The sequence below is a fragment of the Anolis sagrei genome, chromosome 6 (genome assembly GCF_037176765.1).
Source record: "Anolis sagrei isolate rAnoSag1 chromosome 6, rAnoSag1.mat, whole genome shotgun sequence".
NCBI classification, from domain to species: Eukaryota; Metazoa; Chordata; class Lepidosauria; order Squamata; family Dactyloidae; genus Anolis; species Anolis sagrei.
This window is the reverse complement of record NC_090026.1, coordinates 51,080,023-51,140,970: the sequence shown is the minus strand read 5'-3', so window position 1 is coordinate 51,140,970 and position 60,948 is coordinate 51,080,023. Positions and strand designations below refer to the sequence as shown.

The 60,948-nt window shown below is 41.3% G+C and overlaps 2 protein-coding genes across 5 annotated transcripts in view; one reads left to right on the top strand and one right to left on the bottom strand.

Annotated features, from left to right (window-relative positions):
* Positions 1-720: 720 nt before the first annotated feature.
* Positions 721-50,619, bottom strand: DHX8 (DEAH-box helicase 8). Its single transcript, XM_060781294.2, has 23 exons — positions 50,442-50,619; positions 43,537-43,622; positions 43,363-43,435; positions 42,336-42,418; positions 39,516-39,625; positions 35,430-35,735; positions 32,608-32,752; positions 28,736-28,936; positions 27,731-27,818; positions 26,916-27,013; positions 25,865-26,012; positions 23,252-23,433; positions 21,690-21,884; positions 19,791-19,976; positions 17,515-17,725; positions 14,778-14,959; positions 12,023-12,163; positions 10,730-10,885; positions 10,433-10,570; positions 8,272-8,400; positions 6,528-6,724; positions 4,685-4,864; positions 721-1,580 (listed from the first exon to the last, which is right to left on the bottom strand). The coding sequence occupies exons 1-23, from the start codon at positions 50,545-50,547 to the stop codon at positions 1,361-1,363; spliced, it is 3,561 nt and encodes a 1,186-aa protein (XP_060637277.2). The 5' UTR covers positions 50,548-50,619; the 3' UTR covers positions 721-1,360.
* A 2,521-nt stretch (positions 50,620-53,140) lies between these two features.
* MLX (MAX dimerization protein MLX) overlaps positions 53,141-60,948 on the top strand; it is a 13,460-nt gene continuing 5,652 nt past the window's right edge. The window contains exons 1-5 of one of the 4 annotated variants that reach the window (XM_060781290.2): positions 53,141-53,244; positions 58,290-58,326; positions 59,223-59,312; positions 59,749-59,852; positions 60,813-60,912. In XM_060781290.2, the coding sequence (XP_060637273.2) occupies positions 53,206-53,244; positions 58,290-58,326; positions 59,223-59,312; positions 59,749-59,852; positions 60,813-60,912 (370 nt within the window). In that variant the 5' untranslated portion in view covers positions 53,141-53,205. Of the gene's footprint in view, positions 53,254-58,289; positions 58,327-59,222; positions 59,313-59,748; positions 59,853-60,812; positions 60,913-60,948 lie in introns of all 4 variants that reach the window. The other 3 variants (XM_067470112.1, XM_060781292.2, XM_060781291.2) reach the window with 3 other exon arrangements.

Below are 60,948 nucleotides of genomic sequence, written 5' to 3'. Positions count from 1 at the left end.
TCTCTCTCTCTCTCTCTCCCTCGCTATAATATAAATTGGTGGCAGTAATATTACGTTTCTTTACAGTAGTCTTATACACCAGAATATACGGTACTTCTACTGAAAACATTTTTCACCAGTTTTGAATTGTAGAAATGAATGACTGTTTTGTAATAATAAAGGATCTTTAGAAAGATGAATATTATGCTTAAGTCAATCCAACTGATTCCTGCTAGGGCTTGCAGAAAAATTAACGGGAAGTGAATCAAAACTGGAAGCCCCCTGCTACTTGTTATCAACCACACATTGCTGTGGAGAAGCTCTGGTATGCTTTTGGCACTGCTAGATTGCGGCTGGAGCATGGAGGATGGTCTGCACAAGTGTGGAAATTAGGACAAACATTAATTAAGCCCCTAGCACAAGAAAGTATGAGACAGAATTTCCAGTTGGAGAGAATACCTAGAGCAAACAGATCTTATTTAAAAAACCTTCCTTGTACAAGAGACACCCAGGAAGGAGATGTTGACAGCTGTGTCTGTAGGCTGCTTAAGATGTGCAAAGTCATGCAGTCATCAAGCTTGGCGCACGCTCCCGTCTCCATACGATTGCATCACTTTGCTTCTCTCCTGAAAGACTAAAATTGGGCTCCTGTCCAGCACTGTGAGGCCAAGAAGCATTTTTCCAGTAAAAGCAGAAAAGGCAGGATGACAGAAAGAAACAGATGAGAGAGGAAGACAAATCACAGGTTTCCAGTTTTCTTTTTATTATTAGTTTTAAAAAACTGCCTGGGAAGCTTTTTTTGACGAAACACAGACATGTTAGCCGTCCTTAAGTAAGTGAATTTTCTGTGAAAAGTTAATATATATTACACCAAAAGCCTCTGTGAACTGTTCTGCTCAGAGAAGAAGTGGACAATAGTACTGCAATATACCTGACAGATCACACAGAAGCATGACCACCCTATAATGGGGTCGGAGCATTCTTCCAGCTTCCTCCTAAAGTCCAGCCATTGTCTATGAGGCCAATATGTTGTTTTGAAGTAAAATACAACTGCTCCAAAGGAGGAGATCATAAGAAGTGGGGTACGATGTTCCTTCTGAGCACATTTCAAAATTCCACAAGGCCTTTTAGTCATGATCCAGGACCAGAATTACACAATGCCTTTTGAGCTTTGGACAATGCAGGAGGAAAGGTTTGGTCCAAGATCAAGGGCATTGTTACAGTCAGGCATAATGATAGCTGGGCCTCTGAGAACTGTATATATTTCCTACAGGAAGAAAGGATGGGACTGGGGCATCCAAGTAACATATGATGGCCAAGTAAGTTCAAGGCTGCACCGTGTGATGTAGGGATGTCCATGTCCCTGCAGGGAGGAGAGGTCTCATCGGCGCCTGAAGGCCCGCGATATCCTCCAGGCATTGGGCTCCTCGTAACGGTTGTAAAGTGGCTCCAAACGCTGCTGCTTCTTCTGCTTGCTCAGTTTTGTGGGGTCAGAGACCTTGAAGAAGGCTGGGGCAAACTCCACCAGCCAGCGAGGATCTATGGTGGTGACTTCCCTCATATACTCCTTGGTTGTGAGCACTAATTCATGGTATACCACCCTGTGGAGGAAGGATGGAAAAATGAACAGGATGAGTGAACTGGAATCATTCTTTTATCCTTGAATTAAGCTCTTCCCTGTTTTCACTATACAACATTTCTCAAATAGAAAAACAATACACCCTCACACCTAGTGTAAGGCTTCTTAGTGTGGGTCGTGACCTTGTAATTGATCCCTTACTTTAGCTGGCTGCCTGAAGCCAAAAGGGAGTGGGCCTGGCGAAGCCACAGCATCCATTTTAGGAAAGGGAGACAGGGAGAAGCCATCTTAGTTAGGTTTGCCTTCAGGGGTAGTGTTCAAGTCTTAGAGGGAAAATAGGAAGGCTAGGATTTGGTTAGAAAGATGGGGGCGGAGCCTAAGTGATTTAGAGGGGAAAAGTGTCTTTTAAATTGAGGCTTGAAGTCCCTTTTTGGTGAGTTAGGGTTTGAAGCTGTTAGAGAGAAGTGTTGGTGTTAGTCAGAGCGAGTTTGGGTTTGAAGAAGAAGATTGGGTTAGTCTTTGGTGTAGTATTCAGAATAGCTATTGAGTAGATAGCTAGAATATTGTTTTGTGGAGCAGTACCCTGTTAGTGGTCTGTTCAATTCCTAAGGAAGTCTAGTTCAGGGTTTTTGGCTAGATTCCTAAGGGACATATTTGGGAGTTACTATCACAGATTCATTTCCTGAAGTAATTTTCTGTGGTGTAACTTTGAAGTCTTGTAACCCAGAAGTTTTTAAGATCTCGACTCTAACGCAACCACAAGCTTTTTATGCCAGTGTTTTACTGAAACCATTAAGCATTTGTACCTGAATTATTCAAGCCTGTTCAATAAACGTTCTTGTTATTTTATTCAACTTATACCAGCCTCAGTGTGAATACCTTTGTGGTCAAAGTATTACTAAAAGTCAGCTTCACAACAGCCTCTAGGAAACTATAGTGGCACAGTGTGTGTTACAGAACACACTCTCAATATTACCTCAGCCTGATTAGAATAGGAATGGTGGCAGCAGAATTCATTGGAAGAATCATTTTAAATCTCTCAGTTCTAGTGGTTCCCAGTTCCTAACTTTTAAGTATACAGTTGGTTCAGCAACCATACTCCCTCTGCCTTGTAAGCTTCATAATTTTTGGCTGAACAGCCTTTGGGATTTATTTTATATATATTTCCCCGTCTAAATAAATTTAATTATAAAATCTTCTCTTCTACTCCTCGCTGCGTCTTTATATTTTGGTGAGGCAGCGTGTGTGTTTTGTTACAGTCCTCAAATGGGGTCACCACAGTTTTATATTGAGGTTGTGAGAGTTCTGGCAGGGAGGCTGGGTTTTTCCATTTCCCTTGCCATCTTTAGAGTTGGGGTGGGGTGGGGGGTTGTCTTCTCCTTCCCTTGTTTCTCCATCCTGTTGGGTCTTTATCACAGCAAGGGACATAGAGTCTACACTGGATACTTCCTCTCTTCTTTCACCCATTTTGCCTCCTGACTCAGGTGTCCCACTTGTGCATCTTACTCCTTCCTTACTCAATATCTCAACTTGGTGCTGACATATCTGCTCATGATGGCTGGACATTAGAGTTTATTTCCTTTTGAAATCTTTGCACAGTGGAAGAGAAAAAATGCTTAAAATCAAATTGTTTCAAAATAAATTTATCAGTAAAGATTTGATTTGTATATGTATTTTATATTATCTGGGGTCGCACATCAACACAGACAAAATGGGGTCACAAGTTAAAAAGGTTTTAGAAGCCCTGACCTAGTGAATCTATAGATTCTACAAAAACAGTGGCTGAATTTCACTTTTAAAGCATGACATAAGTTTTTTGAATCTTCTCTTCCCACATCTGATTACAAAATATCATACCCAAAAGCATTCGTGCATTTATAATATATACCAATGTGACAAGAGTACATGTTCACAGAGCAAATGGGGAGGGGAATATATTTGTTGAAGAATGAAAATTCATTTTGTTCAGAAAATAAACAAAAGCAGTTTACAAAAGTTCCAGGTGACAACAACCAGTTTAAATTTATTTTGGAAATAAATGTGTTTAAGACACCAGTAAAATTACAAAAACATGCACTTAGTCATGGGTGACATTTGAAACAAAGCTGAACCCAGATTCATTTCCGAGTTACAGATTTCACCTTTCACGGGACAAGCGACCCTACTGAGAAAAAAAACTCCTGCTCTGTAATCCCACTGACTAACAATGGGACTGTGTTTACTAATCACAACCCAAATCCAAATCTCTCTGTGTGTGAAAGTATTGATCTTGATATTTCATAGAATCATAGAGTTGAAAGAGACATCATGGGCAATCCAGACCAACCCCCTGCTAAGAAGCAGGAAAATTGCATTCAAAGCATCCCTGATAGATGTCCATGCAGTCATCAAGCCTGTTTAAAAGCCTCCAAAGAAGGCGCCTCCACCACATGCCGGGGCGGAGAGTTCCACTGCTGAACAGCTCTCACAGTCAGGAATTTCTTCCTAATGTTCAGATGGAACCTCCTTTCCTGTAGTTTGAAGCCACTGTTCCGTGTCCTAGTCTCCAGGGAAGCAGAGAACAAGCTTGCTCCCTCCTCCCTATGACTTCCTCTCACATATTTATATATGGCTATCATATCTCCTAGAGAAAATAACTTGACTAGTAGTTATCTCTTTTTCCCTTTTAGTATACTGGTGTAAAACTCTGCAAAGAATCTGAGAGAAGTTAAAATATCTCCCCTACAACCTTCCAAGTAGATACTGGGTTATGAACATGAGCTCACCCTTAATTTTCAATTATACTGTTCCATAATGGAGTTGGAAAAATTTATGATCTTGGCAAAAGGAATCACTCATTTCATCTTTTAGGAGTACAGCAGAGGTTACCATTAGTTAGACATATTCCAGAAGCTCAAATAAACCGTAAGTTCACTGAATGCTTCAAAAGTTCCAAACACAAATACAAATAAATATTGTTCCATACAATCAAACATTAGGGTGACTAGATTGGAAAAGTCTCTTCTTGAAATCTCAAGAAACAAGTTTACTTCCAACTCAAAATTATCTTCTTATCTATTACTAAGGCTGCAAAACAGCCACACATTTTGCAAATGAAACCCATTCTCTACTCCACCTCGCTCTTACCATTCAGGCTGCCGATTGAAGAGGGCGCTTGAGGGGTGGATGTAGACCACCTGCTGGTCGATCAAGGTCCGGTAACCCTCCTGGGGATCTTTCTTGGCCGCATTGCGAAAGAAACCACTGCAGATGGCTTTTTGGACTCGTACAGTTGCTTTTCCGCATGACACTACATCCAGCTTGTGCCTATCAAACCAGAAAGCGGAAGAACGGCTTAATGGAGAAGCTTTTAATATTGTCTTTTTCCCCAAAACCCAGTCTGCTTCATTCCTTTATCCTCTGCTAACTTTTACACAAGTTCCAACAAGTCCCAGGAAAGAGGTGCTTAAACCTACATGTCAGGGTGGGGAAAATGTGGTTTAGTAGGTTAGTGGCAGATTTGGAGATTGCTGCTTTCTCTTTTTTAAATGGATTAGCACATTTTTCCTGTTTATTTTAATTTTCTTTGGAAATTATTTTATTTAGCAACTAGCTGTAGCCGCCATGTCTTGCTGTGGCCAACCTTCCCTCCCTCTTTCTCTCTTTCCTTCTCTCTTTCCTTCCTTCCCTCTTTTTCTTTCCCTGTTTCTCTTCTTTCTTCCGTCTCTACCTGTTTCTTTCCTCCCTTTCTTTGCTCTTTGGTTACATCCTTCCTTCTCTCCTTCTGTCCTTCCTTCCTTCCCTCCCTATCTTTTGTTCCTTCTCTCCTTCCTTGCTTCTCTACCTTTCTTTCTTTCCTTCCTTCTTTCCCTCCCTCCTCTCCTTCCTTCCTTCCCCCTTTCCCTCCTTCATTCCTTCCCTCTTTCCCTCCATCTTTCATTACTTCTTGACTGTCCCTTCCATTTAATATTGTATTTATATCTTACATAGAAGGAAGGAAAGGAAGAAGGAAGGAAGGAGGGACAGGAAGGAAGGAAAAAGGAAGGGAGGGAGGGAAGGAGGGAAGGAGGGAAGGAAGGAAAAGAAAGAAGGAGGACCAGGAAGGAAAGAAGGAAGGAGTATGAAGGAAGAAGGAAAGGAGGAGGGAAAGGAAGGAGGGGGATGAAGAAAGGAGGGAGGGAAGGAAATGAAGGGGAAGGAAATAAAGAAAGGGAAAGAAGGAGGAAAGGGAGGGAGGGAGGGAGGAAAAGAAGGAAAGGAAGAAGGAAGGAGGGACAGGAAGGGAAGGAGGAAAGAAGGAAAAGAAGGAGAAGGAAGGAAGAAAAGGAAAGAAAGGGAGGGAGGGAGGGAGGGAGGGAGGAAAGAAGGGAAGTGAGTGAAGGAAGGTCCTTCACTCAAGCACCGTTGACCTTCCTCGCCGCCTCCGCCTCCTCCTCCTCCTCCCCTTCTTCCTTGCCTGGGAGCTCCTCTGCTGCTGCCGCTGCCACTCATCCACCCCTTCCTCTTCCAACAGGGAAAGGAGGAGGAGGCAGGGCCAAAGGAGGTGGCCTCGCGACCCCTCCAAAATGGCCAAGCGACCCCCAGGTTGAGAACCACTGTCTTAGAACAAATTGAGAGCCTCTCAAATAATTCCACTGTTAGGTAAATTGGCCAGCAATGTTGACAGCCTCACTGCCATGTTTTATTAGGCTGAAATAGTCAAAGGTTCCAAAGATAAAGGGGAAAAAATGGTCTACACTCACCATCCTTCAGGCCACACTTGAGGGCCATCAATGTCCAGTCTACTTTTCATATTATTTTCTAGAAACTACGATGATCAACAACTTGACAAAACCACTACCCAAACCTTAATGGATGAATTTATTAGGGAGGAAAAATGTTTCAAAGTGCCTGGGGCTGACAAGTATGGTCTCCTAGCCCTTCGCTGTTGTTCAACCCTGTTCTAAGGCTAATAAAGAACTTCTATTCTCACACACAACTATATACATACCTATCCATGATCCCCAGCATCTGTTTACGAATATCCTGGGCCCGACGTAGTGAGCGGGCTTGGATGAAGTTTTCATAGCACCAAGGATTTGAGAACTTGTTGTTCTTCCAGGAGTTATAAACAGCCAGAAGTGTGAGATGGTCACCTTCAGTCTGATGGAACTTGGCTTTCTTCTGGTCTGCAAGAGCTTGCTTGTCCTATGCGTGAGACAAGATGTTAGTTTGATGCAACTGTCAGTGGAGAGCAACAAAATAAACCCTAAAGATCATTTTTATAATATTTACCTTTTGGAGCTGTTAATGTATTTTATAAAACATTAATTTGCAAAAGTTGGACAGTGAAGAAAGCTGACGGGAGAATTCTACAGATACCACAGACCACCAAAAAGACAAATAAATGGGCCTGAGAGCAAATTCAGCCTGATCTCTCCTTACAAGCTAGAATGATCAAACTGAAACTATTGTATTTTGGGAAGATTAAGAGATGGCATGACTCATTTCTCAAGAGAGAAATGTGCCAAGAAGAAGGCACATCAAGCCAACCCCGACCGGGACCGCCTTCCACCTGGAAACCAATGTCCTCACTGCGGGAGAACATGCAGGTCAATAATAGGGCATCACAGTCACCTACGGACCCACCAGTACACTGACCTTGGAAGATGATCCTACTCAAGACAATGAGGGATCGCCTAATTATTATTAATTACTGTATATACTCGAGTATAAACCTAGTTTTTCAGGCTTTTTTGGGGGCTGAAAAAGTCCCTCTCGGCTTATACTCGAGTCAAGGTTATTTATTATTTTACTCTGTTATAAATAAGTAATAAATGTATTATTATTATTATATTATTACATTTATTATTTTACTTTATTGTTGTTATTATTACATGTATTATTTTACTCTATTTATTATTATTATTTTTACATTTATTATTTTACTCTATTTTTATTGGAAGGGTATGCAAGTTTTATGTCAAAATTACAGTTTTATGTAAATATTCAAAAACATTTAACCTCCTGATGCCTCAATTAATGTAATTTTATTGGTATCTATCTTTATTTTGAAATTTACCAGTATCTGTTGCATTTCCTACCCTCGGCTTATACTGTTTTCCCAGTTTTTTGTGGCAAAATTAAGTGCCTCGGTTTATATTCGGAGCGGCTTATACTCAAGCATATACGGTATTTATTATTATTATTTAATTATTATTGTCAGGTTTGTAGGGCAGTTGACAGCAGGGTATTTGAAAGGCCTCTCACATAGAAATAAATAAATAAATAAATAATATTGTCCTAAATGAAGCTGACTTGACAGCAATTGATGGCAAACTGAATTAGAACTTGACCTACTGATTTTTTTTGCTGAACAACAAAGAAAAGTACAAATAGTGCCATATTAAAAGCATTAATGTATTTAAGCAGTAAGAAGGAGTTAAGCCTAAACACACTGCTGGTTTGGTAACTGATTAGGCAACAATGGAACAGTGAATCAATTGTGAATCATTATATCACCACTCCATGTCTTCCTGTTGTTCAGCATACATTCTACCTCATCTTTCTGCTCTGAAATCAAAAACTTGCTACTAAGGAGATGTGCACAGCTGACTTATGATAAGGATTAAGCTTTAAATCCCTGGATTGAGGTGTAAATTACTGTCCACATAACTAACTTACTCCACTTTTTCTGTTATCACCTGCCAAGAAACAGCATACTGTCATCCTATTGTCATACTCCATTAACATACCTTTGGCCGGTAAAATACATTCTGTACAGACAACATTGAGACAATGGTGAGCATCTCTTCACTGCAACCCAGGTGAACTGACATGATGAGCATCTTGCACAGCATGGGCTCCAGGGGAAATTCTGCCATCTGCATAATAGGAACGAAAGAACATACAAACAAAGAGTTGGAAGAGACAGCACGGAAATTTGGTCGAACCTCCTGCCATGCAGGAGAAGCACTCCCAACAGATATCCAGTCTCTGTATTGTCGAAGGCTTTCATGGCTGGAATCACTAGGTTCTTGTGGGTTTTTTCGGGCTATAGAGCCATGTTCTAGAGGCATTTCTCCTGACGTTTCGCCTGCATCTATGGCAAGCATCCTCAGAGGTTGTGAGGTCTCAACCTCTGAGGATGCTTGCCATAGATGCAGGCGAAACGTCAGGAGAAATGCCTCTAGAACATGGCTCTATAGCCCGAAAAAACCCACAAGAACCTATCCAGTCTCTGTTTAAAAGCTTCCAAGGAAAGAGCTTCCACCACACTCCAAGGCAGAGAGTTCTACTGCTGAACAGCTCTTAGAGCCAGGAAGTTCTTCCTAATGTTCAGGTGGAATCTCCTTTCCTGTAATTTGAACCCATTGTTTGGTTGTTTCACTAGATTTATGCAGACATTTTTAAGAACAAACCATGAATATTAGTTTATCTGATTGAAACACGACCTGACAAAATAATAGTAATAATATTTATTTATTTCGTATCAAAAGCATTGAATAAATTGGGTTGTTGTAGGTTTTTTCGGGCTATATGGCCATGGTCTAGAGGCATTCTCTTCTGACTATGGCAAGCATCCTAGAGGTAGTGAGGTCTGTTGGAACTAGGAAAAAGGATTTATATATCTGTGGAATTACCAGGGTGGGACAAAGGACTCTTGTCTGTTGGAGCTAGGTGTGAATGTTTCAACTGGCCACCTTGATTAGCATATAATGGCCTTAGTCACCTCTAGACTGGATTACTGTAATGCACTCTACGTGGGGCTGCCCTTGAAAACGGCTCGGAAATTCCAGATGGTTCAACGGGCGGCAGCCAGGCTGTTAACCGGGGCTCCTGACAGGGAGCGGTCAACCCTAAGGAGCTCCACTGGCTGCCATTCATTTTCTGGACCCAATTCAAGGTGCGGGTACTTATCTACAAAGCCATGAACGGTTTGGGACCCGCCTACCTGCGTGACGGCATTTCTGTATATGAACCCACATGATCTCTTCGATCATCTATCTGGAGAGGCCCTGCTTTCCCTCACACCTGCATCGCAGGTGCGATTGGTGGGGACGAGAGAGAAGGCCTTTTCAATGGTAGCCCCTCAACTCTGGAACTCACTTCCTAAGGACATCAGGCATGCCCCAACTCTGGCAGTCTTTAGAATGAGCTTGAAGACGTGGTTGTTCCAGTGTGCCTTCCCAGAATAATTATCCCACAGCACTTTGTCCTCCAAAGCACTTTACATGGTTTAGGTCTGCTTGTATGTTTTCCACAAATGCCCCATCACTTTTTTCCACAAATGCCCCATATTCCAGCATTATTTTAATTTTAATCCTACATTTGGCCTTCCCATGGTTTTAATTGTGTGTTGTCTTATTGTCAATGTTTACGTTATTTTATTTTATTGTCTATGTTTTATTTTAATTGCTTGTATTGTTGTTATTATTGCTTGTATTGTTGTATTTGGGCTCGGCCTCGTGTAAGCCACCACGAGTTAATTGGGGAGATGGTAAAGTTTTATTATTATTATTATTATTTATTATAAAAGCTGGGAAAAGAGAGGGACGGGGGGAATCATGTCTGGATGTATTTTGGAACCAGTTTTAAGCAGTATCCAGAAAGTCTGCAATTGTATTATTTTAGTTATGCAAGACTTACCAGATCTGGTTGTTTCACATATTCGTTTTATTAGTTTTGGATAATGAAACATGTTGAACTACTCTTTCATTTTGTAGTATAAGAACCTATACCTATTCTTTCTATGGCACCAGTTTCTACTCATCCCCAAAAATGCCTAATTGTTAACTAAGGTATACCTGTAGAAATCTGGATATAAACACAAGATGTTACGCAAAGCCTCAGCCAAACTCTACTCTAGTTTGCGCCCAAACCACAGTAGAGAGACTTGAATAAAGCAGAACCTACTCGGCGTCCGAGTCGAGTGAGTAGCCCCTCATCATCCAGGGCTCCCAAGGTGTAGAGCTGCTCCATTGCGGTAATGAGTGTTTCCATTGGGGGGGCATCCATGAAATCAAAAGAGAGCAGGTCATTGATTCCCATAGCCTGTAAGTATAAAAAGGTGGAATGGAGAGAAAGAGAGAGAATGAACATGCAGGCTATAAACATAGCTGACAAGTAGTAAAGATTCATTCACGTGTTTTTAAAGGCATAAAGATACATAGTGAAACCTTCTGAACTGGTTATTAAACCATGAGAACTGACCTTGAGCGAGAGCACAGTACTGGCCAGGTTGGTCCTCTGGATCTCAGGGACGTTGGTGGTCAACATCTCATCACGGTAAGCACGCTCTGTGTAGAGCCGGTAGCATTTGCCAGGGCCTGTTCTCCCAGCCCGTCCAGCTCGCTGCTTTGCTTGGGCCTGTGGAAATCACAACACAGAAACCACAGAGATGTACAAATTATTTCTACTGCTTTCCCAGTATGTTTTAATTAGTGTCAGCAAGCTTGATGAAAGTACACAATGTGAATGAACCTTTTCATGCTGGTCTGCAATTCCCATTAGCCCTAAGCCCCTTAGCCAATGGTAAATGATGAGAAACAATATCTCGAAGGTCATATGTTACAGAAATGCAGAAATAATTAGAAGTCTTGCAATCAAGACAGGCTGGACAAGAAGAGAACTCAGAAAACACTTACTAATGAAGTAACCAGGGTATGATATACTGGGACTGTGGTGCAGCTGGCTGGGAGTCAGCTGCATTAAGATCACTACTGACCGAAAGGTCATGAATTCAAAGCCAGCCTGGGTCGGAGTGAGCTTCTGACCAATTTGTGTAGCTTGTTGTCAACCTTTGCAACCCGAAAGACAGTTGCATCTGTCAAGTAGGAAATTTAGGTACCACTTATACGGGGAGGCTAATTTTGCTAATTTATGAGGCCATAAAAATCTCCAGCAAGTATGCAAAGAATGAGGAAGTACTTCATCAGTGTCACAAATGGACGGTGAAGCGACATCTCCCCTGGTGCCCAGAAGATGGAATGCTAAATAGTCTCTGAGTGTCTGTCTCTATATGCTGTGTGTCTATGGCATTGAATGTTTGCCATGTATATGTACATTGTAATCCACCCTGAGTCCCCTGCGGGGTGAGACGAGCAGAATATAAATACTGTAAATAATAATAATAATAATAATAATAATAATAACACAGAGGAATGTAAAAACAGAAGTGACAACAAGGATAGGAAGTAGTCCAAGAAGAGCTTTATTGAATTAATGGAGGATTTTAGTATGCACCATTTAACATCCAAATAATCTCCAGTTTCATTTTTAAAACATCACATTTCTAACCCTTAGGATGATAACAGATTTAAAAAGTGGGTAGGAATTGTTTTCTAGAATGAGGATGGAGGTGGTGTGAGTCGCAGAGGCTCAATTGTATATTTTTAAACTCCATAGAGCAAGATAAATGCATCCCATCCAGTAAAGTTCTGGTGTCTCCTTCCTACCCCAAATCCAGGTTCAAAGAACAGCAGCCATTCAGAATACAATACATACCTGGGAAATTGGTGTCACAACCAGTTGATCAATCCCTGTTTTGGAGTTGTATACTTTCTGCTTCACAAAGCCAGGGTCTACCACATAATAGATGCCATCAATTGTAAGTGACGTTTCAGCAATGTTTGTGGCAATGACTACCTGAATAATGAAAAAAGGTTGGAGCACATTTGAGGTCAGACAATATGACAAGAAAAGATATCAAAGTGGGGCTTTACTGAAATTGTTTCCATCATACTCTATGCAGCTAAAGTCAGAGGTAATACCTATTGGACTGCCTTGCAGAAACTGTTAGAGATGCCCTCCCTGAAAATACAGTATGAGAAGACATTAGAACAGTGGTTTTGCAGATCCATTAAATAGGATTCAATGGGCAGCTCTAACTGGGATTATAAATAGGACTGAGCCCTAGGCCATATTGCAAGAATGGGAGATGTTCTTATTTATTTACTAGCTGTCCCCTGCCACATGTTGCTGTGGCCCAGTCTGTGTATATGTGTTTTGTGTGTATATATATTTGTGTATATGTGTGTTTGTGTATATATATGTGGTTTTGCGCATGCATTGTAATGTATTTATTGTTTTTGGCTTTCAAAGTCTCTTTTGCTGTGCTTTTCAGTGTTTTTATGAGTGATGGTCACTCATTGGCCTGATAGGTGTATTGTGTCCAAATTGGGTGTCAATTTGTCCATTGGGTTTTGAGTTATATTAATCCCACAAATGAACATTACATTTTATTTATATAGATTTTTTAAATTTAAAACATTTATATTCCGCCCTTTTACCGTGAAGGGGACTCAGGCGGAGCACAACAGACAAACGGCAAACATTCAATGCCGAGACATAAATAAATTATACACACACAGTACATAAGCATTCAAATAATTTATCTCTACACTAGCCGTCCCCTGCCACGTGGGGGTTCTGTGTGGGAGGTTTGGCCAAATTCTATCGTTGGTGGGATTCAGAATGCTCTTTGATAGTAGGTGAACTATAAATCTCAGCAACTACAACTCCCAAATGTCAGGATTCTATTTCCCCCAAACTCCACCAGTGTTCACTTTTGGGCATATTGAGTATTCTTGTAGAGTTTGGTCCAGATCCATCATTGTTTGAGTCCACAGTCATCTTTGGATGTAGGTGAACTACAACTCCAAAACCAAAGGACACTGCCCACCTAACCCTTCCTGTATTTTCTGTTGGTCATGGGAGTTCTGTGTGCCACGTTTGGTTCAATTCCGCCATTGGTGGATTTAACAATTCAATTCCATCGTTGGTGGGGTTCAGAATGTTCTTTGATTGTAGGTGAACTATAAATCCCAGCAACTACAACTCCCAAATGACAAAATCAATTTTTTTGAGTGAAGGACATACATTGAGTTGTTCGGTGACAAATTTGGTGTCAATTTGTCCAGTGGTTTTTGAGTTCTGTTAATCCCACAAACGAACATTACATTTTTATTTATATAGATTAAAATACACCGTATAAAACCGCCTCTACAAATTTCATCAGACTCAGCCCGAATAACGTTTATTTCTTGGGTTGAGAAATAACACAATGTAACACAATTTGTTCCTGGGTTATAAATGCCATTCCCTAATTGGTTCTAACATAAAAACATGCAAAATGTATTAAACTGCAAAAACTTTGTTTTTGCGGTCTGCACAAAAGGTTAAAAATGGCACATTGAAAGGTTAAAAATGACAGCCACAAAAATGAAGTTTCTGGAGTACAACAGCTACTTTCACAATTAAACAGAAAACACTTTCAAAACAGGAACAGATTCATTTCCACATTTGGTTACATAGAGTATTTTTTAAAATTAACAGATTTAGACAGCAAAACAGCAAGAAAGCCTCAACATTTAAAAGTAAGATTGCTGAGCTTCCAAAAAAAGAAGAGTAAAATCATCACTAAAATTAGCCTTATTAGGATGCAGCAGGTCCAGCACTAACTTTTTAAAAGTCAAGAGCCTTGAAATTACAGAGTTATTATTATGAGTTTTTTTTTTTTTTTGTATTTGTGATGCTGTTGTTTTTGTGATGTTTGGGCCTCGGCCTCTTGTAAGCCGCACCGAGTCCTTTGGGAGATGTTATTATTATTATTATTATTATTATTATTATTATTAGCCAAATTTCCGCCTCAAGTCAATGAATGTAAAGCATAAAATATACAGAAGAACATGGCTTGCTAGACAAAGATCAGCATGGCTTGTATGAAGGGTAGTCCAATTATGGTGATCCCACTATTAACTGATACTCTAAAGCAGGGCCCCTCAACACCTTTTAAATAGAGGGCCAGGTCACAGTGCCTCAAACTGTTGAAGGGCCAGATTATAATTAAAAAAAACATGAATGAATTCCTATGCACACTGAATATGTCTTATTTGTAGTGCAAAAAACACTTTAAAACAACACAATAACTAAAATGAAGAACAACTTTAACAAATATAAACTTATTAGTATTTCAATGGGAAGTGTGGGCCTGCTTTTGGCTGATGTGATAGGATTGTTGTTGTGTGCTTTCAAGTTGTTTCAGACTTAGGTTGACCCTGAGCGAGGGTCGGGTAAATGACCTTGGAGGGTCATATCCGGCCCTCGGGCCTTAGTTTGAGGACCCCTGATCTAAATGAAGGGCTATAACTTTTGGGATGCAGCACTCAATGGGCTCTTAATCCAACTCAGAAGGAACCTCTCCTATGCATCATATTATAGTGAGACAATTCATTGGGGTAGGAAGTGTAGGGACACGTACCTTTCGGCTGCCTGGGGGAGCGGGATCAAAAATCCTTGTTTGCATCTCACTCGGCAGGGCTGAATAAACAGGCAAGATGATCAGTTCAGGCACATCCGGACCCAGGGACTTCATCCTTTCATAGAGGATTTCACAGGCAGTGTCAATCTCCTCCTGGCCAGTTAAAAACACCAAGATGTCTCCTGAAAAAAGGTAAATCAATCTCTATTGTTAGGCCGACCCATAGGTAGCTCATGTCCCAACTCCACAAATAAAATTGTAAGTTTGCAGTCATAGAATCATAGAATCCTAGAGTTGGAAGAGACCTCATGGGCCATCCAGTCCAACCCCCTGCCAAAAAGCAGGAAAAGTGCATTCAAAGCACGCCTGACAGATGGCTATCCAGCCTCCGTTTAAAAGCTTCCAAAGAAGGAGCCTCCACCACACTCTGGGGCAGAGAGTTCCACTGCTGAACGGCTCTCACAGTCAGGAAGTTCTTCCTAATGTTCAGATGGAATCTCCTTCCTTGTAGTTTGAAGCCATTGTTCTGCGTCCTAGTCCTCAGGGAAGCAGAAAACAAGCTTGCTCCCTCCTCCCTGTGACTTCCTCTCACATATATTTATACATGGCTATCATATCTTCTCTCAGCCTTCTCTTCTTCAGGCTAAACATGCCGAGCTCTTTAAACCGCTCTTCATAGGGCTTGTTCTCCAGACCCTTACTTTCCCACTTATGCAAGCCAATATTAACAACTGAACTTTTGACTAAGTGAAACAGAGATCTCTGATTATAAACTCTATGGCTGTAAGATAAGACTGAAAATATGTAACCTGTCCTGCCTAAAGAAACATAATTTGATGGCAAGTATAGAATATACCCAGCGATTAACAAAATATTGACACACACATAGCCTGATGATTTGTTAAGTCCTCCTAGTTTGATTGGGGAAAGAAAAGTTCTGTTGTTTCAGATGCTAGTGAGTCTTTGGAAGCATTTAAGATAAAAGAAGACAGGACTGGCAATTTACTGACAATCTTTTCTTGCCCTACAAACAATTGATATAAAAACTACATAAAAACTCCAACCATCACCCAAGTCAAAAAAGAAGCACCATTAAAGCCTTGGCAGACTGTGCAAAAAGAATCTGCGAACCCCACCTCCTCCAAGATGAACTGAACCACCTAAACTGGGCCTACACGCCAATGGATACTCCACCTCAGACATCAGAAGAGCTGCAAGACCAAGAACAAGCCACGAGAGTAAAGATGATGATCCATCCAGAGGAAAAGTGTTCTTGCCATACATCAAGGGAATCACTGACCGCATAGGGAAGCTGATGAGGAAACACAACATACAAACCAACTACAGACCCAAAATCCAACAAATGCTACGTTCAGCAAAGGACAAGAGGGATCCTCTGGCTTCTGCAGGAGTCTACCATATACCATGCAGCTGTGGACAAGTCTACATAGGGACCACCAAACGCAGCATTGCCCAAACACAAATCAAGGAGCATGAAAGGCACTGCAGACTACTCCAACCGGAGAAGTCAGCCATAGCAGAGCACCTGATGAACCAACCTGGACACAGCATATTATTTGAGAACACAGAAAGCTGGACCACTCTCACAACCACCATGTCAGACTACACAGAGAAGCCACTGAAATACACAAGCATGTGGACAATTTCAAAAGAAAGGAAGAAACCATGAAAATGAACAAAATCTGGCTACCAGTATTAAAAAACTCAAAAATTACAACAGCAAAACAACAGAGAGTAAACAATCAGGCACATCAAATCACCTCTCAAAGAAAGATTCCCCCAGGCACTTGCAAGCCATTAAATGCTAATCAAGGTGGTCAGTTGAAACATTCACACCTAGCTCCATCAGACAAAAGTCCTTTGTCCCACCCTGGTCTTTCCACAGATATATAAACCCATTTTCCTACTTCCAACAGACCTCACTACCTCTGAGGATGCTTGCCATAGATGCAGGTGAAACGTCAGGAGAAAATGCCTCTAGAACATGGCCATATAGCCCGGAAAACCTACAACAACCCAGTGATTCCAGCCATGAAAGCCTTCGACAATACATTGAACAATTGATATGTTAATCTTGACAACAGAAGGTGTCACCCCAAAGGAGATTCATCAGAGAATGCAAGCTGTTTATGGTGATTGCGTTGATGTGAGTACTGTGCGTTGCTGAGTAAGTAAGTTTAAAGATGTTGAGGTGACACCTTCTGCTGTCAAGAATTCAATGACTGCACGTTGCTTAAGTTCCTTTACTGACCATCTGCGTAGGGTTCCATACTTCGGACTTTAAAAACACAACTGTTCAATGCTAAGGCCTCCCGCCGAAATGGAACTGTAGAGGACAGTCTACTGTACAAGCCAATACCTGCCACATACCAGTACTGCCATCTGTTGAGGAGTTACGAAGATGGAGGCATTCAACCCTTGTATGAACAGCACAAAGAAACAGCAGGATTCTACTTTAGCTAACCTAAATATTGTGTGTGCCTCTTTAACAACAGGCAAGGTAAAAGCAGATGCCTTTGGAGTTGCTTACTGAGCATGAATGAGCAGCACAACAGAAGGACAAGAGAGCAGATAAGCCCCACTAACTCCCCTCAGCATGAGTAGTAAATGTATTCATTGTGCAAAGATGGCAAAATAACTGGGTGAAAAAGTACCAATTTCACAACACTTCTTTGCAATTTGGGACAATATCCTTAGGATCAGTCTCACTCCATACCTGGCGGCTCTGTTAAGTGGATCTGCATGACTGTGATGAGGCTGGCATCCAGGTAATCGGTCTCTGGCTCCTTAGTATAAAGAATCTCAACTGGATATGTCCTGCCTGGGATGGTGAAGATGGGAGCCTCATAGAAGTATTGAGAGAACTTGACTGCATCCAAGGTGGCGGATGTCACAATCAGTTTCATGTCTTGTCTCTTCTGAACTGTCTGCAGGAGACGAACATTGATAGGGTGATGTCAAGTGTAGAAAAAATATATAAAGAGATACAAGCCAGAAAAACCAGGTGCCTCCAAATGGAAGCCAAAGTAACCCATTAACCTTATTTATTTATTTATTTATTTCGTGTATTTCTACCCCGCCCTTCTCAACCCCCGAAGGGGGACTCAGGGCGGCTTACAAAAGGCACAATTCAATGCCAGCAATATACATAGTAAGATAAAATACATAGTAGCAACAATTATGAAATAATTAAAATAATTAAAACAATCCAGTTATACAATACCACTAATAAAAACCACTAATAAAAACGTTGATCTAGTGATCAACGTTCGCCAAGCTCAAAAAGTTCATTCAGCATTGTCATAATCCTATCAAATTCTAGTCGTCGCTTGTCCTTTGTCTATCTGCCAGATTACCCAAAGGCCTGGTCCCATATCCATGTTTTTAGTTTCCTTCTACAAGAGAAGAGGGATGTCGATGACCTAATTTCCCTGGGAAGCAAATTCCACAGGCGAGGGGCCACCACCGAGAAGGCCCTGCTCCTTGTCCCCACCAACCTCACTTGTGATAAAGGTCGGGCCGAGAGCAGGGCCTCCCCAGAAAATCTTAAACTCCGAGTTGGGACGTAGAAGGAGATGCTTTCGGACAGGTACGCTGGGCCGGAGCTGTATAGGGTTTTGTAGGTCAAAACCAGCACTCTGAATTGTGCTTGGAACTGGATCGGCAGCCAGTGGAGCTGACATAACAGAGGGGTGGTATGTTCCCTGTATGACGCTCTGGTGAGTACTCTGGCCGCTGCCCATTGGACTAATTGAAGTTTCCGAACAGTCTTCAAAGGCAACCCACGTAGAGCGCGTTGCAGTAATCTATTCGGGATGTAACAAGAGTGTGGACCACTGTGGCTAGATCTTACTTCCCTAACCTATGTCTGGCACTCAAAACAAAAATACTTTTTGTTACTGTTCTGAGCAAACATCTTTCATAACTGCTGATATTAGTAGCTACATATGAAGGTATTTCTAACACTGGCCAACACACATTTTGGTGCCCAAATTGTTAGACCTGTTTCCAGGTATGTTTGACCTGCTGGTTCCAAAAAAGGCACTTGTTTTTGAGATAGAGAACATATCCCATCTACTAGTCACTATCTGCTCATCCACAGAAACACATGATAACCACATCTAAGAAACTAGAACTGATGCAGTCTATCCATTGCAATTTTCTGAATTACTGTCCCAAATAATCCCAGGAACAAGTCTAAAAACCATGACACCAAGATTTTTCTTGGTTGGGGTGTGTAACATTAGTTTTAGGGCAGTGGTTCTCAACCTTCCTAATGCCGTGACCACTTAATACAGTTCCTCATGCTATGGTGACCCCCCCAACCATAACATTATTTTTGTTGCTACTTCACAACTGTAATTTTGCTACTGTTATGAATTGTAATGTAAATATCTGATATGCAGAATAGATTTTCATTCACTGGACCAAATTTGGCACAAATATCTGATACACCCAAATCTGAGTAGTGGTGAGGTTGGGGGGATTGATTTTGTCATTTGGGATTTATAGTTCACCTACAATTAAAAAGCATTCCGAACACCACCAACGATAGAATTGGGCTAAACTTCACACACAGAATCCCTATGCTTTGAAGGGACTCCCTGGCATGAGCCTCCCTCCAGCCTTGCACACTCTCCCTCACCCGCACATGCACAGATGCCCAACATGCTGCCCTGTGCTGAGCACGCCTGCTCTCCCCTCCCAGGTTGGAGCCTCAGAAACATCCCTTCCCTTGGCTGAGTGACCAGCCAATCACAGCGGAGGAGGGCTTTCGGTGGGAGGATTCGCAGCCTGTTTCCAAAAAGGGAGAGAAGGACAGGCAGAGAGATCTTCAGCGTTCTCTGCCAAAGGGGCTTCTAAGACCATCAGAAATATGTGTTTTCTTATGGTCTTTGGCGACCCCTCTGAAACCCCCTCGCAACCCCCCCAGGGGTCCCGACCCCCAAGTTGAGAAACATTGTTTTAGGGGGAAAAGAAATAAGTGGATACCTTTTTAAGGAGACCAAAGAGCACATCCGTGTGTATAGTGCGCTCATGGGCTTCATCCAGCATGATGATTGCATATTGTGTCAGATCAGGATCAATGAGGCACTCTCGCAGCAGCATGCCATCTGTCATGTACTTGATCACAGTCTCAGGGCTGGTGCAGTCCTCAAATCGAATGGTGTAACCAACCTGCAAGCAAGAAGAGGGGGAGAAACAGTAATGGGGAGCTGCTTTCACTCTAGCACAGTGGCACTCAGGACAGTTGTTTTGCAAAAAAATATCAGTTTAACAGAACTAGGGAATCTCAAGCTAGCGGATGAGAACTGGGCTTTTAATGTGTATTTTATGGCGGTTCTGAAACTAACCACATCTGCACGTCACTCAAAGGATAGAAGCTGAACTATGTGGGTTTCACAATTCAGGACGTACACCATATAGAAATAAAAAATAATATCAATTTTGAAAAAAGCACCTCATAAATGTGCAATTGAACCAAGATATTACAGGTTTCTAGCCCTTCAGACTGTGAAGAGTCCAGATCCCTAGAAGAAATCTACATAAGCAGAAGTGGGGTTTTCAGAGCTGGTGTAGAATGGGGCATCCATGTTCTGCACAATTAACAGGATAGAATTAATTTTTCGATTAATAGGCCACATGTAATGGTATATCTATCTATATATAAATGCTCTGTGCATAATGAGTACCTTAAAAACAAAAGAAGCAATGAATGAAATCACACCAAATTTGCCAACAAAACGTATCACAACACAAAGAGTCACCATCACTCAAAAAATTATGATTTTGTCATTTGGGAATTAATAATTCACCTACAATCAAAGAGCATTCTGAACTCCATCAATGATGGAACTGAAACAAATGTGGCACACAGGACTCCCATAACCAACAGAAAACACTAGAAGGATTTGGTGGGCATTGGCCTCGAGGTCGGGAGTTGTAGTTCACCTACATCCAGAGAGCATTGTGGACTCAAACAATGATGGATCTGGACCAAACTTGGCACGAATATTCCATATGTACAAATATGAACACAGATGGAGTTTGGGGGAAATAGACCTTGACATTTGGGAGTTGTAGTTACTGGGATTTATAGTTCACCTACAATGAAAGAGCATGCTGAATCCCACCAATGACAGAACTGGGAAAAACTTCCCACACAGAACCCCCATGACCAACAGAAAATACTTAAGGCCATCCAGTCCAACTCCCTTCACCAGGGCAAGAAACATAATCAAAGCCCTCTTGACAAAGAGCCATCCAGATATAGATATAGATAGATAGATAGATAGATAGATAGATAATGATTCACACACAGAGATATAGTATCATAGATTTGAAAGGGACCCCTCAAGAAGGCCAATTGCAAGTTCCATGTTCCAGAGTAGGCAAACCAGACAATCTCTACATCAACACTGACAAAGAAATAGCAAGAAATACTGTTTACCCATAAGCATAAAGACATTATATATATAAGTAACCAACATTTTCTCATTACTTTATTTCCCAGATCACCAGACTGGGCCACAGCAATGCGTGGCAAGAGACAGCTAGTATAGGAATAAAAATAATACCAATTTCAAAAATAAGCACCTCGTAAATGTGCCATTGAAGCAAGATATTACAGGTTTCTAGTCCTTCAGACTGTGAAGAGTCCAGATCCCTAGAAATGTAGATTTCTTCTAGGGATCTGGACTCTTCACAGTCTACTTATGTAAAGTAGAAGTGGGGTTTTCAGAGCTGGTGTAGAATGGAGCATCCATGTTCTGCACAGCTAATAGAATAGAATTAATTTTTCAATTAATACGCCACATGTAATGGTATATCGTTTATAAAGGTGGTCTGATTTATTATTATTTTAATTTTTTTTTCATTGGGTTGCCTTACCTCCTGGCCCAAACAGCAACCAAACTCCTCTGACACCCTCTTGGCAACGGACATGGCAGCCACTCGGCGAGGCTGAGTACATCCTATCTTTCCGCGGGAGGTGTAGCCAGCTTCAGCAAGGTACTGAGTGATCTGCGTAGTTTTCCCAGAACCAGTCTCTCCAATGACTATCAGAATTTGGTTGTCATGAACGGCCTAAAAATGGGAAAATTTTGAAGAAGGAAGGTTTATATGAGAATAGGTTCATAGGTAAGGTTATTACACTCAAGCCTCTTCCCATTTTTATTTCTGTGTTTAACATCCTGTTCCTATGAATAAACCACTCTGAAGTTTGTTTTTAAATCACATTAGTAAAACCAGTGATGCAGAAATGGGCCTACAAAATCCATGCAAAAATGAGAATGCCAGCCCCAAAAATACAGACTTTCGGAAGAAATTACCGCAAGATAGGATCCTATAAATCTAAGCTTGAAATATTTTTTAAAGTTTGTACTATTACTGCAAGACAGAGTTGAACAGGCACCCAAATCCATTTCTGTACATAAATTTTGTCCTATATTCTGAAAATTCCCTACATGACAACTTTGGGCATTATGCTTGTTGACTTTGATTTTGAATATCTGTAACAGCAAATCTGTGTGCAGAGATCATTTTCATCTATGTAGACTGCTCTCAAGTTTGTATTTTACATAAATACAAAACTATTTTAGCTTTAACATGTTTCACTGAATAATTTTATTCTTCTTAATGTGTACTATTTTATTCTCTGGAGTGTAAGTTACTAGGGATATTTTATATAAAAAGACAGTAACATATTAAATTGCATTATCATCACCAACTGCAGGTTTTGGGTTTTCTATGTAAAGGTAAAAGTTTCCCCCTGACATTAAGTGTTAGTCGTGTGCAACTCTGGGAGGTGGTGCTCATCTCCCACAGCGTTTTTCATAGACACCTCCAAGGTCATGTGGCCAGCATGACTGATTGAGCACCATTACCTTCCTGCCAAAATGGTACCTATTGATTTACTCACATTTACATGTTTTCGACATGCTAGGTTGGCAGAAGCTGGGACTAGCAGCAGGAGCTCATCTGCTCCCCGGATTTGAACCGCCGACCTTTTGGTCAGCAAGTTTAGCAGCTCAGCAGTTTAACCTGCTGTGGCACCGGGGGCTCTTGGGTTTTCGACTTGCAGAATTTAAAGACAGGCAAACACAATTATTTATATACTCTTATTATTTATTTACTTAAAACATTTATATTCTGCCCTCTTCACCCCGTAGGGAACTCAGGGTGGAGCACAACATATATACGGCAAACATTCAATGCCCGGACATAAAACCATAAATATATACAAACATTAAAATCACTTATATTCACATTAAAAGCCATCTCAGGACACCATTTTGCCTCATTGCACTGCCCCAAAGGCTTGGTCCCACAGTCAGGTCTTCTTGGAATCTGGCACAGCAGTGATGTCTCTGGTACAAACTACAACAGCTGAGATGACTGGAATTGAGGGTCCTTTAGCAAAATTCAAACCAAAATATCTTTTCAAGTCTTACCTGAATAAGCTGATCTTTCAGACGGAAAATAGGGAGACTTTCCCGCTGCTCAATAATTGACAGCTGGGTTTTTTTGCCATAAGAAGCTTTATTGCCCCCAAAAGCATGTTTCTTCCACTCCGGGATGTCATTGGGCATCATGCCGATACCCCGCATGTTAGCAGCAATTTGCCTTCCATCCACTGGGAATGAGAGAGATAAAAACCAATTAACATTGTAACTCAATCTATTCTTTGGCAATATAGAGGCAGTAAAATAGAAAGAGATGCCCCCTGGAGGGAATAGAGATGACAATATGGATTCATGCAACAGCAAAAGAAACATAAAGAAAAATATTACATAATTTTCCCTTTCGCACACACACTATTTTCAAAATTGATGACATAGAACTAATTCTACTGCTATTATCCCACCAAAGCCCCTCTGAGCAGAACATTGCCAAAGTGAGCTTTTGCGTAGATGTATATGAGTAGCTTGTAAATATTCTGTTTAAGACAAGATATGCTAGGAGCAGATGGGAAACAATGTTGGAGGAATGCCGGTTGAGATCTAAGTGAGCAAAGTGTATTCATACATGTGGAGAGGGACCTCTGAACAGCACTCAGGGTAAACAAGAAAAGGAAACTTACTTTGCATTGCTAGAACAAACCCAAAGGCCACTTTGAGTCCACTTAATGACTAGCTCTAAGAATTTCAGAAGCATGGATTATTGATTTAAGAGGAAGGGCAGAAACACAGAAATGTTTAGAAGCTAGGTCTATTAAGCTCTAAATGTTTATTATTACTATTAACTTTATTTATACCTTGCCTTTTTCATGTGGGGACTCAAGGCAGCTAACAATCAAGGACTAGTATATTTAAAAGAACAGAGCAAGAAACATGAGATAGCACAGTTCTGTGTAAGATCTTTTGACTTGTTCTAGACCAGTGATGTGTACCAGATGTTTTGGCCTACAACTCCCAGCAATCCCAGCCAACTAACCAACTGTTAGGATTTCTGGGAGTTGAAGGCCAAAACATCTGTGGACCCACAGATTGAGAACCACTGATCTAGACCATGGGTGAAAGTTAGAGGCTATATATCACACTGGCCTCTAGGAGATGATGGAGGACTGCACCTATTGCTATCTCTCTATCATTCCCAACTTGTCCTGGGCATCCTCAAATGTGCATACATTTTTACTATGTTTTACTATATTTATTTATTTATTTACTATATTTATATATCACTTTTCTCAGCCCACGGGCGACTCAAAGCAGTTTATATTAGCAAAATTCAATGCTCAAAAACATCATAAAACATTCAAAACAATTGAAAACAATGGCATAAATATACAATCATTACAAAGTCAATAAAACATAACTCATTAGCATCTCTTAGCTAAAATCAAGATCCAACCTCATCATCTAATTGTTCCATATTCCTATGTTTGTTATACTGGCTTTTCAAATGCCTTCTCAAACAACCAGGTCTTAACTTTCCTCCGGAATGCTAACAAAAAGGGGGCCAATCTAATGTCTCTAGGAAGGGCGTTCCAGACCTGAGAGGCCACCTCTGAGAAGGCCCTGTTTCTCGTCCCTGCCAAACGTATTTGTGACGCAGGCAAGATCAAGAGCAGGGCCTCCCCAGACAATCTTAACATCCTAGCTGGTTCACAGAAGGAGATGCATTTGGACAGGTAGGTTGGGTCAGAACCATTTATTATAACCGTTTATTATATTTGGGACGCTAGGGCCATTTTACACTCACATGAGGTCTCTTTTCAACAGTAATTGATTTCTTTCTGCTTACAAAAATGTCCTAAATTGGTCCATGGGGAACATGAATGCAGCAAAAATGCCAGCCTTTGCAATGTGACTTTTTGAAAAAGAGTGAAAACCTGGCTCTTTGAGCAAGCATTTGGAACTTCAGCATGACCAGATAAACTCAAATCGGAATATGAGCTAGGAATGGCTAATATGATGGAACGGTTGAGGATTTGAACAAGGAGACATAGTTTTTATAATTTTTATTGTTATTGCTTTTACGGTTTTTAAATGTATTGTAATGTGATTTTTTTTTTTTTTTTGCTCTTAACCGATGTATGTATTTTTATAAGGCATCTAATTGCACCGATTTATATGCCGCCCTGAGTCGCCTTTGGGCTGATATGGGCAGGATAAAAGTGATGTAAATAAAAACAAACAAACAAACCTCTAAGCAGACATGGGCAAACTTCGGCACTCCAGGTGTTTTGGACTTTAACTCACAAAAATCTCAGAACCCTAGGAATTGTGGGAGTTGAAGTTCAAAACACCCGGAAGGCCAAAGTTTGCTCATGCCTGCCTGGGGGAATTTGGGGGTCAAAAATAGCACTTGTTTTACCCTAGGCTATAAAGACAGACATTAGGGGCTGTATGCAGACCAAGGGATGTGTTTCTCTTTTCAAGCATTCAAATATTTCATAACAGGAAGATCATTCTCTGTTAATGTGTTCTACAGTCAAGGCCGGCTTACTAAATAAGTTCCATGAAAATTACTGCTAAATAAGGACAGGCAGAATTAACATCTCAGAAGATGATGCATACATTTTTAAACAATCAAAATAAAGTTAGAAAAATGATCTGGCATACCATCTGGAAGGGGATCCACCCAGTGTTTATTGAGTCCCATGGGGATGGAATCCATCTCTGCTTCCCGCTGAGCTTGCTTCAATTCTCGCCTCTCTTTAGCGAGTGCACTTTGCATCATAGCTGCTTGAGACAGGGAACCATCAGGATTCTGGAATCAACAAAGGAAAACCTGGATGTTCCATTTCTTGCTTCAGAACTGAATTTGCTCCTGTGCAAGAAGCTGTTGTCACTTAAAGCACAACAGGCCTCCTTAAAATCAATCTCATTTTTCAACCTTAGAAAGACAAGAAAAGCTTGATTGGAAAACTCAGGTCTTTCCTTCGGTTTAAGGATAAGCAAGGAAAAGAAGGGTGTGGAAGCTATTTCAGACTTAATTATGGATGAGAGGAGAAGAGAAAGGGATTTAGGGATTGCAATATGAGGGGGAAGGGAGAAAAAAAGAATGGAACATTGAGACAGAAAGATCAGAGCAAAGTCTTGGGCAAGAAGACAGACAAGTCTTAGCAGAAGAGGTGCTGAGGATTCTTAAATTTGGTGTGAACACAGAAGCCATAGCAATGATGATTAGTGAAATAGTGGAAGATGAATAGGAGAATAGGAAGAATTTCTAGTGGACAAATTAATCAGTTCTTTCATTGCCACTGGAAGATCTTTTGACAATTCTCAATAGCAACAAATCCTAATTCTAAATTAGGATTCTATACAGATTCCTCAATTTTCATCACTAGTAATAGCTTCTGGTGTGAGAGAATTGGCCATCTGCAAGGACGTTGCCCAGGGGACGCCCGGATGATTTGATGTTTTGTCATCCTTGTGGGAGGTTTTTCTCATGTCCCCGCATGAGGAGCTGGAACTGATAGAGGGAGCTCATCCACCTCTCCCCAGATTCGAACCTGCGACCTGTCGGTCTTCAGTCCTGCCGGCACAGGGGTTTAACATACTGCACCACCGGGGGCTCCAAACCCGAAGCGCTTGCACCAGAAGCAACTTGCAGTTTCTCAGGTCGCTCCTGACACGACAAAAAAATAACTAGTAATGGTTATTCTATTACCTTTACAATCTTGATGGGGCTCATGTCCATGCTCTGCTTTGTATGACCCCTCAGGAATGGTGGCTCCTCTTCTACTAATTCAATTTCCAGATCTTCATCTAGAAGAGAGAACCAAAACTCCATTCTAGGTACATTACAATGTCAAACAAAACATTCCCATTTTTGTTAATAAGCTCTTTCCTTCTTTTCCAAATAGATGAAGGATTGGCACCCAGCAGCCTGTAAGCACCTCAAAGAAAATGCCAACTCCCCCGACTCCATTCTTCTAAAAGAACTCCCCGTTTTGGGTTATAGAAGATATATACAAAGTATGATGAGGAAATACTCCGTAACCCCTCCTCCACAATACACACAATGGCATTAGAGAATGGCTTAGGGAAGGACCTCTTTCACAACTCCTGAATTCAGTGTGCACAAACTGTCTAGACCAGGGGTCCTCAAACTAAGGCCCTCCAAGGTCATTTACGCGGCCCTCAATCAGGGTCAACCTAAATCTGAAACTACTTGAAAGCACGCACAACAACAATCCTATCTCATCAGCCAAAAGCAGGCCCACACTTCCCATTGAAATACTAATAAGTTTATATTTGCTGAAATTGTTCTTCATTTTAATTATTGTATTGTTTTTAAGAGGTTTTTGCACTACAAATAAGATCTGTGCACTGTGCATAGGAATTCATTCATGTTTTTGTTTTGTTTTTTTCAAATTATAATCCAGCCCTCCAACAGTTTGAGGGACTGTGACCTGGCTCTCTGTTTAAAAAAGTTTAAGGACCCCTGGTCTAGACTATCAAAGAACTCAACATTATCATTACCTTCCTCGTCGTCAACTTTTGGGAGAATTCCTGTTTCTTCGTCAAAGTCAGGGAATTCCTCCTTGGAAAGCACATTGGCAGCGATCATCTGGGATAGAGGACGGGAGAGCATTTTCAATCTCAGGACAAAGTAATACTTATCTTGTTTTGAACACAGCATTCTGCAATAAAAGCTACCATCCTCTTTAAATTTGTACAAGGAACTTCTGAGTCAATCTATAAACATTGAATTACAAGGGTCTGCAAATATTGCACCCCATGTTCATCTAGCCACTCCCATCAGCTGTAATGACGTTTTAAAAAGGGAGATCTGACAAATTCACCAAGGACAGGTCTGTCACCTTCTATGAATACATACATCAAAATTTCTCATTTCAGAACAAAGCCCCACTCACTACATGAGAATGGGCATGATTTTTAGTGGGTTTTTTTTTTTGTTTTGTTTTGTTTTGTTACTGCAATGACTTCTGGAAAGGCAATGAAGGAAGCACTTTAATTGCAAATTTGAGGCTCATGACAGAAAGGGGCCCTTAGTGAAAATCATGGAATACTGAGACAAGAGAAAAGCATTTCTACATATAATATTTAGTTTCTTAGTATTAATCAAAGTCCTATGTATAACACATTGCAGCAGTCTAGTCTGGTTGTTAACATGGAAAGTAGAGGTCAGCCTCAGCGTTAGTTGGTAAAAGAAGCTTCAAGACACAGATGCCACTGAAGCATGAAGAGTAAGGGCCGTATTTAGCATCTCCACCAAATCCGCTTAAATAAAATGAGCACTTTGACATGTTAGAGTATATGTCGTTGAAATCTGAGGATAATTGGACTGATGGCCTCAAAGGTTACAGGAGAAAGCTCAACTGAAGTTTTAGAAAGTACAGATTGTGGCTGCTTATGCAATCTGTGGCTAGCCCAAAAGTATACGAGTAATTTCACAAGCTCCAAATCTCCTATTTGGTTTGAAGAATATGATGAGTGATCAGTTCCTGGAGCAGAAATTGTTACCTGCTTGATCTCCCATTTCTCTGGGTCTGAAATGCGAGTGAGACGTTTCCGCTCCAGTGTGTCGTCTTCGACTTCCGGAGCACTGACCAAAGAAAGGTGAGTGGGCCGATCTGGATTTCGCATGGCTGTCTCCTCTGACTCCCCCACAAGGTTCCGGCGTCTGTTTGGGTTCAAATCTTCCCCTGTGTCTTGATCTACGTCCTAAAGCAATCAGAAGTCACACATATCCCACAAGGTGTAATAAAACAACACTTTTATTTTGAAAAACAATTTAAATTCGACTAGTGTTGTAATTGGTCTGGAGCATAATAACATTTGTTTAGATTGAAGACCCCTACAACGCCCCTATTAAAACAGCTTCATTGGCTGCTGAAAAGTTGCCAAGCCAAATTCAAGGTGCAGGTTATGACCTATAAAGCCCTAAACGGTTCGGGTCCCGCCTATCTCCGTGATTGTATCTCCTTCTATGAATCGGCACGAACTCAAAGATCTTCCGGGGAGGCCCTCCTTTCACTCCCACCACCGTGTTGTAATTGGTCTGGAGCATAATAACATTTGTTTAGATTGAAGACCCCTACAACGCCCCTATTAAAACAGCTTCATTGGCTGCTGAAAAGTTGCCAAGCCAAATTCAAGGTGCAGGTTATGACCTATAAAGCCCTAAACGGTTCGGGTCCCGCCTATCTCCGTGATTGTATCTCCTTCTATGAATCGGCACGAACTCAAAGATCTTCCGGGGAGGCCCTCCTTTCACTCCCACCACCGTGTTGTAATTGGTCTGGAGCATAATAACATTTGTTTAGATTGAAGACCCCTACAACGCCCCTATTAAAACAGCTTCATTGGCTGCTGAAAAGTTGCCAAGCCAAATTCAAGGTGCAGGTTATGACCTATAAAGCCCTAAACGGTTCGGGTCCCGCCTATCTCCGTGATTGTATCTCCTTCTATGAATCGGCACGAACTCTTCCGGGGAGGCCCTCCTTTCACTCCCACCACCGTCACAAGTACGGTTGGTAGGGACGAGAGAGAGGGCCTTCTCGGTGGGGGCCCCCTGCCTCTGGAACGCCCTTCCAAGGAAAATAAGAAAGGCCACATCCCTCCCCTCCTTTCGTAAGAGCTTGAAGATCTGGCAATTTCAACAAGCTTTTGAGAATGACCAGTTCTGGTCCAAACATTGTTGACTATGGCCTTGGACTCTTACCTATTACTCTGATCATCCCTCTAATAGGCCCTGGAAATGAGCAGCCACAGACCCGTACCTGCTATTGATGTTAGCCTGTTATAGCACTGTACTTAATTCCCGCCCCCCTCATATTTTGAGTTTGCACTAACCTTGGCTTAGCTTTTTAATTGCTCTGAATAAGCAGGATTATTTTTTAATATACATGTGTTATTGTGATAATTTTATGCTTATGTTGCTTAGTTAATTTTATGTTATGCTGTTTACTTTGTATGTTTCGGTGATGGTACTTGGAAACCACCCTGAGTCCCCCTCGGGGAGATAGAGCGGTATATAAATAAAGTTTAATTAGAAGAGTATTCCTATGCTTCATGTTGACCACACCAGTTTCTGTTTGAGCCTCCCAATAAGAAAACAGCAGGCTTCTTTCTGCTGGTTATTATCTTAAGCGTCAGTATTAGGCACCCTTGGAATAAGAATGATCTTTGCAGCAGACTCCCACTCATTTCCTCTTCATTAAAATTGTTAGTGAAAGTTAGAGAGAAAGGCAGATGAAATAACTTGTGTACTGCCCAAGATATTCATTGCAAGGTTTATATAGTTCAAATTAGTGCCAGAAACAGCATACTAACACTATAGTCCCAAGAAATGGGAGCAAGAGGCAAATGACAGAATTTCATTTTTTTGTTGTTTTTGTTTTAAAGATCTCGTAAGAGCTTGAAGACTTGGTGATTTCAACAAGCCTTTGAGAATGATTAGTTCTAGCTCAGCCTTAGACATTGTTGAATATGGCCTTATTCTTCCTACCAATTACCCAGGTCACTTACTCTAATAGGCCCTAGAAATGAACAGCCATAGACGCGTACCTATGATTGTTGTTGCCTGTTATAGAACGGCACTTAATTCCCAGGCCCCCTAGAATTTTTGGGCTTTCACTAATCTTGGCCCGGCCTTTTAAATTGCCTTGAACAGGCAGGATTACTTTTAATATATATGTGTTATGGCAACAATTTTTATGCTTATATTGTTTTGTTAATCTTATGTTTATGTTGTTTACCCTGTATGTATTGATGATGTATTGATGATGGAACAGTCCTGAGTCCCCGCAGGGAGATACAGCGGTATATAAATAAATGTGTTTTTTTTATTATTATTATAAACTAGCTGTTCCCTGCCACGCATTGCTGTGGCCCAGTCTGGTGATTTGGAAAATAAAGTAATGAGAAAGTGTTGGTTTCTAATATATGTAATTTCTTTCTGCTTGTGGGTAAGCAGTATTTCTTGTTGTTTCTTTGTCAGTGTTGGAGAATGTCTGGTTTGCCTACTCTGGAATATGCAACATATCATAGTCCTTCTTTAGGGGTCCCTTTCAAATCTATGATACTATATATCTCTCTGTGTGTGAATCACATCTATCTATATTTATGGCTGGATGGCTCTTTGTCAGGAGGGCTGTGATTATATTTTCTTGCCCTGGTGAAGAGAGTTGGACTGGATGGCCTTAAGTATTTTCTGTTGGTCATGGGGGTTCTGTGTGGGAAATTTGCCCCAATTCTGTCGTTTGTGGGATTCAGAATGCTCTTTGATTGTAGATGAACTATAAATCCCAGTAACTACATCACTGTTTGAGTCCACAGTGCTCTCTGGATGTACGTGAACTACAACTCCCAAACTCAAGGTCAATGCCCACCAAACCCTTCTAGTGTTTTCTGCTGGTCATGGGAGTTCTGTATGCCACATTTGGTTCAATGCCATAATTGGAGGAGTTCAGAATGCTCTTTGATTTTAGGTGAACTATAAATCCCAGCAACTACAATTCCCAAACGACAAAATCATTTTTTTTTTTTAGTGAAGGACATACATTGGGTTGTTAGGTGTATGCTGTCCAAATTTGGTGTCAATTGTACACTGGTTTTTGAGTTCTGTTAATCCCACAAACGAACATTACATTTTTATTTATATAGACTAGCTGTCCCCGGCCATGCGTTGCTGTGGCCCATTGTGGAGAAATGGGAAAGAAAGAAAAGAGGAAGAGCTGGTTTCTAAGCTATCAATACACAACTGAAGTGGCAAAGTGTCAACCTAAGATAGGCCCATTTCAGTCTCCCTGAGGCCAATGGGTTATATGGATGTGTGGAAGGGCCCTGGGCTACCTGAGTCCACATTGCCATATAACCCAGTTCAAAGAGATTATATGGGTATTATTATTGTTGTCATAGATATAGATATTATTATTATAAACACAAATATTATTATTAAAGCTATATAGGTAGGGAGACAGGGAGACAGAGCGGTATACAAATTAAGTTTTATTTTTTATTATAAACTTATTGACAACATTTCATTGATCTTGAACAGCTAATTATTGAAGATGCCAGAAGGAAACGGGCATCTGCTGAAAAAAAATTGTTTGGCATTGAGGGCAGTAAAATGTACCCCTCATCTCCTGGATCAAACCAAAACCAGAATCTATATTATAAAGCCAAAGATAGGAATAGTGATTAATTGTGACTGTAATAGAGACATGAAGCAGCACGGGATCAAGGGAAGCCTAAGCTGGCTTAGTTAAAGAGGAAGCGCTTGAAGGGTGTCTCAGGAATAGCCTGGCAAACGAGGCCAATGGGGTAATACGAAGAGTGAAGCAGAAACAGAAGGGATAAAGGTTAACGTGGAATGGAAGAGCTTCTCTTACCTTCATACTGAGGCTGGTTTTAGAGCCTGTGAAGGACAACACTTTGACCTTGACCCTCTGGCCTTTGCTCACCACATCAGCCACATTAGCAACACGTCCCTCACGGCGTAGCTCTGAAATATGGACTAATCCTTCCCAGCGCTTCCTAAAGGGAAACATGAAAGATCCAAGTGGGAAAATAGTCAGCAAATGCTTGCCGGGCATCAAGATGGAACTTCCTAATGTTTTAAATTGCATCTCTACCCATTGTAAAAGATCCACCCATGAAGGGCTATAACCTATAAAGCCCTAGAAGTAAGGGAAGGACTTTTTGTTTTGGAAGGCCTTTGGGAGTGGATTGCTCATAGGAAAGGGCCTTTAATAATGTGTTGTATTCAGATTTGTTATTTTTCTTGGATATTTTTATGTTAACCCAAATTCATTTGTATTCTGACAAGACCTTATATGAAAACACAATTTGACATACCGTATATACTTGAGTATAAGCCGACCTGAATATAAGTCGAGGCACTTAATTTTACTACAAAAAAATGAGAAAATGGATTGACTCGAGTATAAGCCGAGGGTGGGAAATGCAGCTGCTATGGGTAAATTGCAAAATAAAAATAGATACCAATTAAATTACATTAATTGAGGAATCAGTCGGTTATATATTTTTGAATATTTACAAAAATGGTAATTTAAGATAAGACTGTCCAACTCTGATTAAATGATTATTTTCTTTCTTTAATGTAAATGTGCTTACGTATCATTCCAATAATAATAATAAAGAGAGTAACATAATAAATGTAATGACAACAATAATAATAAAAAGAGTAAAATAATGAATGTAGCAATAACAATTATATAGTAAAATAATAAATGTATAATAATAGAGTAAAATGATAAATGTAATAATAATAGAATAGAATAAAATAGAATAAAATAATAATAATAATAATAATAATAATAATAATAATGGAGTAAAATAATAAATAACCTTGACTCGAGTATAAGCCGAGGAGGACTTTTTCAACCTAAAAAAGGGGCTGAAAAACTAGGCTTAAATTCAAGTTTATACAGTAAATTGATGATGGAGAAATTAATAAATTTCTGGAAAACATCCATTAATAAAAGAATACTGAACCTCTTAACTCTCGGGAAATTTTTAAAAATGGAAAAAGTGGCGATATGATAGCTGGAAAGCTTGATATGCACTTGAATGCTCTGCTGAAATTAAGAGGCTGAGGATTAATGGTGAAGTATTTTGCGGATAGGCTAGACTGCAAAGAAGCATATGCTTATTTCTTTTTTAAACTAAAGTGCTCTCAAGTGGAGAGCACCTAAAATGGTTTATTTTCACTAAAATATGTGCTCTTCAAACCCCTCAAAAGTAAGTATGGTGTAAGTAAAACAAAGTTAACTTTTCAGAATGAAGGAAGTTAACCAATCTTCTGAAAAAAAATCTATATGATCAAGAAAGTTATTCATAACAGCTGATAAAATTAGGAAAAAATACTGAATTATGCTACTTTATATGGTACAATAAGACAATGCTCAGTACAATTAAATGTCTTCCTTGCTCCCTTGATTTATGCCAGAGGTCTCAAACTTTTTAAACAGAGGGCCAGGTCACAGTCCCTCAAACTGTTGGAGGGCTGGATTATACATGTAATTTGAAAAAAAATGAATGAATTGCTATGCACACTGCACATATCTTATTTGTAGTGCAAAAACACTTTAAAACAATACAATAATTAAAATGAAGAACAATTTTAACAAATATAAACTTATTAGTATTTCAATGGGAAGTGTGGGCCTGCTTTTGGCCGATGAAATAGGATTGTTGTTGCTGTTCTGTGCTTTCATGTCGTTTCAGACTTAGGTTGACCCTGAGCGAGGACCGGGTAAATAATAATAATAATAATAATAATAATAATAATACAATTTTATTTATATCTCACCACCATCTCCCCAAGGGGACTCGGGGCGGCTTACATGAGGCCAAGCCCAACAACACATCAGTAAAAACAAAATAACAAGCAAATAAACAGTACAATTAATATAACTTACATATAAATAATAACACAGAGAATTTAAAATCTTATGGCCGGGCCAGATGTAATAAATTAAAAAAAAAAGTAAACACTGGGTGTGAACAGAGGTAGGATGTATCTAAGCAGGAGGGTTTTAAAAGATAACGTAGGGAGACCAACCCAACGGGTAGTAAAGTGCTTCTGAGGACAACTACAGAGAATTAATCAGAGCAGGGAAGGCACACTGGAACAGCCACATTTTCAGGCTCCTCCTAAAGACTGCCAATGTGGGGGCTTGTCTGATATCCTTAGGGAGTGAGTTCCAGAGTCGTGGGGCCACCACAGAGAAGGTCCTCTCCCTCGTCCCACCAATCACGCCTGTGAACGGGGTGGGAGCGAGAGCAGGACCTCTCGAGATGATCGAAGAGATCGCATGGGATCGTACACAGAAATGTGGTCACGCAGGTAGGCAGGTCCCAAACTGTTCAGTGCTTTGTAGGTAAGAACCTGCACCTTGAATTGGGATCGGAAAATGAACGGCAGCCGATGGAGCTCCTTAAACAGGGGGGTAGACCGCTCCCTGTAAGTCACTCCAGTTAGTAACCTGGCTGCCGCCCGTTGTACCAATTGAAATTTCCAAGCCGTCTTCAAGGGCAGCCCCATGTAGAGTGCATTACAGTAATCCAATCTGGAGGTGACTAAGGCGTATCTGGCCCCCGGCCCTCAGTTTGAGAACCCCTGATCTATGCAATTTCAGAGCAGCAGCAGATAGAAATGAAAGGAAACAGCTACTTTTATATCAGCTACCTGAGTCCTTCAAGCTGGACAAAGCAGCCAAATTGCATGATGCTGGTGACTTTGCCGTTGTAGATGTCCCCAATGGAAGGTTCTTCTGGTGGGGGCCGGTCCACATGCTTATCCCTCCATCGCTCACTGACTTTCTCTGCAGGCTTTTCTCGCTCCTTGCGATCCCAACTGGGGCTTCTGCTTCTGGAGCGGTATCTAGATTTACCCTTGTGTCGATCTCTTGTACGGGAGCGAGAGGAGGACTTCCGCTTCCGCTTTCGATCCCGATCTCTACTACGACTGCGACTCCTGTGTTTTTTCTTGGATCTAACAACAACAAGTATTAAGGTTACACTCACGTCCCCTCTGCTTCGGACGACATGTTGATACACTACAATTAATTAGCGTGACTATGGCTCTTTGGATGAATTACATCTCATACACAGGATACAGATTAAAAAGTCAACATTATCATTTATTTGCTTAAATATTGCCCTATGTAACAGATCATGCTTAAGTCAAAGATGGGAAATGTGCTCAGAACCCCCCCACCAGCACCACCACCGGGGGGAAAAAAACGTGGAATTGCCCTGTGGGCATTTTTGTACAAAGGAAAGAAAACATAAACAAATCCGGGCAATACATCATCAGGTTGGAAGGACATGTTGGTGGATAGCTCCACAAAGTCCCCCGTAAGGCCAATGTGGCTCCTAAAATGTGGCAGTTGCCCAGTTTGATAGAAAAGAATTGTAAGCAAAGTCCATATGGTGGTAGGGGATAATTTCTCAAGAATTTCTCTGTACTATTAGATCTAAGTATATTTGAACAAAATGGATTTTCTAGACCATTGCAATCTAGCTTCCAGACAGGTTCATGCATCAATGCAACTTAAACTACAGGAAAGATAGATTCTGTATGTAAGTTGGAACAGGTACATTTTAAAGTGTAACCTCCTCAATTTTTAAAATTTTGGATAGTATTGGGGAGGGATAACACAATTGCAAAGTTTGTGCCCCTGTTCAGAAGATTTCACCTCACTTACTGTTCCTGTAATAATTGGATTTTGAACATTTTGTGTTGTTATGGAAACAAGGACTGGTGAAAAAGCTTCAGTGGAGACACCTTTTTCCCATGGTAATTCCTTCAGGAGTGAATTTCCCCTCCGGGAGATAGATTTCTCTCTCTTCCTGTTGTCTCACCCCCATTTGTAACTAGAAATCGTATGTAAGTCAGGTGTTTGTTACTTGGGGACTGCCTGTAATAATTCCATTCTAGAATGAACATGGGAAATGTACTCTGCTAATCCTCAATATCTGTAAGTATGTTATTCATGTGTGTGTATCAGATTGTATTTTGGGGTACATTTTTCTGAAGATGACATAAGGGGTATACACACTGTGTTCACTGATATTCCTGTTCTAGAATTCCACAGGGCAATGTCATCTTCCGCCACCTTCATATTATGTTGCTGAAGCCATCTGCTATCTGAATCTAGGAATCATGGACTGAGCCAAGGAGACAGAGCACTGGAAGAAAGCTTTTTTTTTTTTGGGGGGGGGGGGGAGGGGTTGTTTGTTTTTCGTGTCAGGAGCAACTTGAGAAACTGCAAGTCGCTTCTGATATGAGAGAATTGGTCGCCTGCAAGGACGTTGTCCAGGGGACGCCCGGATGTTTTACCATCCTTGTGGGAGGCTTCTCTCATGTTCCCACATGGAGAGCTGGAGCTGACAGAGGGAGCTCATACATGCTCTCCCCAGATTTGAACCTCCGACCTGTCGGTCTTCAGTCCATTGCCAGCACAATTCTCCAACCTGTCCTAGTGTTTTATTTCCTATACCATCCCATTAATGCAGAGAAGTCAGTCACAGCAGAGCACTTGATGAACCAACTTGGTCACAGCATATTATCTGAGAAATGCTAGACCACTCTAACAACCACCATGTCAGACTACACAGAGAAGCCACTGAAGTCCACAAGCATGTGCACAATTTCAACAGAAAGGAAACAATGAAAACGAACAAAATCTGGCTACCAATATTAAAAAAACTCTAGAATCAGAACAGTAAAGAAAGAGCAACACTCAAAAATAAGGTTGAACATTGTGAAAGCCACCCACTACATAGCTACCAGGCTCCTCCCAGTAGACTCAAATCAAGGAAAAGCTTTATGAGAATTACCACTCCATTTGGCGTCCCCCCAGCAACAGCAAGGGTATCCCTCTGGGCAGCTAAACCAGGAAACCCCAACTGGATGGCCCCCCACTAGGGTCTTCCTCCAGGGGCAAACCAAGAATGGGCACCTTGGAAGTCCCTGAACAGACTCAGAAGTGGGGTGGGTAGAACAAAAGAAAATCTGGCAAAATGGCATTACCTAAAAGAATCCCACACCTTGTGTGACTGTGGAGCAGAACAGACAACTCCGCATCTGTATGCTTGCCCACTATGCCCTGCCTCATGTACAGAGGAGGAATTGTTGGTGGCTACAGACAATGCCGTTGCTGTTGCCCGTTTTGGTCAAAAGATATTGAGCTACCTGCGCTCCTTCTACTTTTATCATTTTTATACTAATTTATGCAATGATTTTGATATGAAATAAACAAATAAATAAACTCAAAAATAAGGGAATTCCAAACAAGAAACAATCAGGGCCAGCTAATCACCTCCCAACAAAGGATTCTCCCTGGCGAGAAGCAGCCAGGCCTTGAAGCTGCAAGGTTATTCAATGCTAATCAAAGTGCTCAATTACAGCATTCACACTTGCCTCAAACAGACAAGAGTTTTTTCTCCCACCCTAGACATTTCAGATATATAAACCCCACTTGCCTTGTTTCCAACAAACCTCACACCCTCTAGGGATGCCTGCTGGAGATGTGGGCAAAATGTCAGGAGATAATGCTTCTGGAACATGGACGTACAATCCAGAAAACTCACAGCAACCCAATGCAAGGCTTCATTCATACCACAGCAACCCCCGAGTAAGACAAACTTTATCTTCCCAAAGAAATCCACCCTGTTTGCTGCTCCCAATCTTCTTTCCCAATACCAGTTCAATTTGGGCATTTTCATGGGTTAGAAGTCAGTGTTCACATAAGGACATTGAAGTTGAAGAAGACCTGGTGGTTTCAACAAGCCTTTGAAAATGACCAGTTCTAACTCAGCCCTATACATTGTCGAATACGGCCTTATTCTTCCTACCAATTACCCAGATCATTTCCTCTAATCGGCCCCAGAATGAACAGCCACGGACCTGTACCTAATATTATTGTTGACTGCCATAGCATTGCACTTAATTCCCGGGCCCCCTAGAATTTTGGGGCTTGCACAAATCTTGGCCTGGCCTTTTAAACAATTTTAAATTGCCTTCAACAGGCAGGATTACTTTTAATATATGTGTGTTATGGCGACAATTTTTATGTTTATATTTTGTTTTGTTAATGTTATGGTTATGTATTATTATTATTATTATTATTATTATTATCATTCCTGTCACAAAATTAACATATTCCAACTACTAGTTCCTATCAGTCACAAACTGATTCACCTTCCCTTTCTTTCTTTCTTTCTTTCTTTCTTTCTTTCTTTCTTTCTTTCTTTCTTTCTTTTTTAACCACTCTTAAATGAACAGTGCCAGGGTGGGAAAAGGAAGGAGGGTGAATTTTCTCTCTTGCAGAAACCAGTTCGGGCAAACAAGTGATGTTTGGAGAATGGATTAAAGGAGAATTCTGAGGAATCAACAGAGAAAACAAGAACTGAAGGAGGATGAAGGGGGAAAGCTCCTTTTTTAAAATTCCACTTTGCTCAGTTAGTCTATCACAAGACTGCACAGCATGGCAGATTTAGCAACTGCAGGAGAAGTTGGACTATCAACCAAATGCAACTCCTAACAGAGTAAAATGCTGACAACTCTTTATGAAAACAAGACAGAACATCCTTATATTGCGTCTTCTCTTGGCAGTAGGCTGCACTCTAATCTCGGACTCCCCACTAAGCATATCCACAAAGTCCTGACACATCTTTGTTCCTTGAAGCAAAACAGCTGATCAAGACCTATCCATTTTGAACACACACTGATTTTTTTTACTGAGAAAATATGGCCTAAATAACTTACCGTTCCTCACTGCCTCGGTGCTTCTCTTGCTTGCCTGCTGTTGGCATCAAAGCTTCCAGTTCTTTCAGGGCATCAGCAGCCACTTTCACATCATCTTCATCCAGCATTGTCTTTAAGGGAGAGAAGAGAAGGTCTCTGAATACACAACAGGCCTACCGTTTCAACATCTCTTTCAAATCCATTGGCAGAAGTTGAACTAAAACAGAATTGCTCCTGGATCTGAAGATTCATTTGCCAGGAAAAAAAAACAGTAGCAAGGGAAAAGGTAGCAATAAAATGTTTCCACAGAGCAGATTTTACACTTTACAATGCACAGGTTTATAGATAAAATGAATTAACACTATGCAAATACAGATGTTCGTAATGGGCAATTAAAATTAATGCAATGGTAATCAAATCTAAAATTATAGTTGGAATTAACTTCATTAGATGGAACACCCATAGGACATACATATTTATGCACACAGATAATTAGTATTTAATATATATCCTGCATTTAGGAATGTTAAAAATAATGTGCATAGAGCAAAGAGAGGGAATTATTTGAGGTGTAGAGGGTGCAAATGCAACTCACTGAAATACATATTTTATTCATTTACTAGCCATCCCCTGCCATGTCTTGCTGTGGCCAAGTCTGTCTACACGTGTTTCAAATATGTGTATTTGTATATATGTGGTTTTGTGAATGCATAATGTATTTTTTTGTTTTTTTAGCTTTTTAGTCCCATCTGTTGTGTTTTTTCAGTGTTTTAATGAGTGAAGATCACTTGCTGGCCTGACAGGTGTTTTGTGTCCAAATTTGGTGTGAATTCGTCCAGTGCTTGCTGAGTTATGTTAATCCCACAAACAAACATTGCATTTTTATTTATATAGATTTTACACAAAATGCTTCCCACTTACATTTTAGAAGACATAAAGATGGCAATTTAGCCATGCTGTGTGTTACAAGACATCATAAGTAAAAACAGAGAAGCCAATTGAATTCCTAGATTATTTTCTGGCTTTAAAAATATCTGTCAAGATTATTAGAGGCATTTTTAACATGCTTACATTTTTAACAAAAATGTGGGTGCTGGGAAATCAGCAAATTGGCCTCAAGTCACCTCTAAAGTAGAATTTTCAATATAGTCACCTTTAAAATGTAACAATATGGATTTATATCCTTGACTACTGCAACGCTCTCTACGTGGGGCTGCCCTTGAAGACGGCCCGGAAGCTTCAGCTGGTTCAGCGCGCGGCAGCCATGTTACTAACTGGAGCGGGTGGCAGGGAGCACACAACGCCCTTGTTGTCCCAGCTCCATTGGCTGCCGATTTGCTACCGGACCCAATTTAAGGTGCTGGTTTTGGCCTACAAAGCCCTAAACGGTTCCGGCCCAAAATACCTTTCGGACCGCATCTTGGCCTACGAGCCCACGAGGACCTTGAGATCGTCTGGGGAGGCCCTTCTCTCGATCCCGCCTGCCTCACAGACACGTCTGGCGGGGACGAGGGAGAGGGCCTTCTTGGTGGTGGCCCCCCGGCTGTGGAACACTCTCCCTGCAGACATCAGACAAGCGCCCTCCCTCATGTCCTTCCGAAAAAGCCTCAAGACATGGCTGTTCGAGAAGGCATTTAATTAAGTGCTATAACAATGTGGTAAAGATGACTGGAATGGAACAAGGAATATGAGATTGGTTATGATTCCACTATGAGACGAAGCGGATTTTTAGTGTAGCTTTGTAATTGTTGTGTAGTTTATATGTTGTTGTAATTGCCTCTTTGTAAATTGTCTTTTATATGTGTGTACACCGCCATGAGTCGCCCTAAAGGGCTGAGAATGGCGGTTAATAAATGCATCAAATAAATAAATAAATAAATAAATTATATGCTATAGATTTGGCATCTTACAGTACAGAATGACCACTATATCTGCAAGAGCAGTTCTGCAATGTTATCTACTTACATCTGACAAAATATGTCCTCTTTAGGAATTTTCAAGGTTATTCTATGGCATACTTTCATTGAATGCTATCGCCCAGTTGCTCTAGAGAATTTCAAAAAATCGTAGAGTTGGAAAAGACTAGAAGGATCATCATGTCCAACCCTTTACCATGCGGAAACACACCATCAAAGCACTCCCAACAGATGGCCATTCAGCCACAGATGACCATTTAGCACATTCCAAGAGAGGATACCTCAATAAATATAATCTACCCAACTCAATGGTGACTTCCAGTGGAAGTTGTTTATTTCAAACCTATTATCCATAGTTACCTGTTTCTATGGTTTTTTGTTTCCACAGTAAGTTCAGGAATATATATCGCATGGATACAGGGATTGTACTGCATTGTAGTCAATATTTTTTCAGTAAAACTGAAACTATTATTTCACTTTAATGTTCTTTGGTCTATTAGAAAAACTATTCAGATATTTAAATAGCTTATAAAACTAACATAAGAATTTTTGTTTTGTTTCGTAAATGTAAAACAAATAAAATATGCGAACTCAAATCTCCATCCATTTTGGACAGCAGAAATGTCTAAATGACCCCCCCCCCCCCCCCGGAAGTGTATATAATTACTTGGAATCAATAAGATTTTATTGCTTGCTCAGTTTCAATTCCACTACCAAGCCTGAGTTGTCTAGTTTCCATTTTGAAAAAGCCTTCTTTTTCCTTGATTTGCTCCTCTCGCACACAAGCTGCACTGCAGCCTTGCTCTCTACTTGCATTCTTCCTTCTGCCTGCCCAACTCCACCTGCTCTCCCTTTCTCTGGGGGGTACTATCCCTGCCTTCTATTTTGATAGCTCCCAAACAAAAGAAAAAAGACACAGACCTACCCTGACAATGGGATTGTCTGGCCTACATAGGGCTGGAAACAGATCTCTTAACTTGTCTTTTTCTGTTTTTGGTTTAACGGCATCTAGGAAAATAAAAAAACAAAACAGATCAGTTAAAACATATTTTCATTATTTACTATAAATATCTCTAATAACACCTGAGGCTCAGTTTATGCAGTTTTAGTTTGCATGATACATCCTACAGTTTGATTTCTAGACAATAGGTAGCATCTATACACTAAGGGAAGTAGTAGGAGAAACAACAACTAAGCTAAATTTGGCCTCCAGAACATATTTACCCAGCCATCAAAATGAGGTTTTAACAAGCCTTACTTTCAATTTATCAGATTGCTGTCCCACATAGATTCTAAGGATCATTGCCAATCTGTCTTTTGAAGATGTCTTTCCTTTGGTAAGTGTCGAGATAATGTCTGACAGTCATGTCCTAGGGAATATCAGGAATGTGTCCACTGAAGCACAGCTGCTAATGGGAGTACAATCTTGGCTGCAAGCCTAAAACAACAGTGGGACCATTTTGCAGGCCTAGAGTGCATGACGTTCGCAGGAGAATGGAAATGCAGCACTCCAAAATATGGCTTCTGTGCAAAGGAAGTTTACTTTGCCCCACCATTCTATATTCTATCTACTTTGAATCAAGCATTTTTTCTGGTTTGTTTCCACCCACAACTGTTCTATAGTTTTACATTTCTAATGAGTAGAAAGCCAACTTCTGAATTCTAATTCAAAACTTTGCAGTTGGATCATTGGGTACATCTACACTGTAAAATTAATGCAGTTTGAACTCACTTTTATCTATCATGGTTCATTAGACTGCATGCTATGGAATTATTAGACTGTAATTTGGTGAGAAAACAGCACAATTTTGCAGAGGCTAAAGACCTTTTAAAATGATGTCAAACTGCACTGATTCTCAAATGCAAATGCACTCATCACCCTCAGCCATATTAAACTGTTATCTTCACATACTTGAGATGCTTCTATTGATCGCTAAGACAGAAAAACTTACCTTTGCTAGTAGAAGGTTTTGCAGGAGGTCGCATTGTCTGGATAAGACGCAGAAGGTTGCTGATGAGAGAATCCTGCAAAATAGCAATTGTTTAAAGAAATAAAATTTCAAGAACAACCAATTATTTTAGCAATGTTGTTATTAACTGAATTATTAGATCTAGCTTTTACTTACTGTAAACTCAGCGCCATTTTTCACCAAGGCTGTCTTGAATGAATCAAAGGTTGTGGTTTTCTCTGCAAGGTTTATGACAAATTCAGCTGCAAACAGAAAGAACAAATGGAAGGATACAAATAAAAAAGGTAAAGGAATTAGTGTAAACTAGCTCAGGCATCCATTTTACATAGTTCTATCTTGGTACAGGAAAGATCTTAAATAAACACATTTGGAAGAAGTCAAAAGTCACCTGCTGAAATATATTCCCAAACTAGTGCATTTATTTGGTTGACATTTGCCTTTTGGGAAGGTTATATCCCATCTTTCTCTCAATACTGAGACCCAAAGTAATTCACAATATGAGTGAAATACAGATAAACTAATATATAATGTTGTAATGTCAAAATACGACCAATCAAGTTTTGAAATTAAAAAGTACACTAACAAAAGAAAACAAGCACAGTAACCTTATAAGGACCCTTCCCAAATAGCCAGCCAGTAAGCAAAGATTTAAAAGAGTCAAGCAGGCTACTACTCATTACTCTCATGTGCTTGCTGTCCCTGTCAAAGCCATTGAAATCCACAAGCATGTGGACAATTTCAACAGAAAGGAGGAAACCATGAAAATGAACAAAATCTGGCTACCAGTATTAAAAAAAACTCTAAAATTACAACAGTAAAACAACAGAGGGGAAACAATCAGGCACATCTAATCACCTCTCAACAAAAGATTGCCAGGCCATCAAATGCTAATCAAGGTGGTCAGTTGAAACATTCAGACCTAGCTCTAACAGACAAGAGTTCTTTGCCCTACCCTGGTCATTCCACAGATATATAAACCCATTTTCCTAGTTCCAATAGACCTCACTACCTCTGAGAATGCTTGCCATAGATGCAGGTGAAATATCAGGAGAAAATGCCTCTAGAACACGGCCATATAGCCCGAAAAACCTACAACAACCCAGTGATTCCGGCCATGAAAGCCTTCGACAATACATTGAAAATCATCCTGTTTAGCAAGCGTCGCAAATGTTGATTTATTATCAGTCAATGTTTGATATTATAACGTTTATATATATCCATCTATCTGGGGTCACGTAAAATTTCTTGGGCAGAAAGAGGTCAGCAATGTAAAAAGTTCAAGAAACCCTGATCTAGAACACAGAGTGGTTTAAGGAGGCAGGAGTACAACAAAGAAGATCTAGCTTTGGATAATTATTCAACCCACATACCTAAGCAACATGTCGCTCCTATTTCTGGCAGTCCCTTGCTAATGCAATCATCAGCAGTTATTAGAAATTAAGGTTGTTTATTGCATGGGTTTAGAGTATGTGTATTGTGTTCAAACCACATGTTCATTCTATGAATTTCATAGGGTTTTCTTGGCAAGAAAGTATGGAATAATTCATAGCACATTTTTATTTTTCATGTTGCAGTTTCAACATGTCACAAAAACAATAGATTTTCTACACTCTTTCTGTACGAGAAAAATAATATGCAATAAAGTACAAAATGGAGTGGGTGGTTTATAGGAAGTTTGGTCCAAAAGTTGTCTTTCAAAATGCATTGCAGCCTAATGGTGTCTGCTGTCTCCTATGTCTGTGAGGCAGTAAATCTGTCCCACCTCTTCGTTGGCTTTATGGGAGCTATCCAAGGTTCTGGACCTAGTTAAGAAGAGGGATCAGCACCTTGTAGTGACCCTTAAACGCTGAATTATAAACTTGGATTAATTGATTTTCCAAATTCATGAGGACTAAAAATGCAATATTATTTGTAGGGTACCGGACGTTCCCAAGGATGTCAATAATTTCGCCTTCCATCAGTAATATTCTCTCTCTTTTAATTAACAGATTCATGTGAAACTGGTATTTGGAAGCAGCATTAGACTGGGCATGAACTGAAATTCATTCCATCATAATTACTGTGACTTCACCCTATGGAAATTGTGATTTTCACTTTTGTGAAGAATTTTGAATTCTCGGCAAGATACTGATAGTTCTGATGGCTCAATGAAATACAAATACTAAAATACTACAGGATGTAGCCACTACAGTTAAAACAATATCAAATGGCAATAATTGTAATGTACAAGGATCCTTTACAGGGTTACATGCTCATTAAAACCCAAGCAGAGAACACACAGGTTCTGGAGACAATTTCCCACTACCCTAAATCTGCTGTCAAAAACAGCATTTTCTTTAGAATAAACTTTAGAAGTAAAAAGATGGCAGTATTAAAAAGAAAACACTATCTTCTGCTGATATGCAGTAAATTTCAGCAGCAAAATCAATAGCATGGAAGAACTGGGGGAAAGGGGACTAGAGACATGGGGCTCACAAGTTGCCCAAACCATTGCCAATGGATTAAATCTGCTTTCTAGGGTACTACTTGACCCAACTAGTTAGTCTTACCACTGGAAGTCAGTTATCTTCTGTAGCAAAGGTAGTTTTTCGTCACCTGCAATTGTGAATCAGACATTCCTGAACACAGGCAGCGTGTAATCAACTATTCACGTTTTGGCAATGTGCCTGTGTTAATTCTAGGGTAGTATTCTTAAATTTCTTATTACTATAACAAAGACAACAAACTTTTTAGGGATATTCTGCTACTGCAGAAAGAACATTTGAGTGTTTGAATGAGAAAAATATAATATTTGGAGACGTGATGCAAAAGAGGAGCCCATACAACTGTAGAGAATACTTCTACACACAGATGCCATTACACATGTTATTATTACTCTTATTGGGAAAAACAGCCCATTTGTTAGTGAAGTATTACATCACATAAGCAGATAGCACACAATACATAGCATAATTAGACAATATAATACATTACAGTGAATATCATTTTTTTAAACTCCCTAAACCTCAGATCACTGAGCTTGTCCATAAAAACAATTGTGCTAAGCTCCTAGATAACACCATTTCCTTTAGGCTGTGAAAATATAGCCTGGTTTGAAGTAGCTTCTAAAAATGTACATTACCAGAGCTGTCTGACCACTGCCTATTAAAGGCCATCAGGAAAGACCTGGTCCCAGAAAAAAGTTTTAATTTGCAACTGAAAAGCCAGGAGGGAAGTGTCCGATCGCACCCCTCTAGGAAGGGAGTCACAGAGCCACATGGTCACCACTGAGAAGGCCTTCTCTCTTGTTCCCACCAATCGCACTTGTGACTATGGTGGAACTGAAAGAAGAGCCTCTCTTGTTGATCTCAGGGCTAATGTGGGTTTGTGGGAGATGAGGCCCCTCAAGTAAATGGCCAGTGTAGATGGGGCCTAGGACTCTGGAGACCAAGATTCAATTGCCCACTCAGTCATTGGATGAGTCACACACCCCAGAGAGTTTTTCCTTAGGGTCACCATAAGTTGGAAATGGGTTGGTGGCACACAACAACAAAAACAATAAATATTCAAAGTACCTCATTATATATATGCTGAAGCCTAACCCTGCCAAGACACAAATGTGTGCTTTCCACCTATGCAACCGTGAAGCCAACAGGAAACAAAGTCACCTGGGAAAGTCAAGAGCTTGAACACTGTTTCTATCCTAAATATCTCGGTGTCATCTTAGATTGAATACTAGCATATAGGAAACACAGCAAGGGTATCCCTCTGGGCAGCTAAACCAGGAAATCCCAACTGGATGGCCCCCCCACAATGGCCTTCCTCCAGGGGCAAACCAACTTGGAAGTCCCTGAACAGACTCGGAAGTGGACTGGGCAGATCAAAAGACAACCTGGCAAAATGTCACTAACTAAAAGAATCTCACACCTTGTGTGATTGTGGAGCAGAACAGACAACTCTGCATCTGTATGCTTGTCCATTGTGCCCTGCTTCACGTACAGAGGAAGAATTGTTGGGAGGCTACAGACAATACCGTTGCTGTTGCCCATTTTTGGTCAAAAGATATTTAGCCACCTGCGCTCCTTCTATTTTTATTGGTTTTATACTAATTTATGCAATGATTTTGATATGAAATGTAAATGCAAACAAACAACAACAAACAAACAAATACCTCCTCAAAACCCAAACCCAAAACTGTTTAGGTCTGTTGTGTTTGGAAGAAGAAGCCATTGTATCAGAGGGCCAGGCTTAACAGATCCCACAAAGATCAGCAGGTAGGAGTAGGGCTCAGTCAAGGGCAAAGCTCTCCGAAGCTCTAGGTGCTCTTACTGCCTATTACAGGGAAAACCAGCTGATCCTTAACCCATCTAAAACACAGACATGTGCTTTTCATCTCAGGAACAGACAAGCATCTCGAGCTCTGAGGATCACCTGGAAAGGAATCTCACTGGAGCATTGCAGCACACCCAAATACCTGGGAGTCACTCTGGACTGTGCTCTTACCTACAAGAAGCACTGCCTGAACATCAAGCAAAAAGTGGGTGCTAGAAACAATATCATACGAAAGCTGACTGGCACAACCTGGGGATCACAACCAGACACAGTAAAGACATCTGCCCTTGTGCTATGCTACTCTGCTGCTGAGTACGCATGCCCAGTGTGGAACACATCTCACCACACTAAAACAGTGGATGTAGCTCTTAATGAGACATGCTGCATTATCACGGGGTGTCTGCGCCCTACACAACTGGAGAAATTACACTGCTTAGCCGGTATTGCACCACCTGACATCCGCTGGGAAGTAGCAGCCAATAGTGAAAGGACCAAGGCAGAGACATCTCCAGCCCTTGTTTGGGCATCAGCCAGCATGTCAACGACTTAAATCTAGAAATAGTTTTCTAAGATCTACAGCAGTGTTTCTCAACCTGGGGGTCGGGACCCCTGAGGGGGTCGTGAAGGAGTGTCAGAGGGGTCGCCAGAGAACATCAAAAAACGCAGTATTTTCTGATGGTCATGGGGATTCCATGTGGGGAGTTTGAGCCAATTCTATCGTTGGTGGAGTTCAGAACGTTCTTTGATTGTAATGAACTATAAATCCCAGCAACTACAACTCCCAAAAGTCAAGGTCTATTTTCCCCAGGCTCCACCAGTGTTCACATTTTCGCATATTGAGTGTTTGTGCCAAGTTTGGTCCAGATCAACCATTGCACGAGTCCACAGTGCTCTCTGGACATAGGTGAACTACAACTCCCAAACTCAAGGTCAATACCCACCAAACCTTTCCAGTGTTTTCCGTTGGTCATGGGAGTTCTGTGTGGCAAATTAGGTTCAAATCCATCGCTGGTGCAGTTCAGAATGCTCTTTGATTATAGGTGAACTATAAATCCCAGCAACTACAACTCCCAAATTACAAAACCAATCCTCCCCCAACCCCACTAGCATTTACATGTGGGTGCATTGGGTATTTGTGCCCAGTTTGGTCCAGTGAATGAAAATTCATCTTGCATATCGGATATTTACATTATGATTTATAACTGTAGGAAAATGACTGTTATGAAGTAGCAACAAAAACAATGTTATGGTTGGGGGTCGCCACAACAGGAGGGATTGTATTAAGGGGTCATGGCATTAGGAAGGTTGAGAACCACTGATCTACAGAGACACTCGCTGGAACACCTCAGCAAGCAAGAGTCCAAAAGTGGCAGGCTCAAACCCAGAACCTTAACCAATGGCTGATACCAAATGAAAGGCTCCCCCCTGGGTACACAGAAGACTGGGCAACTTGGAAGGCGCTGAACAGACTGTGCTCTGGCACCACGAGATGCAGAGCCAACCTTCAGAAATGGGGCTACAAAGTTGAATCCACGACATGCGAGTGTGGAGAAGAGCAAACCACTGACCACCTGCTGCAATGCAACCTGAGCCCTGCCACATGCACAATGGAGGACCTTCTTGCAGCAACAGCAGAAGCACTCCAAGTGGCCAGATATTGGTCAAAGGACATTTAATCAACTACTAAACTTCACCTTTCAAACTGCTAATTATCTAAAAATGCAAATACCAAAACATCTCAGGGAGGTATTCACGCGAGCCAGATTTGATCAGCTCGAGACAATGGTTAGATACGGGAGATTTAACAGCATCCCTTATAATGAACGGAGTTGTATCTGCGGGGCACCCGAAACTGAGGATATAGCACACACATTGTTTGATTGCAAATTGTATCAAAAGGTGAGAGACTTCCACCTTGGTCCATATATCAAACGGACAATGTATTGGGATTCTCACATCAGAACAACATATTTTATGTGTGGCCAAGACCCAAAAATAACGTATAAAACAGCTCTGTACTTAAGCAAAACAATACGTCTGAGAACCACATATGTAGGGCTGATTGGGGTAAATTGTAGGGGTGATAATGAAATATGATGTATACACTCAGCTTGATCAGTTTATCAGTTTTATCATGTCTTATCATATGTATTTACTGTATTATTATAAGTGTCTTATTTTAACTTTCTACGTGGAGTGTGATCAGGTCTTGTCAGGCCTTGTTGTTCTGTTTCTTATTGTGATATGGCCTAAGGGCTAATCAATAAAAATTACTACTACTAAACTACTAAGCTTGCAAATTTTGTGTTTTGACTGTTTGTTTTGCTCTGTTAGAAATATAATACAATTGACTGGTTGCCCTGACACGACAAATAAATACATGGGCAAACTTAGGCCCTCCGGGTGTTTTGGACTTCAACTCCCACAACGGCTGTTAGGAAGTGTGGGAGTTGAAATCCAAAACACCTAGAGAGCCGAAGTTTGCCCATGCCTGGTATAAGAACAAGGATGCCTTCCAGAGATTCTCAGGACTTTGGACTTCAACTCCCAGAAGCCTCAGCTGCCTTGGTCAACGAGGAGGGATTCTGGGAACTGAAGTCCAAACAACTTGGATGGGCAGAAGTTGAGGAATTCTGGTACAGAAGCTCTGCTGCTCGATGAGGGACACAAGGAGGTGGCAGGGAAGGCTCCCCAGCTCCGGGAGGTGCGCAAAATGGGGGCCCGTCCCTCCCCGCCACCCAGGCACCCACCTAGGTCCTTGTCGTTGATGCCCAGGTGGTTGTCGAGCTCCGTACAGACTTTGGAGACGAGCGAGAGGTACTCGAGTTTGGCAAGCTCCTCTACAGGGTCCGCCATGGCAACACGCCGCCGCCCCCACCGCTAACCAGACGCGCTTCCGGTTCTCCCCTCCGTGCGTCCCTTAGCGTAAGAGCGTCGCACGCATTACGCCTTACTTCCGGTGTATTCCCCTAAACTTATAAAAGGTTAGAATGCCGCTCTCGGCAGACTTCCGGTGTCATAAGCAGGCAGCCTCAAACTTCTGTCCTCTCGTTGATTGGACCTCTAACTCTCAGAATTCCTGACCATAGAACAAAATGGTTTTGGAATTGGAGGCCCGCAGTTTGACAATGCCTACAATTAAACCTCTCTCCAGATTAGAAGTGAGAGGTGCCAAAAGAGATTTCCCATAAAAAAAAACTCTAAAATTAAAAACAGCAAAACAACAGAGAGGAAACAATCAGGCACATCGAATCACCTCTCAACAAAAGATTGCCCCAGGCACTGCCAGGTCATCAAATGCTAATCAAGGTGGTCAGCTGAAACATTCACACCTAGCTCCAGCAGACAAGAGTCCTTTGTCCCACCCTGGTATTTTTTTTATTTTTTATTTTATTATGTATGTGTCATCCACAACCAGAACACTGTATTACATTTCTAACAGAACAAAACAAAAAAACAGATAAAAAAAACACACAAATTTTGCAAACTTGGTAGCTGATTAAATGTCCTTTGACCAGTATCTGGCCACTTGGAGTGCCTCTGGTGTTGCCGCAAGAAGGTCCTCCATCGTGCATGTGGCAGGGCTCAGGTTGCATTGCAGCAGGTGGTCAGTGGTTTGCTCTTCTCCACACTCGCATGTCGTGGATTCAACTTTGTAGCCCCATTTCTTAAGATTGGCTCTGCATTTCGTGGTGCCAGAGCGCAGTCTGTTCAGCGCCTTCCAAGTCGCCCAGTCTTCTGTGTGCCCAGGGGGGAGTCTCTCATCTGGTATCACCCACAGATTGAGGTGCTGGGTTTGAGCCTGCCACTTTTGAAATCTCGCTTGCTGAGGTGTTCCAGCGAGCGTCTCTGTAGATCTTAGAAAACTATGTCTAGATTTAAGTCGTTGACGTGCTGGCTGATACCCAAACAGGGGATGAGCTGGAGATGTCTCTGCCTTGGTCCTTTCACTATTGGCTGCTTCTTCCCAGCGGATGTCTGGTGGTGTGATACCGGCTAGACAGTGTAATTTCTCCAGTGGTGTAGGGCGCAGACACCCCGTGATAATGCGGCATGTCTCATTAAGAGCCACATCCACTGTTTTAGTGTGGTGTAATGAGTTCCACACTGGGCATGCATACTCAGCAGCAGAGTAGCATAGCACAAGGGCAGAGGTCTTCACTGTATCTGGTTGTGATCCCCAGGTTGTGCCAGTCAGCTTTCGTATGATATTGTTTCTAGCACCCACTTTTTACTTGATATTCAGGCAGTGCTTCTTGTAGGTCAGGGCACGGTCCAGAGTGACTCCCAGGTATTTGGGTGTGCTGCAATGCTCCAGTGGGATTCCTTCCTGGGCAATCCTCAGAGTTTGGGGTGCTTGTCTGTTCTTAAGGTGAAAGGCACATGTCTGTGTTTTGGATGGGTTGGGGATCAGCTGGTTTTCCCTGTAATAGGCAGTAAGAGCACCTAGAGCTTCAGAGAGCTTCTGTTCAACCATCTCAAAGCTCCCTGCTTGGGTGGTGATGGGCAGGATATAAATATATGACTTTGAGATCTTCCGGGGAGACCCTGCTCTCGATCCCGCCTGTTTCTCAAGCTCAGCTGGCGGGTACGAGAGATAGGGCCTTCTCGGTGGTGGCTCCTCGGCTGTGGAACGCCCTTCCTACGGACATTAGACTAGCACCATCTCTAATGGTATTCCACAAAAAAGGTGAAGACCTGGCTGTTTGAGCAGGTGTTCGAATAATTAGTGGAATGATTGGTTAATGAACACTGGAATGGAACAATGGATGACGAATCTGGAACATGTTTTTGATGACGAGACGATAGTGAATGGGTATTGTAGTAACTGTTTATTAATTGTGTAATGTGTTAGGTTGTTAACTGTTTCTATACTGTAACACTGAATTTTTGCTGTTCATATTTGTTGTGAACTGCTGTGAGTCGCCTTCGGGCTGAGAACAGCGGTATATAAGTAAGGTAAATAAATAAATAAATAAATAATAATATGAAATGAATTTTGTGCTTACTCTTTGTGTGGTTTCCTAATAAATAAAATTGGTGGTTTACTAAAGATATTATTAAACAAATGCTGAGGGATCTTGTAGTAAAGGGGACAAAGGCTGGATCTTCACTGGCCTATAATCCAGATTCAGAATGTGGATTAACTAAATTGAATCGGATTATAGTAATCTATACTGGCCTACAATCCAGATCAATGCAGTTTATCCACATTCTGAAGATGGATTACAGGGCAGCTTAGATTCAGCCGTAGTGACTGCAATTTCTGTCCCTCTCCATTAATTTTTCAGGATAACTCTCACTTCCGGTCTGGGGATGGTGTATTGCAATAGTAAACAGGAAATGACGTTGAAGACAAGCAGGTGGCTGCAGGATTTGTCCGGCAGAAGAGGAAAAACTACCTTTCCCAAAAACCTCTGCAGTTCGACGCGACTCTTCCGGGAGGACCCTCCCCCCAGCCCTGATTGGCCAGTGCCAGGAGGACACGTGACATTGTGGCCTAGCTGTGGGAAGATGGCGGAACCGTCCAGCGTCTCTTCGGAAAATGCTTGGGTAGGAAAAGTGAGTGGAGCTGGGAGGGGCTGGGCCTGGGTCTCGAAGTGCATCGCAGGCCTGTGGAGGTCAGGGACTTCCTTGTCCTTTCGGGCGAAGAAATGTAAAGTAGCCTCTGAGCATACGAAGAATGTCTCTTCAAACCTCAGCTTTGGCACCATTCCGTCTGCTAAACTAACCTTAGGCCAGTGCGTGAGAGAGGGGCTTCCTCTTTGTGTTATGTTTAGATTTACAAAGGGTTTAATTAAATCTTAAGTATAAACAATTCACCTGTTTTGAGGAGATGTTTAAGCAGCAGCTGCTGCGCCTACATTTGGCTGGCAGCCATTTGTGTTGCCATTTTTAATAATAATAATAATAATAACTAGCTGTACCCGCCACGCATTGCTGTGGCCAACCTTCCCTCCCTCTTTCTCTCCTTTCCCTCCTTCCTTTGCTCCCTCTTTCCTTCCTCCCTTTTTCTCCCCCCCTCTTCCTCTCCTTTCTTCTCTACCTCTTTCCTTCCTTTGTTTTTTTGCTTCCATTCTTCCTTCTGTCTTTCCTTCCCTCCCTCTTTCCTTCCTTTCCTCCTTTTCCTTTCCCTCTCTCCTTCCCTACCTCTTTCTTTCCTTTCCCCCTCCCGTTTTCTTTTCCTCTCTCTTTCTCTCCTTCCTTCCTTCTCTACCTCTTTCCTTCTTTTGTTTTTTTGCTTCCATTCTTCCTTCTGTCTTTCCTCCCCTCCCTCTTTCCTTCTTTTCCTTTCCCTCTCTCCTTCCCTACCTCTTTCTTTCCTTTCCCCCTCCCGTTTTCTTTCCCTCCCTCTTTCTCTCCTTCCTTCCTTCTCTACCTCTTTTCTTCCTTCTTTCGCTCTTTGCTTCCATGCTTCCTTCTCTCTTTCATTCTTTCTTTCCCTCTCTCTTTCTCTACTTCCTTCACTCCCTCTTTCCTTCTCTCCTTTCTTCCTTCTCTACCTCTTTCTTTCCTTCCTTCACTCTTTGCTTCCATCTTTCCTTCTTTCCTTCGCTCCCTCTTTCCTTCCTCACCCCCCCGTTCTTTTCCTTCTCCTTTCTCTCCTTTCTTCCTTCTCTACCTCTTTCCTTCCTTCACTTTTTGCTTCCATCCTTCCTTCTCTACCTCTTTCTTTCCTTCCCACCTCTTTCTCTCCTTTTTCCCTCCTTCCTTCATTCCCTCTTCCCTTTTCCTTTTTTTCTTCTCTCCTTCTTCCTTCTCTACCTCTTTCTTTCCTTCCCCCCTCCAGATTTCTTTTCCTCCCTCTTTCTTTCTATCCTTCCTTCCTTCTTTCTCCCCTTCCTTCCCCCCCTCTTCCTTTTTTCTGTATTGTCATTTAGCTTTTGGGTTTTTTTTTAAGTCCTTTCCAGTTTTTTTGGGGGGGGGGCATGGTGATTTATGAGTGATCACTTGTTGGTCTGTTAGGGGTATAGTGTCTAAATTTCATGTTAATTCATCCAGTAGTTTTTGAATTCTGTTAATCCCACAAACGAACATTACATTTTTATTTATATAGATAATAATAACTTTATTTTTATACCCCGCCAACCATCTCCCCAGGGAGACTCGGGGCGGCTTACAAAGGACAAGCCCCAAAATTACAAATAAAACACACATTTAAAAACATCAGGTAAAATATAAAAACAAACACAATTGTAAGCAATATCAAACAATATGGCTGAGAAAAAATATAGCTGAGGTTTAGGTGCCTTGCATGCAATACATCCTGAAGAGGAGCGCAAGGAAAGTGCAACAATCAAGTAGATAGGACTAGGAATAGTGTCATCAAAGTGTTGAGGTGGATGATAAGAGGGCCAAACATAAAGTGCAGGAAAAAGTTACAGGTTGACTGTTTAATTGAAAGCTTACCGGAATATCAAGTTTTTTAGTTGACACCAGAAAGAGGACAAAGTAGGAGCCTGTCTGATTTCCCTAGGCAGGGAATTCCGGGGGGGGGGGGGGGGGGGGACCGGTTCTTTTTCTATTTTTATATATTTAGTATTTTTTGTATTTCCATATGGATCTCTGTCCTAAACTTTTTTGCTTTTGAAGAGGTCCACCAAATGTGGAAAAATGTTCCAGTTTGTTGCCCACATTTCCAACATTTGTCTGAAGTGTTTTTATAACATTTTGACATTTTGTAAGGGGTTAAGTACCACCTATAGCAGTTGTTATGTTGGCAATTTCTTCCTGGATGTTGGTCTTCAAATCTTGTAGGGTCCTTGGACGGTTCACATAAACACCGGATTTCAAAAACTCCCCAAGGAAAAAAATCACAAGGGGCCAAATCTGGAGAGCGGGCTGACAACTCCAAATCCGCTCGAAAAGTAGGCCTCAATGGCAAAAGCACGCTCCTCACTGTTCCAACGCATGATGTGCGACTGAACTGTGTCAGGACAAAACTTTATACTCCCGCCTCTCAAACGAGACCACTAGCACTCCTCTACGTCTTCAACCGACTGAATGGCGCGCATTTTAAAAAAGGAAGTTATGCTGCCTCACCCTGGAAGAAATGAATAAAGATTCTATGAATGGGGGCTCTGAGGTTAAACCCCAATTTGGACCACATAGGGATATTTGAAGAAGAAGAAAATTGATATTTTGGCTCACACTTTTCCATTGTGTTGTTATCTTTTACAAGGGTTGAGGTTAGTTTTCTACTTATATATATCATAACAGGAAGGCTGGGTGTGGTCCCCCTGAACAGCAGTCTTCTAATGCAGAAATACCAGAACTTAACACAAGCATTTGTTTTAGGAAGGATATACTGCAACATTTCTTTGTACAGTAGAGTCTCACTTATCCAACATAACCAGGCCGGCAGAACATTGGATAAGCGAAAATGTTGGACAATAAGTAGGGATTAAGGAAAAGCCTATTAAAACCTCAAATTATGTTATGATTTTACAAATTAAGCAACAAAACATTATGTTTTACAACAAATCGACAGAAAAAGCAGTTCAACACATGGTAACATTATGCAGCAATTACTGTATTTATTAATTTAGCACCAAAACATTGCAATGTATTGAAACAGTTGTGGATCTGGGCAAGAGGCAGACTGAATTGGATAGTACAAAATGCTGGATGAGCGAAGGTTGGATAAGCGAGACTCTACTGTAGTTCCCTTTTTTCCATCTTTGAGTAGCAGAGTCTAGAAGTGAAATAGTCAAAACCAGGATAGTAGTTTCTGTACCCTTGTAGGCAGCCCCAGTAGACACATATTTCAAAGAAAAATAAACAAATCCCACAATAGAATGCAAAGTGACTTTCAGAATGCAGAAGTGTCAGTTAAAAGGGGGAAAGTGAGGAGATTGGAAACTTGCAGGGAGGTGAGAAAGGTAAATAGGCTGCTTTAGCATCTACTAACAAATACATTTTCTAGGGAACAGATTTAAAATTGTGAGTTTGTACGTGGTGTTAATTCTAAACCTTTGTTTTCTGAATGGTGTAAGAATTTTTCAGAGAGAAGTACAAGGCCCCTTCTATACTGCCAGATAATTCAGGTTATCAAAGCAGAAAATCCACATTATCTGATTCCACACTGCCATAGTTCAAAGCAGATAATGTGGATTTTATACAGCTGTGTAGAAGGGGCCTAAGAGAAAAGGACTGTGGCTTCTTCAGTACTCTTCAAATTACTTTTGACAGTTAAAGCTTGTGCACCAGCTGCACCCGTACCTTGGAAAGTCTGATCTGGCTACGGTGGTCCACGCTCTGGTCACATCCCAAATAGATTACTGCAATGCACTCTACGTGGGGCTGCCTTTGAAGACGTTTCAGGAACTGCAGTTAGTCCAATGGGCGGCAGCTAGATTACTAACACGAGCTACATACAGGGAGCATACCACCCCCCTGCTACGTCAGCTCCACTGGCTGCCTGTCCACTTCCGAGCAAAATTCAAAGTGCTGGTTTGGACCTATAAAGCTCTATACCAGGGATCTACAAACTTTTTAAACAGAGGGCCAGGTCACAGTTCCTCAAACTGTTGGAGGGCCGGGTTATAATTTAAAAAAACAAACATGAATGAAGATGCATTCTGTGCATATCTTATTTGTAGTGTAAAAACACATAAAAACAATACAATAATAAAAATGAGGAACAATGTTAACAAATACAAACTTATTTGTATTCCAATGGGAAGTGTAGGCCTGCTTTTGGCTGATGAGATAGAATTGTTGTTGTGTGCTTTCAAGTCGTTTCAGAGTTAGGTTGACCCTGAGCGAGGGCCGGGTAAATGACCTCGGAGGGCCACATCTGGCCCCCGGGCTTTAGTTTGAGGACCCCTGCTCTATATGGTTCTGGCCCAGCTTACTTGTCCAAATACATCTACCTCTACGTCCCACCTCTTAACTTAAGATCATCTGGGGAGGCCCTGCTCTCGCTCCCACCAACATCACAAATGCGGCTGATGGGGACGAGAGACAGGGCCTTCTCGGTGGTAGCCCCCTGCTTGTGGAACGCGCTGCCGAGTGAGATACAATCTATCCCATCACTCCTGGCTTTTAGGAAGAAAGTAAAATCGTGGCTATGGGACCAGGCTTTCGGTCAGCAGATATAAATTAGCACTTTAGTGGAAATGGATTGGAAAGACGATTTACATGAGGATACGATTCTGTTTGGTAACAAATGTTTTTTATACTGTTTAATTAATGGTTTATGTATTTTAATGGTTTGATGGTTTGTTTAATAGTTATTGTATTAATTGTTCATGTGACGGCATCGAATTGCTGCCTATGTAAGCCGTCCTGAGTTCCCCTTTTGGGGTAGAGAAGAGACAGGATATAAATACCAGAAATAAATTATATAGCTAGAAGTAATACTCACTTTCGCCTATGACAAAGCAAGGCTACTTTAATTTATTAATTATCAATTGGTTGCTCTTATTTATTTGTTGAACACGCTGATTGATTATTTTCTCCATGGAAGCATACAGTTCAGTTTTAGAAAACTTTGGAGAAGCCTATTCATAACTAGACTCAGTTTAATGAGTCATTATATATCTCAAATAAAAGTTGGGTGCTAATTTTCTCTCTCCTTTTGTGACTTAAACCAGGTCGAGTCTTCTTTTAGTGACAACGGGCTAGATCCCGGTAAGTGTCTGGTGGCCTTCTCATAAAATATTATTTGTTGTTTCTTTTTTCCTCTATTTGACCCTGGTTTTTAGTGTGAACTGTTTCTAGCATGGTGACATTATATAAATTTATTGTCGGATTCATGGCCGGAATCACTGGGTTGTTGTAGGTTTTTTCAGGCTATATGGCCATGTTCTAGAGGCATTTTCTCCTGATGTTTCACCTGCATCTATGGCAAGCATCCTCAGAGGTTGTGAGGTCACAACTTCTGAGGATGCTTGCCATAGATGCAGGCGAAACGTCAGGAGAAAATGCCTCTAGAACATGGCCATATAGCCTGAAAAAACCTATAACAACCCATTATATAAATTTTCAGTTGGTATAAATGTCTAGCCATAATTTGTGGTTGTTACCAACTCTTTAACCCCTTGAGTCTTCTTAGTTCAGGGAATACATGGCCTTATTTAACCTCGTATTGTACTTCAGAATCTGAAGCAGTGTCAGTCAGCATGACGTCTTTTCCTTGCTTTATTTTTATCTGTAACCTGTCAATATGAAGTCATTTAATAGAAAAGGCCATTGTGTGTGGGGGGAGAGGGGGGAGGCAGTTCATTGTGACCAAATTGTGGGCCCTTTTTGTCATTTACTGTTGTGCATAGAACACTTACAATTTATATAATATGCAACACTGTTGTGTACCAATAAATATAGACTAGCTCCTGGTTGCATAATTGACATCAGTTATCCCAGTTAGAATCCATGAATAGTTTATAAACATGCTGTGAAAGTGCAGGGAAATATATTTTTCTCCTTCAGTCGGTTTAACTGCAAGCACAGAAAGGTGGCTGAAATTAAGGGGCATACTGGATTATTTTGAATATGCACCCTCATATACTTTGGTGTTTATCCTCCAGCACTCTTCGTTGAAAGCAGGAGAAAAGGGAGTATTGTATCAAGAGCTAACAGCATTGGCTCAACCAGTGCCTCTTCAGTACCAAATACAGGTATGGCCCACTGGCTCCCCTTTCAAGTGAAAGTATCAGTTTTCTCCCAATTGTTCAGTGAACTCTTGCATTATATATGGCTGACTGTGGGGCTAGAAAGAAGAGAGGTAACCTTAGAAATCAGAATCAGCAGGCCTGTAGTTGTTTATATGTGACATTTAGAAGATGTGCTCCTTATATTCTGGGACTGAACTTGGTTGACCTCCTACCCTTCCTTCCATGGCACTCATGAAAGTACGACAATGGCAATATATAAAGAATGGTCCATAAAGAAGAAATCTGAGACTGACTAGGGCTGTTCTTATTCAAATGCTAGTTCTTACCAGGCTCTCATCTCTTAGTAATTTGAGTCTTGTGAAATATTGTAGTTGTTGAGAGGCCTCAACAAGTATTTCCTTGGGCTGCTCAGACAAGAAAAATTGTTCTCCTTCTACAGATGATGAGGACTCAGATTACCAAGAAACCTACAAAGAAACGTATAAGGACCGTCGTCGACGTGCACACACACAGGCTGAGCAGAAGCGAAGGGATGCCATCAAAGTGAGAACTTGAGATGAGCTGCTAGCTATGCTTGAGTACTCTTTTCCTTCATTCTTTCTGCAACATGTTTGTGTTGATCCCATATCAAAGGGGAAATTTGTTTATTGTGTCAGGACAAACCAAACAGTTGTATTGCATTTTTTAACAAACAAACAAAACACAAAGTTTGCAAGCTTGGTAGTTGATTAAATGTCCTTTGACCTGTAGCTGGCCACTTGGAGTGCCTCTGGTGTTGCCGCAAGAAGGTCCTCCATTGTGCATGTAGCAGGGCTCAGGTTGCATTGCAGCAGGTGGTCTGTAGTTTGCTCTTCTCCACACTCACATGTTGTGGATTCCACTTTGTAGCCCCATTTCTTAAGGTTGGCTCTGCATCTCGTGGTGCCAGAGCTCAGTCTGTTCAGTGCCCTCCAGTCTTCTGTGTGCCCAGGGGGAGTCTCCCATTTGGTATCAGCCATTGGTTGAGGTTCTGGGTTTGAGCCTGCCACTTTTGGACTCTCGCTTGCTGGGGTGTTCCAGCGAGTGTCTCTGTAGATCTTAGAAAACTATTTCTTGATTTAAGTCGTTGACGTGCTGGCTGATACCCAAAAAGGGGATGAGCTGGAGATGTCACTGCCTTGGTCCTTTCACTATTGGCTGCTACTTCCTGGCGGATGTCAGGTGGGGCAATGCCGGCTAAACAGTGTAATTTCTCCTGTGGTGTAGGGCGCAGACACCCTGTGATAATGCGGCATGTCTCATTAAGAGCCACATCTACTGTTTTAGTGTGGTGAGATGTGTTCCACACTGGGCATGCGTACTCAGCAGCAGAGTAGCATAGCGCAAGGGCAGATGTCTTCACTGTGTCTGGTTGTGATCCCCAGGTTGTGCCAGTCAGAGGGGAAAGGGGACTGGTTATAGTCAATCTTTTTGTCAAGAGGAACTGTCTTGTTTTGCGTTATTGTTGCTCTGTCTCTCCCACAGAAAGGCTATGATGATTTGCAATCGATTGTACCAACATGCCAGCATCAGGATTTCTCACTAGGTTCTCAGAAGCTGAGCAAGGCAATTGTGCTGCAAAAAAGTGAGTTGAACCAGACAGGGAGAAATTGCTTTTACA

Bases quoted from the DNA above. Each gene is read 5' to 3' on its own strand.
- DHX8 (XM_060781294.2), bottom strand. From the start codon at position 50,547: ATGGCGGACCCTGTAGAGGAGCTTGCCAAACTCGAGTACCTCTCGCTC. The intron at 26,013-26,915 runs GTAATAGAATAA...TGTTGATTCCAG, and splicing joins GCCCCATCAAGATTGTAAAG to AATCCTGATGGTTCCCTGTC. The intron at 17,726-19,790 runs GTATCCACTTAT...CGTCTCCTGCAG, and splicing joins TCTTTGGTCTCCTTAAAAAG to ACAGTTCAGAAGAGACAAGA.